This window comes from Triticum aestivum, chromosome 7D (genome assembly GCF_018294505.1).
Source record: "Triticum aestivum cultivar Chinese Spring chromosome 7D, IWGSC CS RefSeq v2.1, whole genome shotgun sequence".
In the NCBI taxonomy this organism is placed as follows: domain Eukaryota; kingdom Viridiplantae; phylum Streptophyta; class Magnoliopsida; order Poales; family Poaceae; genus Triticum; species Triticum aestivum.
In genome coordinates, this window is record NC_057814.1 from 559,076,590 (window position 1) to 559,148,678 (window position 72,089).

The 72,089-nt window shown below is 47.9% G+C and overlaps 2 protein-coding genes across 2 annotated transcripts; one reads left to right on the forward strand and one right to left on the reverse strand.

Annotated features, from left to right (window-relative positions):
* Nucleotides 1-16,367: 16,367 nt before the first annotated feature.
* LOC123171284 (uncharacterized) lies at nt 16,368-55,220 on the forward strand. The gene is made up of 4 exons (XM_044588855.1): nt 16,368-16,494; nt 53,148-53,869; nt 53,970-54,146; nt 54,322-55,220. The coding sequence occupies exons 1-4, from the start codon at nt 16,368-16,370 to the stop codon at nt 54,964-54,966; spliced, it is 1,671 nt and encodes a 556-aa protein (XP_044444790.1). The 3' UTR covers nt 54,967-55,220.
* An 824-nt stretch (nt 55,221-56,044) lies between these two features.
* LOC123167390 (uncharacterized) lies at nt 56,045-56,683 on the reverse strand. The gene has a single exon (XM_044585232.1). It carries the CDS (start codon nt 56,554-56,556, stop codon nt 56,284-56,286), a length of 273 nt encoding a protein of 90 aa, XP_044441167.1. The 5' UTR covers nt 56,557-56,683; the 3' UTR covers nt 56,045-56,283.
* Between the last annotated feature and the right edge of the window lie 15,406 nt (nt 56,684-72,089).

Genomic DNA, 72,089 nt, shown 5'->3' on the forward strand with positions numbered 1-72,089 from the left:
GAAACTCAACACAAATGATGGTAATAAAATAAAATTGTGAATATTATTGCTTACGCACTTCATATTGTTCGTCAGAGTAGCCCCGCTCACAGGTCGTGTGGCGGATGGACTCGCAAACGTAGTATCCACAGAAATCATTCCCTTGTTCCTGCCACAACCACTTTACAAGAAATAGAGGTCAATCAAACTGATAAGCAAGCATGCTAAATGGTATTGATGAAACTAGCGCTTGAATCACTAGGAGATGCGCGGAACATGCTACTATAGTACTTACTTTCGGGTGTCTAAATTGCAGCTTCTTCGGCAGTCCCGGAGCTTTTTTGGTGAATTTTCTCCAAACCCTGCCAGACAAAGAAAACAATTACTTGATATCAGGAAATGAACAAAGTTGCTGATATGGTGGATAATGATCGATTTAACTTACTTCTCGAGCATTTGAGTCATGTCCGCATAGTCCTGGGGATCTTTTCGTCTCGAGTCTAAGACGGTTACTACTCCCTGCTCAAGCTTAATCTCTAGGAGAATATAGTGGAAGCTGCGCACGCATGCATAAGTCATCAATTACATTACTATAACCTGGACTAATAAGGGAAACCGAATATGCACAAGACAGTAACACTCACTTGAAGTTGTAAGGAAAGAGTATTATATCTTTGTTTTCATTTATTACCAACGATCGTAGCAAGTTGGCCTCGGTATTTTCGGCATGATATTTAACCTCAGTTGCATCTATGAGATTTGTGTTAATGAATCCAATATCACCGATTTGTCTTTTCTTCAATTCGGCGATCTTCAATCTGCATAATATAGTGAGGATAATTATAAATACATGCAATGAAAGAGCTGACCTATATAGAGAGACTTAATGACAGAAGTAGTACTACTTACAGACAGTAGCAAGTGACCGTTGATTTATCGAGGGCCTTTTGATTGAAAAACTGGAAGAACTCCTCAAATGGAACATTCAACAGTTCAATTCCAACGAGGTCATGCTCCTCTTTAACTCTCAGCGTCAAAGTATCCCTCCCCCCAGACTCTCTGCAGGTTTTCATGTACCAATCATGTAATCTTCGCATCATCGTTGTTAGAGATCTTTCATCTTTGACGAGAGGCTTCCCGTAATGGTATTTGTGTTCGTCCACCTCCAAGAAATCATAATGTACATCGTCGGGCAGGTAATCTCCAAGATTGCTATAACCGGGCACCATCCTCGGATCATTAGCGACGATGTCGCTAGACACCTTGAGCGGGGGGCACGATTGGTTCGCTTGTTCGCCGAGCTGGGCAATTTTTTCCCAGCTCGTCGTTCTTTTAACCTTTGATCACTGACAGTACTTCCCGACCGCTCCGCTTCGACAAATGTCTTTGCAATAATGCGCTCATAGTTGCCTTTCGGCGGAGACTTTGGTGGTTTTGTCAGGGCAGCCAGAGTGCGCTTCGCTTTCACCGGATCTACCTTCTCCTCCGGAGGTGGATGTTTCTTTGCTTTCACCCCTTCAAAGAAGTTCGTCACTTCGGCTCGCACGATCTTCGTGGTTTCCTCCTCGGTCCTCTCGTATGGTAACTTCTCTGGAGTCTTCAGAGAAGGACCGAATCTGTATTGCCTCCCGCCTCTGGCTGTACTGCTAGACGCCGGCAGAGCAGACGGAGCGGCTGCGGCTGTCTTCTTTCCTTGCTTACGAGGCGGAGGAGAAGGACTACGACGCGCCGGAGCAGCCGGAGCGGCGGCGGGTCTCTTCCGCCCTTGCTGACGAGGCGGAGAAGGAGGAGGCTGGCTGCTCGGGCGCGCCGGCGCAGGCGGAGAAGGAGGCGGAGTGCCGCCACGCGCCGGAGAAGGAGGCTGAGTGCCCTGATCACTCGCCGGAGGAGGAGGCGGAGTGCCGCCACGCGCCGGAGAAGGAGGCTGAGTGCCCTGATCACTCGCCGGAGGAGGAGGCGGAGTGCCCTTACTCGCCGGAGGCGTCCAGTTCGGAAGGTTGATGAGCTCCTTCCGCCATAGGCATGGAGTCTTCAGAGCAGAACCCAGCCGAGTCTCCCCTTCACCGGTAGGGTGGTCAAGCTGGAGGTCCTCAAATCCCTCCGTTATTTCGTCCACCGTCACCCTAGCATATCCTTCTGGAATCGGACGACAGTGAAAAGTTGCGCCGGGTTCAGGAGGTCGAACAGAGCCGACAGCCGCCTTGACTTTGAAGTTCTCCCATTGCGTCATAAGGTGGCAATGTTGAGACTCCGTGATAGCATCCACGGGGTAGCTAGCAGGAGCCGTCAAGACATGCTCCGGCTGAAGCAGCTCGGTGGAAGCCACGCTGCTTCTCCGCTGAGATGGCGGGGTAGCTTCGGGGGTAGTTTCGGCAGGTCGATTGCTGCGAGCTACGTCTCGTTCCTCTAGCGCTTGAACCCTTTCGTGCAGCTTCTGAATTTGGGTCTGCTCCACTTTTTTCCTCCTCTCCTGGCATTTGTAACCGCCTGCGTCCGGAAAACCAGCCTTCCACGGAACGGAGCCTGGCGTGCCTCGTGTCCGTCCAGGGTGCTCAGGATTCCCGAGGGCCATTGTGAGCTCGTCGTTCTCTCTGTCTGGAACGAACGTCCCTTGCTGCGCTGCATCGATATAGTGCTGAAGCCTCTTGACTGGTATTCTCATTTGCTCGTCCGTCCAAACGCACTTCCCTGATACAGGGTCCAAGGTTCCGCCAGCCCCGAAGAACCAAGTCCGGCAACGGTCTGGCCAGTTCATTGTCTCTGGTTCGATCCCTTTATCAAGCAGATCATTCTCAGCCTTGGCCCACTTAGGCCGGGCTTTGAGGTAGCCACCTGACCCCGTGCGATGGTGAAGCTTCTTCTTCGCAGCATTTTTCTTGTTTGTCGCTGACAACTTCTTACTCTTTTCCGATGTCTTGTGGGCCACAAATGCGGGCCAGTGATCTCTGATCTTCTCATATTTGCCGATGAATTCTGGTGTCTCTTCTTTGTCGACAAACGTTTTCAGCTCATTCTTCCACCTCCTGAATAGGTCTGCCATCTTCTTAAGAGCATGAGACTTGATTAATTGCTCTTTAACTGGCTTCTCCGGATCCTCCTCTGGCGGTAGGGTGAAATTTGCCTTCAGCTCAGTCCAAAGATCATCTTTCTGCATATCATTGACATAAGACACCTCAGGGTCTTCCTTCTTAGGCTTATACCATTGGTGGATGCTGATCGGGATCTTGTCCCTAACAAGAACCCCGCACTGAGCAGCAAATGCTTCCTTTGTCCGGATGGGTTCAATCGGTTGGCCGTCGCGCGCGATTGCTGTGATCTCAAACCTTTCATCCGAGCGCAACTTTCTCTTCGGGCCTCGTCTCTTTACCGAAGTTGTGCTCGATCCGGAGGGCTAGAAAAAAGAAGAAAGACGAGAGTTAATTAATATGTGTACATACCAAAACAATGAATGCATCAATTAGCTAGTCAGCACAGGCTTAACTAATATATTTACCTGGCCGGACTCTGTTCGGTCACCGGAGCCGTCACCACGGGCTCCTTCTTGCACCAGCATTGGGTCACCGGAGCCATCATAATCATGTCTTTCTTCCTCCACTCTTCGATCACCGTAGCCTGCTTCTTCACCCTGTTCTTCCAGACCATCATTGTCGTTAAGATACGACAAGACATCACCTCCGGCTAAGATTATGTCCCCCAACACCTCTTCTGCTTCCTCGTCTCGTCCGTGCTCCATTGTTTCTGCAAATATTACAACATGGCAATTATTACACAAACATGACAGCAGGTGGATATATTCGTCCAAACATAGACCTAGCTTATTCCGGGTTTGGGATGGCCTCGGCAACGCTTCAAGGGTAGGGGCGCGGCGGGAGGGGGTAGGAGACCGACATCGTTTTTTCTAGGGTTTGGGTGTCCTCGAGAGTTTTGGTCGAGCGAGAGGGCCGGGGGGTGCTCCCGTGGTATAAGTTATCACGGTCGAAGTTATCCGGGAGGGGGTTATATCGACAACGATGACATACATACATGGGAAAATAATGTTATCGGGGAGGGGGTAGGTCGAACCCCCCCCCCCCCTCGTGTTGAAGTTATCGGGACACGGGGTATATCGACAACGACATATCCGATAAAAAATAAGAAGACGAAGAAGAAATAAAAAGAGGAGAAGAAGATATTAATAGAGGAGAAGATTGAAGAAAAAAAGAAGAAAAAAAAGAGGAGAAGAAGAAAGGAATAGAGGAGAAGAAGGGAAAATAGAATATTATATTTTCCCTTCTTCTCCTCTTCTTTTTCTAATTTTTTCTTCTTCTTATTTATTTCTCATCTTCTTCCTCTCCTCTTCTTCTCCTTTCTTCTTCTTCTTGTTTTCCTTTTTCCTCTCATTCTTTTTCTTCTTCATCTTTTCCTAGCTAGATATATAAAACTTTTCTAAAAATGTAACTTTTGCATATATAAAACTTTTTCTTCTGCCTTCTATTCCTTCTTCCTAAATATATAAAACTTTTCTAAAAATGAAACTAACCTAAAATGTACTAAATCAGAGAACATATATAGATAAAACTTTTCTAAAAAACTAACTTTTGCATATATGTATTTTTAAAACATCATTACAATTGAAAAAATACATACATACATACAAAAAACATGTAAAAAATCCATACATACATATATGAACATACATCAAAAAAATACATATATCTAAAAAATACATACATACATATATGAAAATCTAAAAACATGTAAAAAAATAGCACGCGGCGGGGCCGGCAGAGGCGCGGTGCTCACAGAGGGAGGAGCACGCGGTGGGCGGCGTCGGGGCAAGCAGGGGCGCGGGGAGTGGCGCGGAGACGGCGTCGGGGCAGGAGCGGCGCGCGGCGGGGCAGGGGCGGCGCACGTCGGCGTAGGGGCGGCGCGCATCGGGGCAGGGACGGCGCGCGGCGACGACGTCGGGCGAGGCCGCGGGCGACGGCAACGGTGATGGCGGGGCGGGTCGGGGGCGCGGCAGGGGCGGCGCGCGTCGGGGCAGGGACGGCGCGCGGCGACGATGTCGGGCGACGGCGAGGGCGCGGGCGAGCTCGGGCAGCCTGGCGGCGTCGTCGGAGGGATCGAAGAACTGACGAAATTTTCACAAGTGCTGGCTTATATAGCAAACCCATTGGTACTGGTTGGTGGCACAAACCGGTACCAATGCCACCTTTAGTCCCGGTTGGTGTCACCAACCGGAACCAAAGGCCTCTTTTCAGTAGCCCACAGGGCGGGAAGCGGCGGCCTTTGGTCCCGATTGGTGGCACCAACCAGGACTAAAGGGGGGGCATTGGTACCGGTTGGTGCCACGAACCGGTACCAATGCACCCCTTTAGTATTGGTTGGTGCCACCAACCGGGACCAAAGGCCTTGTGCTGCTGCGCCCGCGTCGAAAGTTTAGTCCCACCTCGCTAGTTGAGAGGGGCGCGCAGTGGTTTATAAGCCCCACTGCTGCTCCCCTCTCGAGCTCCTCTCCATTGCAGGTTTACGGGCCTAATTGTCACTGCTATGCCTGATGGGCCTACTAGGCCTTCTGCGGGCCTGAATCCTGGCCCATCGATGGGTTTCTAGTCGTATTCAGGCCGTGGTGGCCCAGTAGGTGGCATATTTTTTATTTTTTGCCTGTTTTTTGTTTTATTTTTTGCTTTATTTATTTTGTTTTGTTTTGTTTCTACTTAGAACAAAAAACTTATTTATTTTATTTTATTTTGTTTCTAATTACTTATTTATTTTGCTTTATGATAATTCTTTTTGCTATTAAAGTTTCTAACAAAAAAAAGTTCTTTATGAAAATTCTTTTTGCTTTCAATGATTTTGAATAGAAAATACTTCGATAATTTTAGTTGCATCAATTTTATATAATTTTAGTTTCAATAATTCTAGAGGTTGCTTATAATGTTTTGAACAGAAAATACTTTGATAATTTTAGTTTCATAAATTTTATTTATGTTATTAAAGTTTATTTTATTTTGTTTCTACTTATATATTTTATTAAAGTTTATATTATTTTGTTTCTAATTACTTATTTATTTTATTTGTTATTTTTCATGCAGCATTTTTCATGCATTTATTGATTATTTTGAGCTATAAGACCCTAAAATTGAAAAGCATTTCAAATGAACTCTGAAAAGGTTGAAAGTTGGCATGGTATCATCATTTCATCCACATAGCATGTGCAAGAAAGTTGAGAGGGTTACGGCAAAAATTGGATGCACTTCGTGTACAAAACGGACAATCTCTTTCGAAGTATCAGGATTTCATACGGAAACTCGTCTGATACAAAGGGATTTTATTTTTTTAAACTTATTTGAACTCCTGACTTTTTGTGTGTTCAAAATGCACCATTCAAAGCCACATCATCAATTTTCAACCCTTTGTGACTTCATTTGTTATTTTCCATGCATTTATTGATTATTTTGAGCTATAAGACCCTGAAATTGAAAAGCATTTCAAATGAACTCAGAAAAGGTTGAAAGTTGGCATGGTATCATCATTTCATCCACATAGCATGTGCAAGAAAGTTGAGAGGGTTACGGCAAAAACTAGATGCACTTCGTGTACAAAACGGACAATGGTATCATACTCGTCTGTTACAAAGTTGGCATGGTATCATCATAATATTTGCGGGAGAAAGTCTTCACTTTTTCTTCGCTTGTGTCATTTGCTTATTGCGCCGTAACCATGGATAATCTTCATCGTTTATCAGGATGCTTGGGTCAGCCTTGACTTTGAAGGGAGGAATTTCATGAAACTTTTCATAATCTTCAGACATGTCTGTCTTGCCCTCCACTCCCACGATGTCCCTTTTTCCTAAAAGAACTATGTGGCGCTTTGGCTCATCGTATGATGTATTCGCTTCCTTATCTTTTCTTTTTCTTGGTTTGGTAGACATGTCCTTCAGATAGATAACCTGTGCCACATCATTGGCTAGGACGAACGGTTCGTCAGTGTACCCAAGATTTTTTAGATCCACTGTTGTCATTCCGTACTGTCGGTCTACCTGTACCCCTCCTCCTAACAGATTGACCCATTTGCACTTAAACAAAGGGACCTTAAAATCATGTCCATAGTCAAGTTCCCATATGTCCACTATGTAACCATAATATGTGTCCTTTCCCCTCTCGGTTGCTGCATCAAAGCGAACACCGCTGTTTTGGTTGGTGCTCTTTTAATCTTGGGCGATCGTGTGAAATATATTCCCATTTATCTCGTATCCTTTGTAAGTCAATACAGTCAAAGATGGTCCCCTGGACAACGAGTACAGCTCATCACAAACAGTGTTGTCACCTCTGAGACGTGTTTCCAACCAACTACTGAAAGTCCTGATGTGTTCACATGTAATCCAGTCGTCGCACTACTCCGGGTGTTTGGAGCGCAGACTGTTCTTGTGTTCATCGACATACGGGGTCGCCAAGGTAGAGTTCTGTAGAACTGTGTAGTGTGCTTGAGACCAAGAATGCCCGTCCCTGCATATTATTGAGTCCGCTCCTAGCGTGCCTTTTCTAGTCAGTCTCCCCTCATACCGCGATTTAGGGAGACCTATCTTCTTAAGGCCAGGAATGAAGTCAACACAAAACCCAATGACATCCTCTATTTGATGGCGCATGGAGATGCTTCCTTCTGGCCTAGCGTGGTTACGGACATATTTCTTTAGGACTCCCATGAACCTCTCAAAGGGGAACATATTGTGTAGAAATACAGGCCCCAGAATGACAATCTCGTCGACTAGATGAACTAGGACGTGCGTCATGACATTTAAGAAGGATGGTGGGAACACCAGCTCGAAACTGACAAGACATTGCGCCACATCACTCCTTAGCCTTGGTATGATTTCTGGATCGATCACCTTCTGAGAGATTGCATTGAGGAAGGCACATAGCTTCACAATGGCTAATCGGACGTTTTCCGGTAGAAGCCCCCTCAATGCAACCGGAAGCAGTTGCGTCATAATCACGTGGCAGTCATGAGACTTTAGGTTCTGGAACTTTTTCTCTGGCATATTTATTATTCTCTTTATATTCGACGAGAAGCCAGTCGGGACCTTCATACTGAGCAGGCATTCAAAGAAGATTTCTTTCTCTTCTTTCATAAGAGCGTAGCTGGCAGGACCTTCATACTGCTTCGGAGGCATGTCGTCTTTTTCGTGCAAACATTGCAGGTCCTCCCGTGCCTCAAGTGTATCTTTTGTCTTCCCATACACGCCCAAGAAGCCTAGCAGGTTCACGCAAAGGTTCTTCGTCACGTGCATCACATCGATTGAAGAGCGGACCTCTAGGTCTTTCCAGTAGGGTAGGTCCCAAAATACAGATTTCTCCTTCCACATGGGTGCGTGTCCCTCGGCGTCATTCGGAACAGCTAGTCCGCCGGGACCCTTTCCAAAGATTACGTGTAAATCATTGACCATAGCAAGTACGTGATCACCAGTACGCATGGCGGGCTTCTTCCGGTGATCTGCCTCGCCTTTGAAATGCTTGCCTTTCTTTCGACATTGATGGTTGGTCGGAAGAAATCGACGATGGCCCAGGTACACATTCTTCCAGCATTTGTCCAGGTATATACTTCCAGTGTCATCTAAACAGTGCGTGCATGCGTGGTATCCCTTGTTTGTCTGTCCTGGAAGGTTACTGAGAGCGGGCCAATCGTTGATGGTTACAAACAGCAACGCGTGCAGGTTAAATTCCTCCTGTTTGTGCTCATCCCATGTACGTACACCGTTTCCATTCCACAGCTGTAAAAGGTCTTCAACTAATGGCCTTAGGTACACATCAATGTCGTTGCCGGGTTGCTTAGGGCCTTGGATGAGAACTGGCATCATAATGAACTTCCGCTTCATGCACATCCAAGGAGGAAGGTTATACATACATAGAGTCACGGGCCAGGTGCTGTGATTGCTGCTCTGCTCCCCGAAAGGATTAATGCCATCCGCGCTTAAACCAAACCATACGTTCCTTGGGTCACCTGCAAACTCAGCCCAGTATTTTCTCTCGATTTTTCTCCACTGTGACCCGTCAGCGGGTGCTCTCAACTTCCCGTCTTTCTTACGGTCCTCACTGTGCCATCGCATCAACTTTGCATGCTCTTCGTTTCTAAACAGACGTTTCAACCGTGGTATTATAGGAGCATACCACATCACCTTCGCAGGAACCCTCTTCCTGGGGGGCTCGCCGTCAACATCACCAGGGTCATCTCATCTGATCTTATACCGCAATGCACCGCATACCGGGCATGCGTTCAGATCCTTGTACGCACCGCGGTAGAGGATGCAGTCATTAGGGCATGCATGTATCTTCTGCACCTCCAATCCTAGAGGGCATACGACCTTCTTTGCTGCGTATGTACTGTCAGGCAATTCGTTATCCTTTGGAAGCTTCTTTTTCAATATTTTCAATAGCTTCTCAAATCCTTTGTCAGGCACAGCATTCTCTGCCTTCCACTGCGGCAATTCAAGTATGGTACCGAGCTTTGTGTTGCCATCTTTGCAATTGGGGTACAACCCTTTTTTGTGATCCTCTAACATGCGATCGAACTTCAGCTTCTCCTTTTGACTTTCGCATTGCGTCCTTGCATCGACAATGACCCGGCGGAGATCATCATCATCGGGCACTGGTTCCTCTTGATCTTCAGCAGCTTCCCCCATTGCAGCATCATTGGGCACATCGTCTGGTTCCTCTTGATCTTCAGCAGCTTCCCCCGTTGCAGCATCACCGTATTCAGGGGGCACATAGTTGTCATCGTCCTCTTCTTCTTCGCCGTCTTCCATCATAACCCCTATTTCTCCGTGCCTCGTCCAAACATTATATTGTGGCATGAAACCCTTGTAAAGCAGGTGGGTGTAAAGGATTTTCCGGTCAGAGTAAGACTTCGTATTCCCACATTTAGGGCATGGACAACACATAAAACCATTCTGCTTGTTTGCCTCAGCCACTTCGAGAAAATCATGCACGCCCTTAATGTACTCGGAGGTGTGTCTGTCACCGTACATCCATTGCCGGTTCATCTGCGTGCATTATATATAATTAAGTGTGTCAAAAACCATTACAGAACATCATGAATAGATAATTAAGTGACCAAATTAATAGAAGTTCATCATCACATTAAAACCAAAGTACATACATAGTTCTCATGTAACAACATATAGCTCTCCAGAGCATCTAATTAATTAAACCATACATTGAAACTATGTAAAACATTTCAATGCGAAAACAAATGCGATCATAATCACAACCAAGGTAACAATTGATCCAACGGCATAATGATACCAAGCCTCGATATGAATGGCATATTTTCTAATCTTTCTAATCTTCAAGCGCATTGCATCCATCTTGATCTTGTGATCATCGACGACATCCACAACATGCAACTCCAATATCATCTTCTCCTCCTCAATTTTCTTATTTTTTCTTCAAGAAATTGTTTTCTTCTTCAACTAAATTTAACCTCTCGACAATAGGGTCGGTTGGAATTTCCGGTTCACATACCTCCTAGATAAATAAAATCTATGTCACGTTGGTCGACATAATTTTCATAAACAATAAATGAACCAATAGTTATAAAGATAATATATACCGCATCCGAATCATAGACAGGACAAGGGCCGACGGGGGCGGATACCAAAACCATCACACTATATAATAACAAGCAATAAAATAGTAAGAAAATTAGAAAAGTATCTATCTAAAGTAAGAATTTTTTTTTCTTTCAGAAAGAAGATAAGAACAAGAGCCTCACCACGGTGGTGCCGGCGACGAGATCGGCGCGGGCGATCGACGGCGGTGAAGACGGGAATGGAACGTGACGGGCCGCTAAACCTAGACAAATCTCGAGGAAAATGGAGCTTTGAGGTCGAGCTTCGAGACGAGAAAGCTTAACTAGTGTGGCTCGGGCATTTCATCGAACACCTCATGTGCATAGGAGGTGAGGTAGAGCACCACAAAGCCCTCCCCTCGCCGGCCACAGAAAAACAGAGCACTGGAGTGCTCTGCTCGCGGGCGAGGGGTATATATAGGCACCTTATTGGTCCCGGTTCGTGGCATGAACCGGGACTAAAGGGCAGCCTGTGGTCCCGGTTCAAGCCACCAACCGGGACAAATGGTGGTGGGCCAGGAGCGAGGCCCATTGGTCCCGGTTCGTCCCACCAACCGAGACCAAAGGAGCCAGACGAACCGGGACCAATGCCCTCACGAGGCCCAGCAGGCCCTTGGCCTCACGAACCGGGACCAGTGCCCCCATGGGTCCCGGTTCTGGACTGAACCGGGACTAATGGGCTGACCCGGCCTGAACCAAAGCCCTCTTTTCTACTAGTGTACAGATTTTCTAGTTTTCCGCTCGTACATCAAAAGATTGGATCATACAATAGTATAGGAACGCATCATATGTATCAAGTGAGCTAGTAGTTCAAAATGCATCAATCGAATACCACATGCATCACGCTTGTGAACATATTCAGAAAAAGAACATTTTCCTTAAGAATCAGAGAAGCACACAGTATAAATCCATCGAGTAATTCCTACCGCCTTATTATAAGTCCATAACAAGTTTGTCAGCGGCATTCCAACGAATAGTTGTTGTGCATCTCTACTAACTAGAGGTAAAAGCAGCAATGACTTGAATTATAAGTCTCCAAATAAAGATACAACAGAAGGATAGAAGGAATTAACCACAAGCCAGTAGACGGGAAAATCTGCCGATGATGAAGCGAGCTAGCAATCATCCATCAAGATGCTCTTTTTTGTCTCACTAAGATTGACAGGGGAGGAGCTGTACTTGTTGCAACATCACTACTTGAACTGGTGTGAGTACCATACCTGGACGGATGGGGCAGGAGGGAGACGGTCGGGCGCTTCGCAGGATGTAGGCAAGAGCAGGGGCATCCAGAGGACGTGCTTGGAGCGCCGTGCGCTGATGGATGGTGGTTGGAGGAGCGTGGCTGCCGGGTGGTGCGGCGGTTCGGACGACGGCATCCAGGCTTGTCTGCCGGCGGCTGTGGAAGATGAGTGGAGCGGGCCAGCGGCGCAGTGGAAGCCAAGGGGAGCAAGCCGTCTCTAGCAATTTTGAAGCACAAGGTAGCTACAAATAAACGATGAATAGAGCAAAGCTAGTAGTCCAGTGTATTGAGACATTGTAGCAAACACAATGGCGTGCCTCCATCGAACTAGTACTGAAGACGAACTAGTACTGAAGAATTTCCTCTCTTACCGAGTGTTGGTGTCAGGAACCCGATCCTAAGTCACACTGATCTAGCATGTAACACATCATATCACTTTGTGGCCTCACGCACGGTACCACGGGTGCCACCTTACCTGGATCGGGACCGTTTGCGCCTTTTGGCTCACGTATATGATAGTGTTGCTAGCATCCATATGACAAAGAACCCGGGCCGACATGACTAGTCGTAAACCCAAAGTGGCACTAACTTACATGGACAGGCATACATGACCCAGCAACGAACGTGTCGTTCATCAACGAGTGAATCCGGGCTGTAGCAGCTGGGCTAATAGGACTCCGGAGAATCCGGGCTGTAGCAGGCTAACAGGACTCCGGTAGACACCGCGTGACATTTCCCTGAAGGGACAGACACAGGAACGAAGGACACATGGCAGCTAGCCTAAGTGTTCCGGAGCAGTAGCAAGCTACCATGGCTCAGTGGAAGCACTAGGAGACATTTCCCGATAAGAGAGGCTACCAAGGATAAACAACTAGGTTGTCGGATCCCACACATACCAAGCATTTCAAATCGTACACACAATATGCTCGATATGTGCAAATACAACATGGCATCACAACAAAACTCTACAACTCAAAGTATTTATTCATTAGGCTCCGAGGATCCAAGTATTACAAACATGGGTCTCATGACCAAACATACAGAGCATACAAGCAACAAGCGGAAGCATAAACATGTCTGAGTACAGACAACTACAAATGAAAAAGGCTGAGAAGTCTGACTATCTACAAGACCCTCCCAAGGGTACAAGATCGTAGCTGAGGTAACAAGCTAAACATCGAAGTCCACGCGGAACTACTAGTAAGACTGAAGTCTCTTTGCAAAAACATAAATTAAGCAAACGTGAGTACAAATATACCCAGCAAGACTTACATCAGAACTAGCTACATATGCATCAGTATCAACAAAGGGGGGTGGTGGAGTTTAACTGCAGCAAGCCAGCTTTGACTCAGTGGCTATCCTGTACTACGACTGCAAGTAACTCTTTTGAGGTGGCGCACACGAGTCCACATATTCACCATATCAATACACCACTATGGATCCGCTCCCGTCTCCCTACGAGAACGCCATCCATAGCACTCACGCTTATCTTACGCATTTTAGAGTATCCACTTTCACTTGTCTATGAACTGTACAGGCAACCCAGAAGTTCTTTACCGCGGACGCGGCTATTCAAATAGATGATGTTAACCCTGCAGGGGTGTACTTCTTCACACACGCTCTCGCCACTTACCACCATGTACACGTCGTGTATCTCGCTAACCTTCAAGCGGAAGCCTGGCGAGGGAGTCGGCCACGACCTGACTAACCACACAAGTCTCTAGTCCAGGTTTATTGCCTATTCGGGTTCCATCCGCAAGGAGATCCGGCTGGGGTGTCGCTCACGGCCCCAAACGATGTGTACAGGGTTCCCAAGCCCACCAAACGGGCGACGCTTGGTATACCCGGCCACGGTGCCTAGACTGTCCCAAGCCCACCTGTACCGGGTGCCACTTGGTAGACTACTAACACTACCTACAAACACCAGAAACAAGTTGCATCTCATGGACAGAGATCGAGGCGGTTAATAAGCCGAGAGGGGCACTTAAGCATTCCAATGCGTGGTAGTAACTATTCATGGATCACAAACACAGAACTCAGTTGCTGAGGACGGTTTCAATGAGACAACCTACCATGTAATCCTACATGGCCTCTCATCGCTACCTTTACCAAATCGTGTTCACACACTTAGCTCTCAATAGTAGGACATGTTCACCACGTTCCAATTCATCCCCAATGAATCAGACCTGACTCAACTCTAAGCAGTAGCAGGCATGACAACAAGTATGAATGAGTAGGCACATCAGGGCTCAAACAACTCCTACTCATGCTAGTGGGTTTCATCTATTTACAGTGGCAATGACAGGTCATGCAGAGGAAAGGGGTTCAACTACCGCAGGAAGTAACAATTGAAACGTTGTTGTCCTAATGCAGTAAAAGAGAGCAGGAGCGAGAGAGTGGGATTGTATCGGAATGAACAAGGGGGTTTTGCTTGCCTGACACTTCCGAAGATAGTATAGCTCTTCATCGGTGTCATCGATCACATCGTCGAAGCAACGTCTACTGAGAGGGGACAATTACCGACAACAGAGAGAAAACACAATCAATGCAATGCAACAATATGATGCATGAATGTGACATGGCAATATGCTGTAGATTGAGCTAAATGCAACTATCAACAAGTTAAATGAAGTTGGTTTGAACCCTAGGTTCAAATTCAAACTCCACATGTGGTTATTTAAATGCATTTAATTGATTTAACCAATTCAGCAACTTTAAGTTGTTCCAACATGCATGAAAATGGTACAGGTGGAAAGATTGGATTTTTCTGATCATTTTTCATATATAAATTATTTCATTTGGAGTTACGGTTTAATTACTATGAATTTTTCAAGTTTAGGACATTTTCTGGAATTTCCTGGATCAAATTTAATCTAGAAAATGATTTACTGCGTCAGCCTGACGTTAGTGTGACGTCACCAGGTCGACAGCGTCAGGCCAGGTCAAACCTGACGTTGGGACCCACATGTCATAGGCTCTGTACTACCAAAGAGTTAGTTTTGTTAAACTAAATTAGCCTGGGGTTAGTTTAGTGCATGGGGCCCGGTGTCAGTGGGTGTGGGTTCAATTAGTGGCGCCATTAGCCGCTAATGACGTTGCCACATCGGCACGGCCGGAGTTAAGCCGCCGGCGACCTTCCCGCGCGACGGAGTCCACACGGGACGGCGCTACAGGAGGCGGCTGGGTGAGAGAAAGGTACCGGGAGGAGGCCCTCACTCATGTGCGTCCAACGAAGCAGGTGGGAGGTCGCGGGGTGGTCGGAGCTCGCCGGAGCAGAGCTCGTGGCGGCGGCCGGAGTTCGGGCAACGATGGGTTCGTCGTTGCGGTGCAGTAGGGGGGCGCTGGTGTGTGCTACGTGCTCCTGGTGAGGTACAGAGCACGGAAACGTGCTCGGCTTCGAGCCTAAGTGGCTGCGGTGACGGTAGTGACATGGCTGGCGGCGGAAGCTTTCGGCTCCGTGGAAGAGCACGCTAGGGGACGCGTTCGGCAGAGAGAAGAGAGGGGAAAGATGGTGGGGCTCACGTAGATCACAAAGCTATGCTTGGGGTAGCCGGGGGCGTGCTGAGGACGATGAATTGGCGAGGGGGATCGACGGTGCCCGAGGTTGAAGATGAGGTCGGGGACAGCACGGCAGGCCATCCTAGCTTGCGCTTGTTGAGGGGGAAGCTTCACGGCATCGAGGCGGACAGCGGGGATAGCACGGGGAGGCGCGGGGATGGTTGTGGCCACGAGAACTACGGCGGCGCGTCCATGGTTGCTTCATCCATGGATGGAGGGGAGTGAGGGAGAAGCGAGGGGGAGGACTGGAGAGGCCGGCTCGACCCAAATGTCGGTGGCGGGGTCATTCGAGGTGTCACGTTGGCAAGGGAGGGCAGGCAGGCAGCTCACGTGGCGCGCGGAGCGCACGCGCGCGTCGGGCACGCGCCCTGTCCGACTGGCGGGAGGACGACGATGACTGGCACAGGCCAGTGGGCTGGGCCGCACAACAGTTGGGCCGTCTGGTAAGTTTCCTTTCTCTCTCTCTCTCTCTCTCTCTCTCTCTCTCTCTCTTCCTATTTGTTTTCTGCTTAGTTTTTTATTTAAACTTGCCACTGTTTAAAATTAGAACAATTCAAAACAGTGCCAAATATCCTCTAAGTATAACTTACGTGGCTCATTGGACATTTCCAAATGCACATAAATTATCACAGAGCATTTAAAAATATATCCATATATATATTTGAATATATTTTCAAATTCAAATAGAATATTGTTTTAAATTCAGAGACCAAATAATTCCTTTAAAATGTTCCAAAATTTTGGTTTGGTATATAACCCTTGCCAAAATTCTCAAAACTATTTTTAGGGAATTTTGGATTCACTGAATGCAATTTAAAGGGTTCTTGCCCTTCTTTTAAAAGATTTTTAGGCTTTCAGATTCCCTCAATTCAAGTTTCTTCAATTTAAACATGATGCATGCTCACGGATGCAACTACTACACTCAGATATTCTAGGGTTGTGACAATTGGGAAACAAAACCAGAGACGGTGTTGTTTGCCAGCGCATGTGCAGCACAATGACATCGCGCGAGAAGCAGCACCGGTCGGATCCAGCAATTTCTGTCGAGGGACCGAGCTTGTGGGCGAGGACAGCAGCAGGGAGCGGCAATACATGGGTGGAGGAGCGGGAAGGTCAAGTTCGAGGCAGCGAGAGGAGCACCTCAAAGAGACGTGGGGGCTGGGAGGAACGACAGAAGGAGGGAGGCCTGCTGCACTGACCGAAGATGAGATGAGAGCGGAGATGTGTCGCGGAGTCGAGGGCAGTGCTAGTCTCGCCGGACCATAGGCGCAACGGTGGCGGGTGGGGATCGGAGGCGCCGGGGCTGGGGGTTGCTGTGGATGGGGCACGCCGGCGCTGGAGGTCGCAGGGGATGGGCGCGCTGGGGCTAGGGGTCGCCGGGGATGCGACGCGCCGGGGATGGGGCCCGCCGGGGTTGCGGGTGATACGTCCATTTTGCATCATGCTTTTATATTGATATTTATTGCATTATGGGCTGTTATTACACATTATGTCACAATACTTATGCCTATTCTCTCTTATTTTACAAGGTTTACATAAAGAGGGAGAATGCCGGCAGCTGGAATTCTGGGCTGGAAAAGGAGCAAATATTAGAGACCTATTCTGCACAACTCCAAAAGTCCTGAAACTCCACGGAAGTTATTTTTGGAAATAATAAAAATATTGAGCAAAGAAAATATCAGAGGGGGCCCACACGCTGGCCACGAGGGTGGGGGGCGCGCCCTACCCCCCTGGGCGCGCCCCCTGCCTCGTGGGCCCCCTGGTGGCCCTCCGGTGCCCATCTTTTGCTATATGAAGTCTTTCGTCCGAGAAAAAATCATAAGCAAGCTTTCGGGACGAGACTCCGCTGCCACGAGGCGGAACCAATCTAGGGCTCTGGCGGAGCTGTTCTGCCGGGGACACTTCCCTCCGGGAGGGGGAAATCATCGTCATCACCAACGATCCTCTCATCGGGAGGGGGTCAATCTCCATCAACATCTTCACCAGCACCATCTCCTCTCAAACCCTAGTTCATCTCTTGTATCCAATCTTTGTCCCAAAGCCTCAGATTGGTACCTGTGGGTTACTAGTAGTGTTGATTACTCCTTGTAGTTGATGCTAGTTGGTTTACTTGGTGGAAGATCATATGTTCAGATCCATTATGCATATTAATACCCCTCTGATTATGAACATGAATATGCTTTGTGAGTAGTTACGTTTGTTCCTGAGGACATGGGAGAAGTCTTGCTATTAGTAGCCATGTGAATTTGGTATTCGTTCGATATTTTGATGAGATGTATGTTGTCTCTCCTCTAGTGGTGTCATGTGAACGTCGACTGCATGACACTTGTGGCACCCCGGCTCAGAGAAACCGGAACGCCCCGTATTCCAGCCCAGAGATCGAGGAGAAGTCTCTGGAATACGGCACTGCTTGACATAGAACAAATCAGCTCTTATTACAAGAATAATAATTACACGGGTCTGATGTTACAATGATCACATCAGCATGGCGACACTACGCTTGCGATACTACACTTGCTCTATGCTAGCAGCAGAACTACTCGTAGCAGCGGAAAACTTCTAGCAGCGGAATAACGACGAAGGTGGTGAACTCCACTTCGCAGGGACTCTGGCTGGGACACCATCTAGCTCGCACGCACGGCAACCTCGACAAGCAATAAAGCAATCATGGCATCACCTGCAATCTGGCATGACACGCCAGGTCAGTACATTGAATGTACTTGCAAGCTCACAACAACCAAAAACATCAAGGCAAGACAATAACATAGCATTAAGCAGGTTAATTAATTAACAACTACCATGATGAAGCAACTACTAAGCATGGTATGAACTGATACAATATTGATAAATCACCATCTCAGATCTCCATAACCATATCTCTCTTGGCTAACCGGCCAAGCAATATAACATCTCGATCACCTCGTGATCAAAACCAAACGGTGATCTTTCCGGCGATCACTACCATGACCAACACTTGGTCTCAAACGGTGATCTTTACGGTGATCACTACCATGACCAACACTTGGTCTCCAACCTCATCATCAACATCCTGCCAATCTGTACTGCTCAACATATCAACATATATATATATATATATATCACCTATAAGTCATTCCGTCATGTGAGTGTTGATCGAACGGTGGGACCTAGTACGAACCCATGCCCATGACCGAGGGCGCGGCTATCGATAGATTAAACACACACACACACTCTGCAGAGGTAGCGCACTTTACCCACACCACGGAACCCATGGCCTCGCACTCCCATTCGGGTGGACCAACGGCGTTCTGACAAAACCGATCTATTGCTATGACCCTCTCCCGGCCACTCCGACTCACTCCCCACTGAGCTAGTCCTGGGTGGCCCCGTGTCTACCAAAGACACGACGACCACCGTCGTGGCCAAAACGTCCCTCACGGGGACCGGATCCATAACAACAACAACGGGCACGCAAGGTTATGTCTGCTTACCGGGCCAGGGTACGCACGCCCATAAACTTCCCTCGTTGGAGGCACCGGCGAGAGGCACGACAATAGACCACATTAGGGCCTTCCCATAAAAGGCAAATGTGGTTGCACTGGAAAAAGCCCGGTTCGGTGGCACCTGACCAAATTAATGACGGAATTTAACCCGAAAATATAATAGTAATGACTGATACTCCGATATCATCTATCAACCTATAATCCAAGTCATAGCAATATCCAACAAATAATCCAAGCATAATCTCATCATCTCAAAATACTCCAAGGGTAGTGTTAAGGATATAACCCTTAGAGTCACCCGCCAGGAGGGACCGGGTTATTCATAATGGTCATCACGCGAAGCCCAGCACCGAGCTTGAAGACGGCGTATCAATGATGGGCCTAAGACCCAGAGATTGCTTAAGGCCCGTAGTGATAAACCGCCGTATGGCAAGACTTGTAGTGTAAGGCAATAATAGTTGAGAGTCCGAGCCGGACACTCTTATGAACCAGCCAGGACTCTGAGAGCCGCTGGGCGTCAACCTCTCTATATAAAGGGACGACCCGGCGGTGGTTTAGGGACAGGTAAGATCACTTCGAGAGCCAGGCATAGCAATTAAGCTCACTGGTCATCGAAACCATAATCAATACCACCTCAACTGGACGTAGGCTTTTACCTTCACCGTAAGGGGCCGAACCAGTATAACCCCCGTGTTCCTTGTCCCGTTTAACCCCTTTAAGCTTCCTAGCTGCGATGGCTCCACGACTAAGTCCTAGCTCAAGGACATCTGCCGTGACAATTCCACGACAGTTGGCGCCCACCGTGGGGCCAGCGCACGGTGGATTTGAGTTCTTGAAGGGCAGCTTCGAAGGGCTCAAGGGATACGCTGTGGGCCGGATGACCAAGAGTCGTCGCGGCAAGCTCTACATCGACAATGCAAACTGGGGCCCCGACGCCGGCTCAGTTGAGTACGGGTACCGGGTCCCCTTTGGCGGAATTCATGTCTTCATTGGCAAGATTGGTGAGCCGGGCCCTGCGCCGGATCTCTGCGTCGATCTCATCGAGACGGCTCAGCGCGCACGACCCGCCCGGGCTCTACCTGCCTTGAAGCACGCTTTTGTGGGATGTGTTCATGGAGGACTCTCTGAAGGGTCTGGATCTGGTGATGAGACGGCTGCCGGCTCTGACGGCGAGTCGTCCACGGATGAGTCAAACTCGTTGTATCAACTTCAAGATGGCAGGCTCAGGGGTTGTTCCGACGGCGACAGTATTCCGGACCCCTTTGAACCGCCGAGTCGGGTTGGCATCTTCATGGCCGGCGCGCAACCTGTTAGAACCCCGCCTCCGGGTCAGGAAGCCCGGTGCCCTCATCGGCTCAGGTGCTGATGGATCTTAGAGATAAGATGACGGTCCTGTTGACCGCTACGGTAGCTCCAGAGGATCAAGTTCAACATGACGCGGAGGTGGCACAGTTAAAGTTGGATCTAGCGAAGGCCAAAGAGGATCTGGCGGCGGAGGGGATCAGGATGGCTGCAGAGAGGGCGGCTCTCGACGCCCAGACTCAGCTGATTCAGGCACAGTCCTTCCGACTCACGATGGATCAAAACGCATCCAATGAGGTCATGAGAAGGAGGCATCAAAAGGCCCAATCTCGACTCCCTCCGGTTTACAATCCTCGAAATCTCATCAACACGCCGGGTGCAGGGTCTAGTAACCCGCCGGAGATCATAGTGCCCGGGGCTGGGACACCAATTCAGCCCCAAGTGATGGGACCTCCCCGGGTGAACCCTGCCCCGCCTCAGTACGTGCCAATACCACCGGGTCATTATGCCAACCCGCTGGAAAACATGGTCGCCGCGGCGGCACAGCTAGCAGCTCTCCCAATTGATGGCGACTCTCCAACGGCGGTTGAAACCCGCCGGGTCAGAGAACTCCTTCAGACAGCTCTGGCGCAGCAAGAGGCGTACTCGTATAGCCGGGACAGGATCCATTCAACCCCGCGTCCAGGCCGGAGCCCGAGTTATAGCAGACACATGGTCTCAGCGACCGGCTCAAGTAATGTCCGACGCCGTGACTTGCCACCTGGCCACGGCCCGGCTCATAACGAGGCCTTTCACGCGGCAGGACCAAGACAGAGCACGGCAAGAGGCGGAGCAGGTGCCTCAGGTGACGGCTTACCAGACACCCCCGGCTTATCCGACGGCTTCCGTCGACGTGGGTATCTGTCGTGGAATTGTCACGGCAGATGTCCTCAAGCTAGGACTTAGTCGTGGAGCCATCGCCGCTAGGAAGCTTGAAGGGGTTAACGGGACAAGGAACACGAGGGTTTATACTGGTTCGTCCCCTTACGGTGAAGGTAAAAGCCTACATCCAGTTGAGGTGGTATTGATTAGGGTTTCGATGACCAGGGAGCTTAATTGCTATGCCCGGCTCTCGATGAGATCTTTCTTGTCCCTAAACTGCTGCCGGGTCGTCCCTTTATATAGGGAGGCTGACGCCCAGCAGCTCTCAGAGTCCCGGCCGGCTCATAAGAGTGTCCGGCTCGGACTCCCAACTATTCTTGCCTTACACTACAAGTTCTACCATAATGATGATTGTAACTACGGGCCTTAAGCCATATCCGGGTCTTAAGCCCATCTTTGGCCCACCGTCTTCAAGCTTGGCGCCGGGCTTCTGGCGATGACCATTAGGAGTAACCCGGCCCCTTCTGGCGGGTGAGTCTAAGGTCTATATCCTCAACATTAGGCCCCAGATTGATTTGAGCCGGCTCATGTCAATCTTCAATTCTTTCGACAGAAAATCTCCGGCTTACAATTGTGTGAAAGGCCATAACCCGGCGTGACGTCATCCTCTGGACTCCGGGTAATCTGCCGTGACGTCATCTTCCATTAAGTCCATTTTTTACTCCACCAGATCCGCAACGGATCTTATCTTTTACTGCCATCCCGAAAATCGAGGCGCCTCTCAGGCGAGATAACCGCGCCGTGGCCTCCTCGTTTCTCGCGCCCACTTATGAGTCTGGCCTTATAAATAGCCTGGCCCGTTGCGCCTCCAGCAGCTCGTCTTCCTCCTCGCGCCACTGCTTCTTCGCTCGAGCTCTGTTGCTGTCGCCGCCGTGGGTCTCCTCCTCCTCACCAACTCCGGCCGCTGCATCAACCTGTTGTGTCCAGAGAAAACGGCGGCGACCTCCGCGACTCACCAGCACCTGTAAGTTCTGGCTGCCCCGTAGAACAGATCTGCAGTAAGGTCCATCCTGTTCTTTCGTGTTCTTCGCCGCCGCCCACGAGTTCTTGGTAGTTTTCCTTTTTACTGCCTCTTCTTGATCTTAGGATAGTATAGAACCAATGCGGCGGCTGTTTAGTACTCATTTCAAATGCAAGTAGACCTCTTTTTACTGCATAAAGGCTCCGTTCGAGCCCAAGAACTTCCCTTGCGTCTATTTTTAGGTCTAGAAACTTTCCTTTTAGCCAACCATTTTGATCCAAATTATTTACTGCAATGTGTGAAACCTGTTTTCACCACACTTAGTAAAAAACTGCACCTGTTGAGTCTTGGTGGTTTACATTTCCGGTTTAAAGAAGCCACGCGCCGTAGAACCTTCCGGCTCAAAGGAGGCCATGCGCCATAGAATTTCCCGGCTCATCTGTGATAAGGCCGTAGACAACCGAATTACTCTCAATACCTCCAGCGGCTTAGATAACCCGGTGCACTTAGATATATGTCATTAGGCCCCTCCATAAGCCGCCACTTTAAATACTGAACTTTAAATTTCCTCCGGCTTATAATTAAACCGGGCATGTTTCCTTTTATCATAGGCTTCCAACTTTCACCATGCCTCCCAAAGCTCCTAAAGCACCCATCACTTGCAATTGGATGAGGTCCAATGTCACCGACGAGACTTTAGCGGATTTTGTCAAGTCAGGCTACCTGCCTAAGAAGGACGTCATGTCCTACCGTGCCCCTGACCCGTCAGAGGAGAGACCACAGCCAAAAGACGGGGAGGTAGTGGTTTTTGCGGATCACATGAGCCGGGGCTTCGCACCGCCCGGCTCAAAGTTCTTCAGGGATGTACTGAATTTCCTTGACCTGCGGCCACAAGATATAGGACCCAACTCGGTGTCCAACATATGCAATTTCCAAGTGTTCTGCGAGGTTTATCTTGGAGAAGAGCCCAGCCTGCTACTCTTCAGAGAGCTCTTCTACCTGAACCGCCAGAACGAGTGCACCAACAGGCCAAGTTTGGAACTTGGCGGAATCTCCATTCAGCGACGGAGAGACTGCCTTTTCCCTTATGCCGAGCCGCCGAGTCACCCAAAGGACTGGAACCAGACGTGGTTCTATTGCCAAGACACGTCGCCGGCTGACGAGAGCCCGCTGCCCGGCTTTCGCCCTTCACGTCTGGAGCCAACTCACCCTCTGTCTGACAAGTTAACTCAGGCGGAGCGCCAACCTCTTCTCCCCACCATCAACAAGATCAAGGCTCTCCTGGGCAATGGTCTCAACGGAATTGATCTAGTCCGGGTCTGGATCTCGTGGCGGGTGATCCCATTGAGCCGCCGCCCCGGCTTAATGTGTGAGTACACGGGCCGAAAGGATGACCCCCTGAGACATAGCCGCAACGATCTTCCTGAAGACGTTGTTGAGGACATGACCAAGGCTCTTTTGAACGAGAGCTTGGCAGACTGCGGGAGGACCGGGTTAGCCCCCTTCTGCAAGACCAACCCAGCCCCAGCAGTAAGCCGCTGATCTGAACATCTTATCTTCTTCTGTAGATAACCTTCATCTGAATCTTTAAGAAATCATTATTGTATTTTCAGGCTGATGACAAATTCTGGAAGGTCAAATATGACCATGAGGCGGCCAAGAAGGCCAGGAAAGCAAAGAAAGCCGCCAAGAGAGCCGCCCCTCGCAAGAAGGGAAGTAGGCCTACTGCTTCAGAGCTGATGCAACTAAGCGACAGCTCCGAGTCAGAGGTAACCCCTGAGCCTGTAAGCTCTTGTTATATTTGTTGTTTATTTCTGTCCACCTTATCAATACTTGTTCATCAATAGGATGACACCGGAGCAAGTAACCCGGTGGTTGAAGAGGTAATGATACTTTCCTCCGACTCGGAGCCCTTGCCAAGGCTGAAAATCCGAAGGGTAACCCGGAAAGTACGCTTTTCACATCCTTTAGCTTATCAAGATCCTCAATTTATTTTGAAGCGACAGGTTCATGAGAGCCGGCGGCACACCCGGACCAACAAGGACACTAACCTCTCCTCCGGGTTACCTGACGCATCGAGGAAACGCCGAACTGAAGTTATCTCCAACTTGTACCCTTTTCATCCTTTGGCGGGTGTTATACGTCAACCGCTCAATTCTTCTGACTCAAATTATCAGGAAACTTCCCCCTCTTCTGGCGACTCTATGCAGTCGAACCTGCCGGCTTTCAAGACCGTGCCCGGGTAACGATGATCTTCTCATGTTGTACTTATCTTTATTTACACTTTTGTGCTTAACCTTTTTGTCTTTTCAGTGCCCAGGCAAAACTCAGCAAAAGGGCAAAGAAGAACAAGCCGGTCGGAGAGCCGGACTTGCCTGAACCGGAGGTAGCTGCTCAAGAACCGCCAGCTGCCCCTGCTCCTGAAGCCACTGCTCCAAACGACAAGCCAATTGCAGAGACTTTTGCTAACCCGGAGGCCTCCAGCTCGGCTCAACCAGCAGATGACCCGGATGTGGTAATCACCCGGACGGAATTTGTTGAGCCGGGGAGACCTACTGCGCTGGCCAAGTGCTCCGCTGAGGAGTTGTTAGGGCGCCACCGGGTCAATCTGGACCTCACCGACTATGGCAATCTGAGCATCGGAGAGATCATCTCCGGCTATATCAGCCAGGTGCACAAGAGCCGGGACTTAGAGATTGCCATGGTGAACCAGATTCAACAGAAGTCTGAGGTATCACTCTTCTTTCTTCTTACTTACTGCATAGTTATCTTGTTATTCTTACCATGCTCTAGCCCCCAAGTCTACTACTTATGATAGAATATGTTGTAGACTTAAGTTCCGGCTTACTCGTTTGAACCGGTAACTTGTAAATAGAATCGTTCGATATGCATTAGCCCCCAAGTGCCAAGTGTCTTTGCTTGGAAAGTGCTTGGGACTTTTAAAATTGCATAGTAACTGTTCATCCTATGACCCGGAAATTATGCAGGCTGCTGGCAAGAAGTTTGAAGCTGACATCTCTGATCTCAAGACCCGTCTGAAGACACAAGAAACTGAGACCCGGAAAGCAAATGCCAAATTTGTGTCCAGTATTGCTGCGCAAGAAAAACTGAAGACGGATTTTGACGCTGAACGGAAAGCTTGGGCCGAAGAAAAGGCGACTCTGGTGAACCGGGCCGAACAGGCGGAGAAGGCTCTGACAGAAGACCGCCGAACTCTCCGGCTTAAAGCGCCAAGTGTCCCAGATGGTTGCCGCAATCTTCGGTAAGTCATTTCACCGGCTTTCATCAAGTTTATAATCTTTATATCTCATAACTCATCCTTGTCGGCGGCTTATCTGATTCTGTTAAACAGGTCCCAGAAGCGCCAACCTCAACCAAAGTGTGGTAACCAAGTTAAAGGCCGTGTACACCCTGGTGGAGCAACTCTACACCGGGTCACAGCGTGCTTTGGCTGTGGTGGCCCTATCCAATGAGGTGCCGACTCACCTGGCGGAAGTTCTTCGCCGGCTCGCCGTTCTTCCTCAACGCATCCAAGAGCTGCGACGGGCCTCTGCAAGAGCCGGAGCCATAGCTGCTCTAAGCCGGGCGAAGGCGTTCCTTCCAGAACTAGACCCGGCGGACATCGCTCTGGGCTACCCCAGTTTGAAGGAAGACGGCACCGCCTTCGACCAAAAGGACTTCGCAGCCTGCGTGAAGATCGTACGCCCGGTGGCCACTCTGATTGGCAATGATACAGATCTGACTAAGTACCAGCCGGGTTACGATGCAGAGAATCAGAGGATCCCCACTCCGCGCTATGAAGCCCTCAGCTTAGTCCCGCCGACTCGTAAGCACACCTTCGCCCCGGAGATTGACCCGGTCGGGTTAATTGACGAGGAAGCTCAATTTGAAGCTCTGAGCGGCATTGACTGGAAGTCGTCAACTTTCCAGGTCTTGGGAACAGCCGGAGAAGAGGAGAGGGATGAGCCGGAGACTTCAACCCAGCAAGCGTCGTAACTCTATAGACGGTTTATGTGAAACAATGCTTCACCCTTTTGGACTCAATGAGTCTTGTAATAGAATAGGATCAACACTTTAACTGTGCCGTGCCATCGTGCACGTGTTGAATGCTGAATTCTTATGAAAGTTGCTTCCTTATATGTCTCCGGGTTATAGCTGATCAGTCATGCTCCTTAAACTTAAATAGTTGTCTTTAACTATCCTGCATAGAAAGACAAATCACAAGTCTCGAGGCGGCTTACCGCACGGAGAATCATAGTCTTATGCATATAACCCGGAATATGATTCACCAAAGACTGCTCCCCAATTATTTCCTTGATATAACCGTAACAACACACTTACCAGCCTGCAAGCACACTTCCGGCTTAGATAACCCGGGCAATAAGGTTGGTACCTCAATTCCAGTTTACCAGTCTTAATGACGCCGGTTGTATTCGACTAGCACTGTAAATTAAAGTTAAGCCGGCAAAAGTGAGACCCGCCATGCATACTTGAAATAATCAGAAGAACTTGCTATAAATCAGAAAAACGTAGGGGCTTCCGGTTCGAATACGACCAGAGACCCGTCCCAAAGGGGTTATGCTAGGATTCGAATGCGATCATATAGCCCCCAGTGGGTGTGGCGATGCCAATCAAGAGGGTATCGACAGCTATGTTCTCTTTGGTTCGAATACGACCCATGTTTGAACAGGAAGCCCCCAAGTGACTTTAAGAATTGTTTAACGACGCTGATTCGAATACGATCCACGTCGGTTCTCAAAGAGGTTAAACTATGATTCAAATATGATCAAAGAAAACTCCCCAATGAGCTCGGCACTTTGCCAATCAAATGGGTATCGACAGCTATGTTCTCTTTGGTTCGAATACGACCTATGTTTGAACAGGAAGCCCCCAAGTGACCCGTCGGGGAGTCGCCGTCAATTGGGAGGGCCGCCAGCCGTGCTGCTGCGGCAACCATGTTCTCCAGCGGGTTAGCACAATGACCCGGTGGTATTGGCACATACTGAGGCGGGGCAGGGCTCACCCGGGAAGGCCCCATCTCTTGCGACTGAATAGGGTTCCCAGACCCGGGCACTATGATCCCTGGCGGGTTACTAGACCCTGCACCTGGCGTGTTGAAGAGGTTTCGAGGATCGTAAACCGGAGGGAGTCGAGATTGGGCCTTTCGATGCCTCCTTCTCATGACCTCATTGGACGCGTTCTGATCCATCGTGAGCCGGAAGGACTGCGCCTGGATCAACTGAGTTTGGGCGTCGAGAGCCGCCCTCTCCGCAGCCATCCTAATCCCTTCCGCTGCCAGATCCTCCTTAGCTTTCACTAGATCTAACTTTAATTGCGCCACCTCCGCCGGGTCAACCGCGGCGGTCAACAGGGCCGTCATCTTGTCCGTGAGATCCATCAGTACCTGAGCCGGCGAGGGCACCGGGTTTCCCGCTCCAGCAGCAGGGTTCTGAACAGGCTGCGCACCGGCCATGAAGATTCCAACCCGGCTTGGCGGCTCAAACGGGTCCGGAATACTGTCACCATCGGAACAACTCATGAGCCTGCCATCTTGAAGTTGATACAACGAGTTTGACTCATCGGTGGACGACTCGCCATCAGAGCCAGCGGCCATCTCATCACCAGATCCAGATCGATCAGAGAGCCCTCCATGGATACATCCCACAAAAGCATGCTTTAAGGCAGGCAGGGCCCGGGCGAGTCGTGCACGCTGAGCCGTCTCGATGAGATCGGCGCAGAGATCCGGCTCGGGGCCCGGCTCACCAATCTTGCCAATGAAAACATGAATTCCGTCGAAGGGGACCCGGTACCCGTACTCAATTGAGCCGGCGTCGGGGCCCCAGTTTGCATCGTCGATGTAGAGCTTGCCGCGACGACTCTTGGTCATCCGGCCCACAGCGTATCCCTTGAGCCCTTCGAAGCTGCCCTTCAAGAACTCAAATCCACCGTGCGCTGGCCCCACGGTGGGCGCCAACTGTCGTGGAATTGTCACGGCAGATGTCCTCAAGCTAGGACTTAGTCGTGGAGCCATCGCCGCTAGGAAGCTTGAAGGGGTTAACGGGACAAGGAACACGAGGGTTTATACTGGTTCGGCCCCTTACGGTGAAGGTAAAAGCCTACGTCCAGTTGAGGTGGTATTGATTAGGGTTTCGATGACCATGGAGCTTAATTGCTATGCCCGGCTCTCGATGAGATCTTTCTTGTCCCTAAACTGCTGCCGGGTCATCCCTTTATATAGGGAGGCTGACGCCCAGCAGCTCTCAGAGTCCCGGCCGGCTCATAAGAGTGTCCGGCTCGGACTCCCAACTATTCTTGCCTTACACTACAAGTTCTACCATAATGATGATTGTAACTACGGGCCTTAAGCCATATCCGGGTCTTCAGCCCATCTTTGACCCACCGTCTTCAAGCTTGGCGCCGGGCTTCTGGCGATGACCATTAGGAGTAACCGGCCCCTTCTGGCGGGTGACTCTAAGGTCTATATCCTCAACAGTATCCCTACGAGGACTGGAGGTGTCCCTTGTTTAGTGCCGGCTCTCCGCAATGAACGTCTACCCAAGGACTTCAAAGGGCCTAGGAAGGTGCCTAATTACACGGCTGATTTACAACCCGGAGCCTGGATCGAGAGTTACGAGATGGCCATGGAATTGCTGGAGGTCAGCGAAGCGGCGATGGCCAAATACTTCACCATGATGTTAGATGGGACTGCCCGCACTTGGTTGAAAGGGCTGCCACCGAATTCTATCGGGTCTTGGGCTGAGCTGAAAGCCCGGTTCATCCAAAACTTCAAAGATACCTGTAGGCAGTCTATGTCAATTGTGGATTTGACTAACTGTAAACAGCAGGAGGGTGAGTCTACGACACATTGGGTTCGCCGGGTCAAAGAGATAATACATTCATCTGATAAGATGGATGCCGGCTCTGCAGTCTTGATGTTGGAGCAGAATTGTCGTTTCCTGCCCCTGAAGATGAAACTCGGGCGGCTCAAGCGCGACTGCAATGATATGGGTACGCTGATGGCGGCTCTCGTCAAGTACGCCGACTCTGATAGTACCAAGGACCCCTCTTCAGATGATGAAAGGACAGGGAAGGGAAAAAGGAACGGCAATGGCAAGGGTCCTCAGCATAACCCGGCAAACCAAGGAGGTAACAAGCGTAAGGCTGATGGCAGCATGGAGTTTGTGGCCAATGCCAGCTCACAGGGTAACAACCAGCGACGTAAAGGGAGGCCACCTCCCCGAGCTGGCGGTTCAGGCCCAACGCTTGAGCAGTTGTTAAATGAGCCTTGTCCAAGGCATGGCTCCAGGGAGAAGCCAGCTACTCATCTATGGAAAGATTGTGCAATCATGAAGGCCTTTAAGAACTCCAATGCCTTTAATGGCAACAATGGCTCGGGCGGCGGCTCAGGCGCCGGCGGCTTTCATGGCCCGGGCGGCGGCTCAAATTCCAATCCTCAGAATGTTCAAGGGGGCTTTAATCAGCAGTCCGGCCAGGGTCATCAACAGCAACAGGGGGGATACCAGACCAATCCAAAGCAGCTCAATGGTGGACAGTACCATGTGTTCACCACCAGTCTGTGTAAGCGAGATCAGAAGCTTCACAAGAGGGCTGTGAATGCTGTTGAGCCGGCGGTTCCACGCTATTTAAGATGGTCTGAGCAGCCTATTGTGTGGAGTAGGGAGGATCACCCTCCCCGGGTTGATAATCCGGGTCACTTGGCCCTGGTGGTGGCTCCTCAGGTGGGAGGATATAAGTTCACTAAGGTGCTCATGGACGGAGGCAGCAGCATCAACATCCTCTATTATGAGACCTTCCGTCGTATGGGGTTGATTGACAAGAACCTCAGCCAGTCCAATACTGTTTTCCATGGTGTGGTGCCTGGTAAGTCGGCTTATCTAATTGGTAAGATCGAATTGGAAGTGGCCTTTGGAGATGAATACAACTACAGGGTGGAAAAATTGACCTTTGAGGTGGTCAAGATAAGAAGTCCGTACCATGCCATATTTGGGCGGCCGGCTTATGCCAAGTTCATGGCACGGCCGTGTTACATATACTTGCAGCTCAAGATGCCGGGTCACAATGGGACTATTATGGTTCACGGCAGCCGAAAGATAGCCTTGGAATGTGAGGAACGCGACGCGGCTTATGCAGAGTCTGTTTGTGCAACGGAGGAGTTGAAATTTTATAAAGACAATGTTGACCCAACAGATATGACATCTCTGAAGAAACCGACCACGGAGCATGAGCCGGCGATGAAATTTAAGTCAGCTGATGAGACTAAACTTGTTGATTTCGTTCCAGGTGACTCATCTCAGCAGTTTAGCATTAGTGCCAATTTGGATCCGAAATAGGAAAGCGTGCTCATCGAGTTCATCCGTGAGAACAGGGACATCTTTGCATGGAAACCTTCTGACATGCCAGGTGTACCTAGAGAACTCGCTGAGCACACTCTCAATGTTGATCCGAAATTTAAGTCGGTCAGGCAATTCCTTCGGCGGTTTAATGAAGAGAGGCGGAAAGCCATTGGTGAGGAGGTGGCCCGGCTCTTGGCGGCCGGGTTTATTGTCGAAGTCTTTCATCCAGAATGGTTAGCTAACCCAGTGCTCGTGCTCAAGAAGAATGGCACCTGGCGGATGTGTGTGGACTACACGGACTTAAACAAGGCGTGTCCGGCTGACCCTTTTGCTCTCCCCCGTATTGATCAAATCATTGATGCTACGGCGGGTTGTGAACGCTTAAGTTTCTTGGATGCTTATTCTGGATACCATCAGATTAAAATGGCAGTTAAGGACCAGGAGCAGACGGCGTTCATCACTCCCTTTGGAGCCTTCTGTTATGTGTCTATGCCTTTCGGACTCAAGAGTGCACAGGCGACTTACCAGCGTTGTGTGCAGAATTGTCTTCATAACCAGATTGGGCGCAATGTTCATGCCTATGTGGATGATATCGTGGTTAAATCCAGGGAAAAAGAGACTCTCGTCGATGACCTTAGAGAAACCTTTGATAATCTCCGGGTTTACAAGATGATGCTTAACCCGGCCAAGTGTGTTTTTGGTGTTCCTGCAGGCAAGCTCTTGGGTTTCCTGGTTTCTAACAGAGGCATTGAAGCTAACCCGGAAAAAATCAAGGCAATCACCTCTCTGGCTAAGCCGGTGTGTCTAAACGACGTCCAGCGTCTAGCAGGCCGCATTGCTGCTTTGAGCCGGTTTATAAGCCGCTTGGGTGAAAAGGCCATGCCACTGTACCAGTTGATGAAGAAAACTGATGACTTCGTCTGGAATGATGTTGCTAATACTGCTTTTGAGGATTTGAAGAGACAGCTGGTGGAGCCCCCAGTCCTTGCTGCTCCGGTTGACAAGGAGCCCTTACTACTGTATGTAGCTGCTAACACACGAGCCGTCAGTGTGGCTGTGGTGGTGGAACGCAAGGAAGAGGGTAAGGAATATCCGGTTCAGCGGCCGGTTTATTACGTCAGTGAAGTGCTCATCGAGTCCAAACAGTGGTATCCGCATTGGCAGAAGCTTGTTTATGGTGTGTTCATGGCAAGCCGGAAGCTTAAGCATTGTTTCCAAGGTCACCCCATCACTGTGGTTAGTTCTTCTCCCCTCGGAGATATCATCCAAAACAGAAAAGCCACAGGGAGAGTGGCTAAGTGGGCTATAGAACTTGGGCCTCATGGTCTGAAATACGTACCACGCACGGCTGTTAAGTCTCAAGCTTTGGTGGATTTCATCAATGATTGGACAGAGCTACAGGTGCCCGAAGAAAAGCCGGATAATACATATTGGACTATTCACTTCGATGGGTCCAGGCAATTGGAGGACTCAGAGGCTGGAGTTGTATTGGCTTCACCTAAAGGTGACAAGTTTCATTATGTGCTACAAATGATGTTTCCTTGCACCAACAATGCGGCTGAGTACGAGGCCTTGCTCCATGGTCTTCGGATGGCTAAGGAGATGAGCTTGAGCCGGGTAAGGTGCTTCGGCGACTCAGACTTAGTGGCTCAACAAGTATCAGGCAAGTGGGATTCCAAGGACCCTCTCATGGCGGCTTATCGCCGGGAAGTTGATGCCATTGCTGGACACTTTCAGGGTTACCAAGTAGAGCACATCGATCGCAGGAAGAACGAGGCGGCTGATGCATTAAGCCGGCTGGGCTCTCAGCGAAAACCGGTGCCGCCTAATACTTTCTTGGACATCTTGCATAACCCTTCTGTTAAGGTACCTACAGAGGGAGACTTGGCTGTCCCTGACCCGGAGGCGCAGTTGGTGGCGGCTCTCCACATCACCCCGGACTGAATGGTGCCATACTTGGCTTACATGACCCGGGGAGATTTGCCAGAAGATGAAACTTTGGCCAGACAAATAACCCGGCGGTCTAAGTCAATGGTTGTTATCAATGGTGAGCTGCATCGCCGCAGTGTTACGGGAGCGTTCCAGCGTTGTGTTTCCCCTGAGGAGGGTCAAGAAATCTTACGTGAGATTCACGAAGGGGATTGTGGCCATCATGCCGGCTCAAAATCCCTTGTGGCCAAGGCTTTCCGTCATGGTTTTTATTGGCTGACGGCTCATGCTGATGCGGAGGACTTGGTCAGTAAATGTGATGGTTGCCAGAGGTTCTCGCGACGGGCTCATGTGCCGACTCAGGAGCTGAGGATGATTCCAATTACTTGGCCATTTGCGGTCTGGGGGCTTGATATGGTTGGGCCTTTTAAAAGGTCCAAGGATAAGAAGACCCACCTTTTGGTGGCAGTTGACAAATTCACAAAGTGGGTTGAAGCAGAACCAGTTAGCAAGTGTGATGCAGCCACGGCGGTTCAGTTCATGAAAAGGGTGATATTTCGCTTTGGCTTTCCACACAACATTATAACTGATAATGGTACCAATCTTTCTAAAGGCGCCATGGAGGAGTTTTGTCAACGGGAGCATATTCGACTTGATGTTTCATCAGTGGCTCATCCTCAATCCAATGGTCAAGCTGAGAGAGCTAATCAGGAGATCTTGAAGGGCATTAAGCCCCGGCTTTTAGTCCCTTTGCAACGGACGCCGGGTTGTTGGGTGGAGGAGCTACCCTCCGTGTTATGGAGCATCAATACTACTCCTAACAGGTCTACGGGTTACACGCCTTTCTTCATGGTTTATGGAGCGGAAGCAGTCCTCCCCAGTGACATCCGTCATGACTCGCCTTGAGTGGCGGCTTATGTTGAGGCGGATAATGAACATGCGCGCCAAGATGCCCTTGACTTGTGTAACACCCCGCATGTAACTTGCCATATTTGTAACTCCGACTCTTGCCATTTCCGGCTATGTGATATGATTTTCCCTCCGTTGTCGGGTTTTGTCTTTCGTTTTGTATTTTGTCATGTCATGCATTTTCATATCATGTCATCATGTGCATTGCATTCGCATACATGTTCGTCTCATGCATCCGAGCATTTTCCCCGTTGTCCGTTTTCCAATCCGGCGCTCCTATCTCCTCCGGTGCACCCCTCTTGTTTTCTTTCGTGTGCGTGTGTCAAACTTTCTCGGAATGGAACGAGGCTTGTCATGTGGTCTTAATATACCACCCGGAGTCTACCGGTCAAGTTTTGTTTCATTCGGAGGTCGTTTGGTACTCCATCGGTTAACCGGGCCTCCGCAATGTCCATTTGAGTATCCAGCAAAAAACCCCTCTAAAACCAGCCCAAAACCCACCAAACTCTCTTCCATGCTCTAGGTCGTTCGATCACGATCGTGTGGGCGAAAACCGCACCTCATTTGGAGTCTCCTAGCTCCCTCTACCTATTTATAAGTGGGCATCTCGAAAAACGAAATCTCAGACGAAACCCTAACCCTCTCCCTCCGCGCCGCACCGGACGTGTCCGCTCCGGCCGGACAACGTCCGCCGCGCGCCCGGCCAACCGGAGCGCGCCACGTCACCCGCACCGCCGCCGAGGCCCGCCGGCCCGTCTCCTCCCGCGCCTGCCCCCGCCGCCGCCGCCACCGGCCGCCGCCGCCGCCGCCATCGCCGCCGGCCGGCCCAGCCGTCTCCGCCGCCGCCCGACGCGGGCCCGCCGCCGCCCGCCGCCGGCCTTCCCTCCGGCCACCGGCGCCGCTGACCGCCGCCCTCCGGGCCCCTCCTCCTCCGCCGGCGACCGCCGCCGCCGGTCCCTGCCTCGCCGCCGTCGGGCTCGAGCACGAGCTCGGGAGCCGGCCCGATCCGATCTGGTAGAACCCCCCCCCCTCCCCCGTTGACTTTCTCTCGCCCTAATATTTTCCAAGTCCCAGAATCTTATCAGTATCTTGCTCTATTTCCGATGCGATAACTTTGTGCATGTAGCTCCGATTCGCGCGTATAATATGTTAAATTGTTTGTCTCGCGATGCTCTTTATTTTGTTCAATTGCACCATGTTCATTAGAGGTCATCTTGATGCCCAGATCTTCATTGGAAGAGGGCTAGTTGCTGTTAATCTCTGGTTCTTATCAGAACTTGGAGATTTGTCATTTTTGTATCATTTATTCTATGCATCTTTTGAGCATGAGCTCTACATGTGTTTTGAATTATGCCATGCCATCTTTCTAGTGGTGTAGTCCATGTATTTTTGTGATCTTTGTGGTGACTAGCACAAGCATGCAAAGTAGGCCCCGTAATATTTCTGATTTCAGAGACTTGGTGTTTTCTCCAAGTCTGTCTGCTGTAATTTTGTTGCCATGTAAACTTGAAGCTACAGAGAGATCCATGCATATTTCGGAGATGTTCAGTAAGGATGTTTTGTAGCTATAGTTGTAATTGATCCATTCCTGCAATTTTTTGCAATTTTAGAGTATCATAGCATGACTCAATATTGCTCTACTTATGCTATAAAATATTTCTGGCAGATTCTTAACATGACATGCATTTTTGCCAAGCTTATTGTAGTTGATCCATACATGCTATGCAATTGTTCTTTCCATGGATAGCTTCATAAACATGCCATCTTGCTGTAGGTATCCTTGGTTTGTCATGCGTTGCTCTGTAGTGAGTACATCAAGCTCACAAAGAGGCCTACATATTAATATTTCTGCCATGCTCTGTTCTCTGCCAAGTCTGAAACCTGATAACGAAACTTGCTATGTTTACATGCTTGCCATCATATCTTCTGGTCCTTTTTGGCTTATGGTCAGTAAGGGAATTTTGTTATGTGCATTTAGTAGAACACTACCATGCCTTGTTTTGCTATGTTAAGTTTCTGTAGCATGTTGATTTCGTGCTCTGAACATTGCTACCTGATGATGATTTCTGCCATGTCCAGTTTTTCACCAAGTCTGTGAACCTGTAATCTTTTGCACTTTTGCCATGCTTGTTTGAGTTTGATACGTTGTGATCTAGCCGTAGCTCAGTGTTCATCTTTTGTCAAGCATCGCCTGTAGATTACTACCATGTGCTTTGTTGCTATGTTGGGGTGTTGTAGCATTGTTACTTGTTGTATTTTAAGTGCTATCTTGCTGTTTATCGCAGATTAGTGTCTTTCTTGTTTTGCTTGTCATTTGCAAACCGTGCATCCCATTCCGGTGATCTTTATATCGATTTCGACTGAAATCATCTCACCTTTCCAGTGGCATGTTTGGTTTGCTAAGTTACTGCCATGTTCATCATTTTCCTTCCGGAGCACGCATACGCATCGCATATCATATCTTGCATATCATACATGTCTTGCATCATGTTGCTTGCGCATTTCTCGTTGTTGATTGTGGTTCCGTTTGTTTGTGTTCTTGTCTTGGGTAGAGCCGGGAGACGAGTTCGTGAACGAGGAACCTGTCGAGTACGCTTACGAGGATCAAGCTTTCGACAACTCTGAGAATCTTGCAGGCAAGATGACCACCCCTCGAAATCACTTCTATCTTTGCTATGCTAGTTGTTCGCTCTATTGCCATGCTCCGCTACCTATCACTTGCTGTATCATGTCTCCTATTTTAGCCTTGTCAGCCCTAACCATCCTTTCCTAGCAAACCGTTGTTTGGCTATGTTACCGCTTTTGCTCCGCCCCTCTTATAGCGTTGCTAGTTGCAGGTGAAGTCGACGTTTGTTCCATGTCGGAACATGGATATGTTGGGATATCACAATATCTCTTATTTAATTAATGCATCTATATATTTTGGTAAAGGGTGGAAGGCTCGGCCTTATGCCTGGTGTTCTGTTCCACTCTTGCCGCCCTAGTTACTGTTATACCGGGATTATGTTCCTTGAGTTTGCGTTCCTTACGCGGTCGGGTGATTTATGGGACCCCCTTGACAGTTCGCCTTGAATAAAACTCCTCCAGCAAGGCCCAACCTTGGTTTTACCATTTGCGACCTATACCTTTTTCCCCCGGGTTTTCTAGAGCCCGAGGGTCATCTTTATTTTAAACCCCCGGGCCAGTGTTCCTCTGAGTGCTGGTCCAAACTAGAGCCACTTGCAGCGCCACCTTGGGGAAACTCGAGGATTGGTTTTAGCTGTACGTAGTGTTCATCCGGTGTGCCCTGAGAACGAGATATGTGCAGCTCCTATCGGGATTTGTCGGCACATTCGGGCGGCTTTGCTGGTCTTGTTTTACCATTGTCGAGATGTCTTGTAAACCGGGATTCCGAGACTGATCGGGTCTTTCCGGGAGAAGGTTTATCCTTCGTTGACCGTGAGAGCTTATGATGGGCTAAGTTGGGACACCCCTGCAGGGTAACATCTTTCGAAAGCCGTGCCCGCGGTTATGAGGCAGATGGGATTTTGTTAATGTCCGGTTGTAGATAACTTGTCACTTGACCCAATTAAAATACACCAAGTGCGTGTGTAGCCGTGATGGTCTCTTCTCGGCGGAGTCCGGGAAGTGAACACGGTCTGTGTTATGTATGACGTAAGTACGTGTTCAGGACCTCTTCTTGGTCATTGCTAGATGACGACCGCTCCATTTCTTCTCTTCTCGCGCTCGTTTGTGTAAGTTAGCCACCATATATGCTTTTGCCGCTGCAGCTCCACCTCTTTGCACCATTCCCCCATTTAAGCTTAAATAGTCTTGATCTCGCGGGTGTGAGATTGCTGAGTCCCCGTGACTCACAGATGATTCCAACAACAGTTGCAGGTGCCGACGATGCCAGTGCAGACGATGGCGTCGATCTCAAGTGGGAGTTCGACGAGGAACGTGGTCGTTACTATGTGTCTTTTCCTGATGATCAGTAGTGGAGCCCAGTTGGGACGATCGGGGATCTAGCATTTGGGGTTGTCTTATTTTCATCTGGATTTTGACCGTAGTCGGTCTATATGATTGTATTTTGGATGATGTATGACTGATATTTATGTATTGTGTGAAGTGGCGATTGTAAGCCAACTCTTTATCCCATTCTTGTTCATTACATGGGATTGTGTGAAGATGACCCTTCTTGCGACAAAACCACTATGCGGTTATGCCTCTAAGTCGTGCCTCGACACGTGGGAGATATAGCCGCATCGTGGGCGTTACAACTTGTTGGACGAACAGCGTGACGTGGCAGCAGCTCGCTCAGCGATTTACCAACAAGACTTGCGTCGTTATCACAGTCGCCGGGTTAAGTCCCGGGTCTTCCAGGATGGTGACCTGGTGCTCCGGCTCATCCAAGATCAAACAGATGCACACAAGCTATCCCCGCCTTGGGAAGGGCCCTTTGTGGTCAGCAAGAACTTGCACAACGGGTCATACTACCTTATTGACGTTCGGGAGCATAAAGATTCACGCAAGTCGGAGGAAGAGACCCGTCGGCCGTGGAACATAGCTCAGCTTCGGCCTTATTACACCTGAGCCACCGGCTCTCATAATGTACATATCTCTATAGCCATGTATATATTATGTTAAATAATAAAGCAGGACCTCTGTCCTTTTCTCCTCCAAAGGTAAACGTGTTATTTCCATTACACGTCACATGGTCACTTGGAGGTGGATCCGGCTTATGATTGTATTCGAATCTAGCCGTAAGCAGTATAATCACCTGGGGGCTTCCTGTTCAAACATAGGTCGTATTCGAACCAAAGAGAACATAGCTGTCGATACCCATTTGGTTGGCAAAGTGCCGAGCTCATTGGGGAATTTTCTTTGATCATATTTGAATCATAGCTCAACCCCCTTTGGGAACCAACGTGGATCGTATTCGAATCAGCGTCGTTAAACAACTCTTAAGGTCATTTGGGGGCTTCCTGTTCAAACATGGGTCGTATTCAAACCAAAGAGAACATAGTTGTCGGTACCCTCTTGATCGGCATCGCCAAAGCCACTGGGGGCTATATGATCGTATTCGAATCTTAGCTTAACCCCTTTGGATGGTTCTCTGGTCGTATTCGAACCGGAAGCCCCTAAGTTTTGATCTTCTGATTTACAACAAGTTCTTTTGGTCACATCAACAGTGTGCAAGGGCGGTTTTTGGCTCCGCCGGCTTAACTTTGGTAACACGCAATAAGCCTTATCGATACCGGTGAACCGGCATTGAGATTTTAACCATACTATTCGGGTTACATGAACCGGAAGTATGCTTGAAGGTTTGTAAGTATGCTGTTATGGTTACATCAGAGATATAATTGAGGGCCAGTCTTTGGTGACTTTGTTCATATTCCGGGTTATATATATAAGGTTTATGATTCTCAGTGAGGTAAGCCGCCTAGAGACTTGTGATTTGTTTTTTATGCAGAATGGTTCAATACAGCTATTCGAGCTTAAGGAAAATAACTGATCAATTATAACCCAGAGGAATAAGAAAAAGCAGTTTCCATGGAGCTAAGCATTCAACACATGCACGATGGCACGACAAAATTAAGTATTTGTCCTACTCTATTACAAGACTCCCCGAGTCCAAAAGATGAGGCATTGTTTTAAGATGTAGTCATGAGCCGCCTACAAGTCAAGATGCTTGTTGAGTTGAAGCTTCCGGCTCATCCCTCTCCGCTCCTCCGGCTGTTCCCATGACCTGGAAGGTTGACGATTTCTAGTCAATGCCGCTCAAAGCTTCAAATTGAGCCTCCTCGTCAATTAACCCGGCCGGGTCAATTTCTGGGGCAAAGGTGTGCTTACGAGTCGGCGGGACCAAGCTGATGGCTTCATAACGCGGAGTAGGGATCCTCTGATTCTCTGCGTCATAGCCCGGCTGGTACTTGGTAAGGTCGGTGTCATTCCCAATCAGTGTGGCCACCGAGCGCACGATCTTCACACAGGCAGCAAAGTCTTTTTGGTCGAAGGGGGTGTCGTCTTCCTTCAAGCTGGGGTATCCAAGTGCGATGTCAGCCGGGTCTAGCTCTGGAAGGAAAGCCTTGGCCCGGCTCAGAGCAGCTATGGCTCTGGCTCTTGCCGAGGCCTGTCGCAGCTCTTGGAAACACTGAGGAAGAACGGCAAGCCGCCGAAGTACGTCCGCCAGGTGAGTCGGAACCTCATTGGACAGGGCCACAACGGCCAAGGCGCGCTGTGACCCGGTGTAGAGTTGCTCCACCAAAGTGTACACGGCCTTCAGCTTGGTCAGCACATTTTGATTGAGGTTGGCGCTTCTGGGACCTGTTTTACAACGTCAGGTAAGCCGCTAGCAATGATGGGACTTATGAGACATAGAGAATGTAAACTTGTTGAAAGTTTGCAGAATGACTTACCGAAGATTGCGGCGACCATCTGTGATACATGGCGCTTTAAGCCGGAGAGTTCGGCGGTTCTCTCCGTCAGAGCCGCCTCCGCCTGTTCGGCCCGGCTGACCAGAGCAGCCTTCTCTTCGGCCCAAGTCTTCCTTTTGGTTTCAAACTTCTTCTTTAGCTTCTCTTGAGCAGCAACACTGGACTCAAATTTAGCGTTGGCCTTCCGGGTCTCAGTTTCCTGAGTCTTCAGGCGGTTCTTCAGCTCAGAGATATCAGCCTCAAATTTCTTGCAAGCAGCCTGTACAATTTCCGGGTTATAGTATGACTAATAATTATACAACTTTAAAGTCCCAAGCACTTTCCAAGCAAAGACACTTGGCACTTGGGGGCTAATGTATGCTGAAAGGTTCTATCTACAAATTGCCGGTTCATGAAAGTAAGCCGGAAGTTAAGTCTACAACATATTCTATCATAAGTAGTAGACTTGGGGGCTAGTATGGTAAAGATGACTATGCAGTAAGCAAGAGAGTGGTACCTCAGATTTCTGCTGTATCTGCTTCACCATGTCGATCTCCAGGTCCCGGCTATTGTGCACCTGATTGACATAGCCGGAGATGATATCTCCAATGCTCAAGTTAGCGTAGTTGGTGATGTCCAGCTTGGCCCTGCGGCGTTCTAGCAACTCTTCCTTGGCAGAGCACTTAGCCAGCGTAGTGGATCTCCCCGGCTCGACAAATTCCGTCCGGGTGATTACCACGTCCGGGTCATCGGCCGGCTGAGCTGGGTTGGAGATCTCCGGGTTAGCAGTAGTATCTGTGATTGGCTCGTCGGTTGGAGCGGTGGCTTCAGGAGCAGAGGCAGCTGGCGGCTCTTGAGCTGAAACCTCCGGCTCAGTCAAGACCGGCTCGTCGACCGGTTTATTCTTCTTCGCCCTCTTGCTGAGCTTTGCCTGGGCACTGAAAGGACAAAAGGTTAGTACAGAAGCATGAGTAAAGATAAGTACAACATAAGATGATCATTGTTACCCGGGTGCGGTCTTGAAAGCCGGCAGATTCGATTGCATAGAATCACCAGAGGAAGGTGAAGTTTCCTGATAATTTGAATCAGAAGAATTGAGCGGTTGACGAGTAACGCCTGCCAAAGGGTGAAAAGGATATAAGTTGGAGATAACCTCGGTCCGGCGCTTCCTTGATGCTTCAGGTAAGCCGGAGGAGAGGTCTGCATCCTTGCTGATCCGGGTGTGCCGCTGGCTCTCATGAATCTGTTGCTTCAAAAGAAATTGAGGATCTTGATAAGCTAAAGGATGTGAAAATCTTACTTTTCGGGTCACTCTTCGGACTTTCGGCTTTGGCAAGGGCTCCGAGTCGGAGGAAAGTATAGTTACCTCTTCAGTCACCGGGTTACTTGCTCCGGTATCATCCTGCGGATAATCAAGTCAGTGAGATAGCTAAAAACAGATGAAAAGCAGAGTAAGAGCCTGAGGAATCAAGGGTTACCTCTGACTCGGAGCTATCACTTAGCTGAAGCAGCTCTGAGGCAGTAGGCCTGCTTCCCTTCTTGCGAGGGGCGGCTCTCCTGGCGGCTTTCTTAGCCTTCCTGGCTTTTTTGGCCACCTCATGGTCATATTTGACCTTCCAGAATTTGTCATTAGCCTGAAACATACAACAAAGATTTCTTAAAGTTCAGATGGAAAATATTCAAAGGAAAACCAAGGTGTTCAGGTCAGTGGCTTACCGCCGGAGCCGGGTTAGCTTGGCAAAAGGGGTTCAAGCCGGTCCTCCCACAGTCGGCTAAGCTCTCATTCAGGAGAGACTTGGTCATGTCGTCCACAACGTCCTCAGGAAGATCATTGGGGCTGTGCCGCAGAGGGTCATCCTTCCGGCCCGTGTAAGCACACATTAAGCCGGGGCGGCGGCTCAAAGGGATCACCCGCCAGGAGATCCAAACCCGGACCAGATCAATGCCGTTGAGGCTGTTTCCCAGGAGAGCCTTGATCTTATTGATGGTGGGGATCAGAGGTTGACGCTCCGCCTGAGATAGTTTGTCTGGCAGAGGGTGATTTGGCTCCAGACGCAGGGCGCGAAAGCCGGGCAGAGGGCTCTCGTCAGCCGGAGAAGTGTCCTGGCAATAAAACCATGTCTGGTTCCAGTCCTTTGGATGGCTTGGCGGCTCAGCGTAAGGAAAGAGGCAATCTCTCCGGCGTTGAATGGAGATTCCACCAAGTTCCAGGCTCGGCCCGTTGGCGCATTCATTCTGACGGTTCAGATAAAATAGCTCTCTAAAGAGCAGCAGGCTGGGCTCTTCTCCAAGATAGACTTCGCAGAATACTTGGAAGTTGCATATATTTGACACGGAATTGGGTCCTATGTCTTGTGGCCACAGATCAAAGAAGTTCAGAACCTCTCTAAAGAATTTTGAGCCGGGCGGTGCGAAGCCCCGGCTCATGTGATCAGCAAATATCACCACCTCACCATCTCTAGGTTGAGGTCTTTCCTCCGACGGGTCAGGGGCACGATAAGACATGATTTCCTTCTTGGGCAAGTAACCCGTCTTTACGAAATCAGCTAAAGTGTCGTCGGTGACATTGGATCTCATCCAGTTGCACGTGATGGGTGCCTTGGGAGCTTTAGGAGGCATTTTGGAAGATGAAGCCTATGACAAAAGGAAAATGTCCGGTTCAATTATAAGCCGGCAGACGTCTACAGTTTAATACTCAATGGCGGCTTATGAGAGGGGCCTAATGACATATGGTTAAGTGCATCGGGTTATATAAGCCGCTGCAGGTATCGTGAGTAAATTCAAATTGTCTACAGCTTTATCATAAATGAGCCGGAAATTTCACAGCGCGTGGCTTCTTTTAAGCCGGAAATGTGAGCCGCCGTAACTAAACAGATGTAATTTTTGACTAAGTATGGCGAAAACAAGTTTCATAGATCGCAGTAATTATTTTGGATCAAAACGGTCGGCTAAAGAGAAAATTTTCTAGACCTAGAACTGACGCAGAAGAAGTTCATGGATTCAGAGTGGGATCTTATTTCAAACAAAGGGGATCTACTAGTGGAAAAATGGATGTGCAACAACTACCGCAGGAGCTCTGTACTACTCTTGGATCAAACATGACTACAGTGGAAGAACTACAGAGGATTCGAGAAGAACAGCGAAGAACAGAGGAAGAACAGTGGAACCCTAATGCGGATCTACGGTGGAGAGGTGCAGGGACTTACAGGTGCGGAGTTACGGCGGGGGTTCGTCGCGTTTCTCTGGTCACGTTAGGTTGATGTAGCGGCCTGAGTTGGTGAAGACGAGGAAACCCGCGGCGGCGGCAGCGGAGCTCGGGCGGCAGCACAGTGGCGAGAGGAGGAAGAATATGGAGGCGACGAGTGACTGGAGGCTCATGGGCCGGGCTATTTATAAAGTGAGGCTCATAAGTGGGCGCGAGAAACGAGGAGGTCACGGCGTGATTATCTCACCACAAAAACGCCTCGATTTTTGGGATGGCAATTAAAGAAAGATCCGTTGCGGATATGGTGGAATAAAAAATGGACTTAATGGAAGATGACGTCATGGCGGGTTACCAAGAATCCAGAAGATGATGTCACGGCGGGTTATAATCTTCGCACGACCATAAGCCGGAAGATCTTTTCTCTCAGAAGAGTTGAAGATTGACATGAACCGGTTCAAATCAATCTGGGGCCTAATGTTGAGGATATAACCCTTAGAGTCACCCGCCAGGAGGGACCGGGTTATTCATAATGGTCATCACGCGAAGCCCAACACCGAGCTTGAAGACGGCGTATCAATGATGGGCCTAAGACCCGGAGATTGCTTAAGGCCCGTAGTGATAAACCGCCGTATGGCAAGACTTGTAGTGTAAGGCAAGAATAGTTGAGAGTCCGAGCCGGACACTCTTATGAACCGGCTGGGACTCTGAGAGCCGCTGGGCGTCAACCTCTCTATATAAAGGGACGACCCGGCGGCGGTTTAGGGACAGGTAAGATCACTTCGAGAGCCAGTCATAGCAATTAAGCTCCCTGGTCATCGAAACCATAATCAATACCACCTCAACTGGATGTAGGCTTTTACCTTCACCGTAAGGGGCCGAACCAGTATAACCCACGTGTTCCTTGTCCCGTTTAACCCCTTTAAGCTTCCTAGCTGCGATGGCTCCACGACTAAGTCCTATCTCAAGGACATCTGTCGTGACAATTCCACGACAGGTAGCACAACACTACTGTCATGATGAATCCGAAAACAATAATCCTACTACTCCAATAACAAGAATAAAGCTATTCGGCTAAGATCCTCATGTAAACATCATCTCCGAAAATAATACTCCAAGTAACCGAACATCAACTAGCATCATGAAAATAAGCATACTAACCACTAATAATCCAAAGGCAGCATGATATCCAAAGTAATACTCCAAAATATAATAACAGATACCATCATGGAAATAATCATAATACCAACCACTAATACTCCAAAATAATACCAGATGCCATCATGAAAAATAAACATAATAGCCACTAAGAATCCAAAGGCACATGTCATCCACATAATCATCAAAATATTAATCCTAGAACTCCAAGCAATATCATGGCAATATCAAGATCAAACAATACTCCGAGAAATGCCATGAACAAATCATACATAGTTAACACAATATTTTAAACAAGTTTTAATAAAGAAACCATTTCACTGCATTGCAATCATGCAAATGGAGGGTGTAGCTTGCCTGGGGTGGAAGAAATCACCGGGAGAAAGTGCGAGAAACTCGCGGAAAGGAACGCCGGAAAACGTACTCTCTCGGAGGGGCTGAATAAGGGCAGGGGCAAAATGGTCATTTTCAGAATGTCAAAACATGGTGAAAATGGTTCCATCAGAACGGGCTCGATGAAACGAAGACGTGGGCTTTGTAATCACCTAATTTGGGGTTGCGAGCAAAAAGTTATAGCCCGACGAAGTTCAGGGACCAATCTGTAAAAATAACCCTACAAACAGGCCCCTGAGCTGAAAAACAGAAAGCGCAGTCTCAGAAAATACGCTTTCACAGCAGAGAAAACGTATTTCTAACCGTAGTTAAATGAAAATACGCTTTCTTATAAGGAAAACGCATTTGCCACCGAACTAAGACAGAAATACGCTTTCACTAAACGGAAACGTATTAGCTGAAATGCGTTTCCACTTATCTGACTAGGCAGAGACGGGACCGGTCTTGGAGTCGCTGACGTGCGGGTCCCACGGGCAGTGGGGCCCGTCACTTATCCGGCTAGGCAGGCGGGGTCAACGCCTACCCGCCGACATGTGGGGTCGCGTGGAGATGGGGCCCTCCTGGCCTGGCTCCTTCTTCCTGCTCTTGCTCGCTCGCGATGGAGAGACGAGACCGGCGGCCCGGCGCAGACTCCCGGCGACTCCGGCCACCTCTCGCGGCGTGCGACCTACCGGAGTGATCAGCGCGACGAGGCGGGTCCATCCAGGCAAGACGCAGCCGCGGGGAAGGGCTCGGCTGAGCGGGCGGCCAGCCGCCACGGACAGCGATCTACGGTCGGCGGCGAGCTCATGGCAGAAGGCCACCGGAGGGGAGGGAGAGCACGGGGGCGAAGTATAGGTGGAGTATGAGTCTACTGGTGGTGGAAAAAGAGGGGGGCACTGGATAGCTCGTATTTAAGCCGAGCTTCGCGGCGGCCATGGCGGCAGAGGGAGGGCAGGAGAGCTTCTCGAGCTCGTTTGGGTGGTCGGGGAGGCCTAGAGGGAAGAGGTGAGGAGGCTGGTGCGGTCGAGGGAGCTCGGGGTGGCTTATATAGCCGAGGGGAGAGGGAGCCGCGCTGGCGGCGCCGCGGACGCGTGCCCACGCGCATGAGCTCGGAGGCAGGCGACGAGGGAGGCACAGTGGAGGCTCTCACGGGGCAGAGGAGGCCAACGGAGCCGCAGGGAGGAAGACGACGGCGAGGAACCAAGCCAAAACGCCACTGTGCTCTCGTGGGCATTCGGCGGCGAGCGTCGGTGAGGGGTTTTACTGAGAGGGAGAGAGGTCTAGGAGGACGGCAACGACGCAGTAAAACTCTTGGACATGCTCACGCGCGCGAAGCCGACGAGAGGAGGAGCTGCCGACGCACAAACGGCCACTGGACACGGCCATTGCCCACAGAGCGCGTGCACTGTGGTGCCATTAACGCGGTCACCGCGCGCACTGGCAGGTATCGAGGGAGAGGGCCTTGACCATGTTGTCTAGTGGGTAGTTCATCCAGGGTAGGTCTCAACTACTGTGGTAGCTTGGTTAAAAGTGTTATGGTTAACTGGTAAGAACCCTCTGAAGTTTACTGCAGTAAACTTGGGTGAGCACTAGTGATCAACAGGAAGGGTTTTGGATCCAATGGAGTTGTCTGCGAGGTTGAGGTAAAGAAGGACTTTCATCCTGGTAACTTGGAGAAGAATTGGATCAAGATAAATCATAGTTGCTTTGCAACTGACCAAAATGGTCCAGAAACTTGATCAGGAAGGTGCACTCACATGGAGTGTCAAATTGAGCTCAAATTGGGCAAGGCAGAGTCATTTAATCCTATGAAGATGCTCAAAAACTCTCAAACCAATTGGCCAGGCCAAACTGGTACTTGCTTCACAAACATCTCCTTTGGACAGAAACTTGCAAAAATTCTAGAGGAATAATGGCTTGATGAACCATGCCCAAAATGGGTGGAGGTAGGTTATATGGATAATAGAAGGCTTAGAAAAATTGGCAGCCATAATGGAGCAAGATAAAATATACTTGCTTCACAAACTGAAATTTTGGGCAGAATCAAAGAATTGAAGATGAGCTGACATGGAGGCATGACATGAGCTCTACTTTGGTGGAGAGCTATGATATGATGATATTAGGGATCATGCAAGATAGCAACTCATTTGGATATGCCTAGCTTGCACCTCCTTCACAAAGCTTCTTTCTAGATAGAAACTTTGGAAAATCATAATTAAATAATTACTATGCAAATGAGGCTGCATTTTGGCATGTGACAATGATATGGGCAGGAAAAGGTGTCCAAGGAGTTTGAGGTAAATTGGGAAAAGGAAAATAGCACTTGCTTCACAATGTGCCATTTAGGGCAGAATAGGAAATGAATTATTTGAGCATGATGATAAACATGACAAATGAAATATTTTGCCATATTTGAGAAAGATATGACCCAAACATTTTATGAGAATTATTTGGGAATTTTAGGAGTGATGGAAATAAAGGTTGCTTCACAACCTAGGGCAGACAGGGTTATTCCTTTAATAGAAAAAGGAATATTCCTGAGAAAAAGAAATTAGGGTTTGGTCAAGCAGTGGAGTGACATGATCTTGGCAAGGTTTTGAGAATGATGAGCAACTTGGGAGGGGAAATGAGGATGATTTCCCAGGTGACAAGGCCACAGAACCACTCCAAAAAGAAAAACAGAGCAAAAACCAATAAATCAAAAAGAACAAGAAAATGGCCAAAATCCAGGCTGTTACAACACATCACCATTGTTTGGGCCTAGAGCAAGGCATTGGGAAGTAATAAGTAGATGATGGGTTTCTAGAGTGACAGAAGCTTAAACCCTAGTTTATGCGTTGCTTCGTAAGGGGCTGATTTGGATCCATATGTTTCATGTTATGGTTAGGTTTACCTTAATACTTCTTTTGTAGTTGCGGATGCTTGCAATAGGAGTTAATCACAAGTGGGATGTTTGTCCAAGTAAGGACAGCACCCAAGCACAGGTCCACCCACATATCAAATTATCAAAGTACCGAACGCGAATCATATGAACGTGATGAAAACTAGCTTGACGATAATTCCCATGTGTCCTCGGGAGCGCTTTTCTCTATATAAGAGTTTGTCCAGGCTTGTACTTTGTTACAAAAAGGATTGGGCCATCCTGCTGCACTTTATTTACACTTGTTACTTGTTACCCGTTACAAATTACCTTACTACAAAACTATCTGTTACCTATAATTTCAGTGCTTGCAGAGAATACCTTGCTGAAAACCGCTTATCATTTCCTTCTGCTCCTCGTTGGGTTCGACACTCTTACTTATCGAAAGAACTACGATAGATCCCCTACACTTGTGGGTCAGCAAGACTCTTTTCTGGCGCCGTTGCTGGGGAGTGAAGCGCCTTTGGTAGGTGGAATTTGGTAAGGAAAAATTTATATAGTGTGCTGAAATTTACTGTCACTTGTTATTATGGAAAGTAATCCTTTGAGGGGCTTGTTCGAGGTATCTTCACCTCGACCAGTAGAGCAAAGAGTTGCTCCTCAACCTACTGAACCTACTGAAAATGAAAATTTTTACTTCGAAATTCCTTCGGGTATGATAGAGAAACTGCTGGCTAATCCTTTTGCAGGAGATGGAACTTTACATCCCGATTTACACTTAATCTATGTGGATGAAGTTTGTGGATTATTTAAGCTTCCAGGTATGCCCGATGATGTTATCAAGAAGAAGGTCTTCCCTTTATCTTTGAAGGGAGATGCATTGACATGGTATAGGCTATGTGATGATATGGGATCATGGGACTACAAACGGTTGAAATTGGAATTCCATCAGAAGTTTTATCCTATGCATCTTGTTCATCGTGATCGTAATTATATATATAATTTTTGGCCTCGCGAAGGATAAAGCATCGCTCAAGCTTGGGGGAGGCTTAAGTCAATGTTATATTCATGCCCCAATCATGAGCTCTCAAAAGAAATGATTATTCAAAAAAATTATGCTCGGCTTTCTGATAACAATCGCTCCATGCTCGATACTTCTTGTACTGGTTCTTTTATGATGAAGACTGTTGAATTCAAGTGGGATTTATTGGAAAGAATTAAACGCAACTCTGAAGATTGGGATCTCGACGAAGGTAAGGAGTCAGGTATAACACCTAAGTTTGATTGTGTTAAATCTTTTATGGACGCCGATGTTTTCCGTAAATTTAGCACTAAATATGGACTTGACTCTGAGATAGTAGCTTCTTTCTGTGAATCCTTTGCTACTCATGTTGATCTCCCTAAGGAGAAGTGGTTTAAATATAATCCTCCCGTTGAAGTAAAAGTAGTTGCACCTATTAAAGTTGCAGAAAAGACTATCACTTATAATGATCTTGTTGTTCCTACTGCTTATGTTGAGAAACCACCTTTCCCTGTTAGATTAAAGGATCATGCTAAAGCTTCAACTGTAGTCAACAAAAGTAATATTAGGACACACAAACCTCCTGAGCAAGTTAAAGTTGAACCTAATATTGCTATGGTTAAAGACCTCTTGGCTGATAATATTGATGGGCATGTTATTTACTTCTGTGATGAGACTGCTAGAATTGCTAAACCTGGTGCTAAAGATAAACATAGACCTGTGGTAGGCATGCCTGTTATTTCTGTTAAAATAGGAGATCATTGTTATCATGGCTTATGTGATATGGGTGCTAGTGCTAGTGCAATACCTATTTCTTTATATCAAGAAATTATGCATGATATTGCACCTGCTGAGTTAGAAGAAATTGATTTCACCATTAAGCTTGTCAATAGAGATACTATTTCACCAATTGGGATTGTTAGAGATGTTGAGGTCTTGTGTGGCAAAGCTAAATATCCTGCTGATTTCCTTGTTCTTGGTTACCCTCAAGATAGCTTTTGTCCCATTATATTTGGTAGACCCTTCTTGAACACTGTTAATGCTAAGATAGACTACGAAAAGGATGTTGTTACTATTGGTTTGGATGATATGTCTCATGAGTTTAATTTCTCTAAATTTCGTAGACAACCTCGTGATGAGGAATTTCCTAGTAAGGATGAAATTATTGGTCTTGCTTCTATTGCCGTGCCTCCTAATGATCCTTTAGAACAATATTTGCTAGACCATGAGAATGATATGTTTATGAATGAAAGAAGGGAAATAGATGAAGTATTCTTTAAACAGGGACCTATTCTGAAACACAATTTGCCTGTTGAAATCCTAGGGGATCCTCCTCCACCCAAGGGTGATCCCGTGTTTGAGCTTAAGCCGTTGCCTGATACTCTTAAATATGCTTATCTTGATGAAAAGAAGATATATCCTGTTATTATTAGTGCTAACCTTTCAGAGCATGAAGAAGAGAAATTATTGAAAACTCTGAAAGAAGCACCGTGCTGCTATTGGATATACTCTTGACGATCTTAAGGGCATTAGTCCCATCCTATGTCAGCACAAAATAAACTTGGAGAAAGACGCCAAACCAGTTATTTATCACCAACGATGGCTGAATCCTAAGATGAAAGAAGTGGTAAGAAAGGAAATATTAAAGCTCCTTGAGGCAGGTATAATCTATCCCATTGCTAATAGTTAGTGGGTAAGTCCTGTCCATTGTGTCCCTAAGAAGGGAGGTATTACTGTCGTTCCTAATGATAAAGATGAATTGATTCCGCAAAGAATTATTACAGGTTATAGGATCGTAATTGATTTCTGCAAACTAAATAAAGCTACTAAAAAAGATCATTACCCTTTGCCTTTTATTGATCAAATGGTAGAAAGATTATCCAAACATACACATTTTTGCTTTCTAGATGGTTACTCTGGTTTCTCTCAAATACCTGTGTCAGCTGATGATCAAGCAAAGACCACTTTTACTTGCCCTTTCGGTACTTTTGCTTATAGACGTATGCCTTTTGGTTTATGTAATGCACCTGCTACCTTCCAAAGATGCATGATGGCTATATTCTCTGACTTTTGTGAAAAGATTTGTGAGGTTTTCATGGATGATTTCTCCGTATACGGATCCTCTTTTGATGATTGCTTGAGCAACCTTGATCGAGTTTTGCAGAGATGTGAAGAAACTAACCTTGTCTTGAATTGGGAGAAGTGCCACTTTATGGTTAATGAAGGCATTGTCTTGGGGCATAAAATTTCTGAAAGAGGTATTGAAGTGGATAAAGCTAAAGTTGATGCTATTGAAAAGATGTCATGTCCCAAGGACATCAAAGGTATAAGAAGTTTCCTTGGTCATGCCGGTTTTTATAGGAGGTTCATTAAGGACTTCCTAAAAATTTCTCAGCCTCTGACTAATCTATTACAAAAAGATATACCTTTCGTTTTTTATGATGATTGTGTAGAAGCATTTGAAATACTTAAGAAAGCATTGATTTCTGCACCTATCGTTCAGCCACCTAATTGGAATTTACCCTTTGAAATTATGTGTGATGCTAGCGATTATGATGTAGGTGTTGTTCTAGGGCAAAGAGTTGATAAGAAATTAAATGTTATTCAATATGCTAGTAAAACTCTAGACAATGCCCAGAGAAATTATGCTACCACTGAAAAAGAATTTTTAGCAGTTGTTTTTGCTTGTGATAAGTTCAGACCCTATATTGTTGATTCTAAAGTAACTATTCACACTGATCATGCTGCTATTAAATATCTTATGGAAAAGAAAGATGCTAAATCTAGACTTATTAGATGGATTCTCTTGCTACAAGAATTTGATTTGCATATTATTGATAGAAAGGGAGCTGAGAACCCCGTTGCAGACAACTTGTCTAGGTTAGAGAATGTTCTTGATGACCCACTACCTATTGATGATAGCTTTCCTGATGAACAATTAGCTGTCATAAGTGCTTCTTGTACTGCTCCATGGTATGTTGATTATGCTAATTACATTGTTGCTAAATTTATACCACCTAATTTCACATACCAGCAAAAGAAAAAGTTTTTCTATGATTTAAGACATTACTTCTGGGATGACCCACATCTTTATAAAGAAGGAGTAGATGGTGTTATTAGACGTTGTATACCTGAGCATGAACAGGAACAGATCCTACGCAAGTGTCACTCCGAAGCTTATGGAGGACACCACGCTGGAGATAGAACTGCGCATAAGGTATTGCAATCCGGTTTTTATTGGCCTACTCTCTTCAAGGATGCTCGTAAGTTTGTCTTATCTTGTGATGAATGTCAAAGAATTGGTAATATTAGTAGACGTCAAGAAATGCCTATGAATTATTCACTTGTTATTGAACCATTTGATGTTTGGGGTTTTGATTACATGGGACATTTTCCTTCCTTTAATGGGTATACACATATTTAGTTGCTGTTGATTACGTTACTAAGTGGGTAGAAGCTATTCCAACTAGTAGTGCTGATCATAACACTTCTATTAAGATGCTTAAAGAAGTTATTTTTCCAAGGTTTGGAGTCCCTAGATATTTAATGACTGATGGTGGTTCACATTTTATTCATGATGCTTTTCGTAAAATGCATACTAAGTATGATGTTAATCATAGAATTGCATCTCCTTATCACCCACAGTCTAGTGGTCAAGTAGAATTGAGTAATAGAGAGCTCAGATTAATTTTGCAAAAGATTGTTAATAGATCCAGAAAGAATTGGTCCAAGAAACTTGACGATGCATTATGGCCTATAGAACTGCATATAAAAATCCTATGGGTATGTCTCCGTATAAAATGGTTTATGGAAAAGTATGTCACTTACCTCTCGAACTAGAACATAAGGCATATTGGGCTATTAAAGAGCTCAATTATGATTTCAAACTTGCCGGTGATAAGAGGCTATTTGACATTAGCTCACTTGATGAATGGAGAACCCAAGCCTATGAGAATGCCAAGTTGTTTAAAGAAAAAGTTAAAAGATGGCATGACAAAAGAATACAAAAACATGAGTTTAATGTAGGTGATTATGTATTGTTATACAACTCTCGTTTAAGATTTTTTGCAGGAAAACTTCCCTCTAAATGGGAAGGTCCTTACGTTATCGAGGAGGTCTATCGTTCTGATGCCATAAAAATCAACAACTTCGAAGGCACAAATCCGAAGGTGGTGAACGGTCAAAGAATTAAACATTATATCTCAGGTAATCCTATGAATGTTGAAACTAATATTATCGAAACCGTAACCCCGGAGGAATACATAAGGGACACTTTCCAGAACGTTTCAGACTCCGAAAAGGAATAGGTATGTGGTACGGTAAGTAAACCGACTCCAAAACAGTTCTAATGGCAATTTTTCTCCGTTTTGAAATATTTAAAAAAATAGGAAAATAAGAAGCAATCCGGGAAGGACACAAGGCTTCCACGAGGGTGGGAGGCGTGCCCTACCCCCCTGGGCGCGCCCCCCTGCCTCGTGGGCACCTCGTGCGCTCTCTGGACTCCGTTTTATTGCACGATACTTCTTTTGGTCGGTGAAAATTCATTATATAATCCCCCGAAGGTTTTGACCACCGTACCACGCAAACATCCTCTATTCTTATTTCGAGCTGTTTTCTGTCAGGGTTGTCAAGGCCAGGCATCATGTCGTCCCCCTCCTCCAACAATGGTGACAACGATGCTTGGCTAATGAAGATAGAGCTGAAGAAGGAAGAACCCATGAAGATCAACAAGAATGAAGGGATCAAGAAGGCCACGAAGGACCAAGCTCCAGCAGCAGAAGACATCCTTCAACTTGATCACAATCTTCTTACCCCAACTAAGATCGAAGCTTTCAAGATGATTGAGTTAGCTCGTATACAAAACAAGTATCTCACACTGAAAATATTTTGGTGAAGGAGCAAGACTCCCCCCATCCGCTTCTCGAAACCCTGGAGCGGCGCGGGGGCGGCGCCTCCAGCGGTTCGCCCTGTCCTTCCACATCGGCAAGCTCAAGGCCGAGCACTTCCGCCGCTGGCTGGACTATGCCGCCGCCTGCGCCGTCGAGGACCTGCACGTCCACCTCGCAAACCGCGTCTTCAACATCTTCGAGTACCGGCTCCCGCTGGGCGACCCCCACCTCGCGCGCCTCTCGCTCCGCGCCGTGACCGTCGACCTCCCCGGGTCCTTCTCCGCCGACTCCCACCCCTTCTCCGCCCTGGAGGTCATCCACCTCCACTGCGTCCGCATCTCCGACCGCACGGTCAACCGCCTGGTCGCCGCGTGCCCCCTCCTCCATACCCTCGATCTGCGCTACTGCGAAAGCCTCTTCTCCGTCATCGTCGCGACGGCCGGGGCACACCTGAGGAGCCTCACCCTTGCAGAGTGTGGTTCGGAAGCCGAAGTTTTTTTTGCCGGCGATGCGTCCGGCCTGCGCTCATTCCACTACAGCGGCGCCTACATTCCCGCTTACAGCATCCCGGCCACCGCCAATCTTGCTGACCTTTACATCTGCTTCGGAGGACCTAACCGCTGGAGGCAATTGTCAGGACCTTATTGCGAGCTGCGCACAAACTGGCTTCAACTACTAACCAGTCTGTCCAACCTCACTGTGCTTACCCTCTGCAGCAGTGCCCTACGGGTTGGTCGCTCTCTGCATTTCATGCTACCCGGTTGATCCCAATACGGCAATACTCTGTTAATGTCTTACTGATAACCTTCTTCATTGCTATGCTTTGCAGAGACTGTCTGCCAAAGCTCGTGCCAGATTAGTTGCCACAAGTGCCGCACCATGCAAATTGCTGAATTTGAGAGAGCTTCAGCTACTGATGTTCGCAATGGAGATCGACAACATAAACGACATTTACACTTTCCTTGTGACCTGCTGTGGTCCTCGATTGGAGAGGTTATTTGTGCAGGTGAATAAATTGCCTTTGACTTTTGTTTGCCTGCTGTAGGCCTCGAATGGAGAGGTTATTTGTGCAGCTTCGATTTTGAATACGGTTGACAAATGCATTCAGTTAGTACTCATTGTATTGTTGCTTGGTTTTGATGTGCTCACTTATTTTGAATGCTTACTACACCCTCTTGCAGCTTCCGACAAGTAGTTGTCAATATAGGCCAGAGGATGAACCATCAGGATCAGAATCTGAGGAAAATGAGTCAGTGGAAGAGCTATCAGAGCAAGAGGCAACGGAGGAAGATGAGCTAGATGAAGACTTGTCAGAAGGAGAAACACTGGAGAAAGATGGGCTAGAGGAAGAGTTGTCAGAGGGAGATGCCCTGGAGGAAGATGAGCTAGAGGAAGAGCTGTCAGAGGGAATTGAACTCGAGGAAGAGTTGTCAGAAGGAGAGCCACCTGAAGAAAATCAATCACAGAAACATGGATCGATGGAAGAGATACCTGATGGAGGGCAATCAGAGGAAGAGACACTAGAGGAGGGCGATGGCTTTGAGAACCTTCTGTTGGTCAACATGATGAATTTCAAGGGGCGCCACCATGAGATGCAGCTAGTAAGCCTTTTCTTGAAGAAGTCTACTAGTCTCAACCAACTGATACTGTTTACTCCCAAGATTAATCACCCAGAATGGCTTCAGAAGGATCATATGAATACTTCACATATTCTTGAAAGAAAACTATCGCCTCTCAGAAAGGTGTCACCGAACGTTCAGATAGTACTCAGTGAGCCTGATGATAGTGCAATTCAGCAGTTGCACGAGGCTTTTGTCAAGGTTTAATGATTTGTTTGTTGTAGAGTTATGACCAGATTATGCGAAATATCAGAAACAAGCAACTATTAGGCAAGGCAAAGAACAAGCTAATCTGCAAGGTAGGCAGGATGCTGTGTTCTGTAGTGCATCAAGGATCATTGAGTATGTTGTCTGGGCCTTATACTTTGCAGCTTAACTCCTTAAGACTTACCAAAAATTTGATGGGTCTACATTAACCTGTTGCCTTGTTGGTGACAGGAAAGTATTACAAAAACACTGTAGAAGGCTGAGACTTGTTATGCTCTATCTTTGTGCTTCTCAATTTGCATTTAGTACAAGAGTGCTTTAATCAGCCGGGTATGGTAGTGAGTTTTGCAATTTTTTAAGATTTTCCTTATTTATCGTTACTATTGCCACATATTATTACTGGTTAAAAGTTCTTTTCCTGGCGTCAAGAGAAAAACTAAAACATGTACAGTAATATGGAGTCAAAAGATCTTATTTATCATGTTTCTGAATCAACGTTGTTACCTTGTTGCTGCCTGCTTTGAACAAACTTATCAGAATTCAGCGCAACAGCGGGCAAGAAAGTCTTACGAATACAGGAGTAGTGTAGTTGGCTGAGACTTGCTATGCTCTAATATTTTTTGCTCCCCTCAATCTTCATTTAGTACAGCATTACTATGATCAGCTGGCACAGCAGCAACACTTTTACAATGTCATGTTTTCCCACTTTTCCCTTGTTTACTGTCTTACCATCTTCATTGCTGATTCAAGAGTTTACTCCCTTTTAGGCATGATCATTAAAGGATTCTTGTCCTGAAGGCAAGAGAAAACACCAGATCATGTACACTAATAACCCGGATGGTGGCAGTTGAGGCCAAATTCTTCTTCTATATATCTGTTGTCAGTTGCTGACATCTCTGATGCATCTGAAAACATCTGAATATTTGTCCCTGTCTACTGTAAATCCATTGTGGTCTGCCACTTAACTTAACCGGTTCGGATGAGCGCTGGAATTTGTTGAGATCTGATCATCAGAGCACCATGCCTTAAAACACATCTTGTGCAGAACAAGAGCGAAGAGGTAGTTGTTCCTTGTGCAGAACAGGAACAATGCCATTTCCTTATATTTGCCTCATCTATCACTTGGCAGCTCGCCTCAGATCAGAGGGCCGAGTGCATGACACACCTTGAAACATATATCTCGATTTACAAACCGTGGATGCTTATATCTCGGTTTACACACCGTTCACGGATAACCAAGATGGGAAGGAATAGAAATGGAGAAGCAGAACACGAATGTGCTTATTAGTGCTAATCAGTTTGGCTATTACAATCAGTTCAGTTGGGTCCCCAGCAGACGATGTGGTACGCCTTGTGCAGCTTCTCCTCCTCGGATCGCCTGGGCCGCGCAGCCCTGCCGACGGCCGCCGCGCTGCCGCTCCCGGCGTGCTGGGAGGAGGAGGATAGGGACGCCGGGACGGCGCGGTGGTAGAGCGAGCGGAGCGCGTAGTCCCAGCGGCACAGCCCCGCCTGGTCCTTGAGCGCCTCCACGGCCGCCATGCTCGTCGCCGCCACCAGCGACGCCCCCTTCTTGGCCGCCGACGAGCTCATCTCTGTCTTGTGATTCCGATGGATGTGTCGATCTCTCGCGCGCAGAGGTTGCGTTGTTTGATTCTTATTATGTGCTCTGGTTGAGTCGAGGCGACGCTGTGTACCGACGAGCAGGGGCGGGGCGTTTATACGGATTCAACGGGCATGGGGATGCAGGGGAAACAGGGGGCTCTGGCTGCTGGTTTCTGGCGAGTAGGCACAGACTACCACCCAGATTCCCAAAAACCGGGGGTTGGACCGGTGGGTTCCCTTGCTACTACTGGCAGCCGACAAAGGCGAGGCCAACTCAACGCGTACGCACGGTGCCACCCACTGATTTCCCGACTTCCCGCTTGGCGTCGCTCCTCGGTTCGGGGCTGTCATGTCTTTTTTTTTTCTTTGAACTAGCAAAGGGGTCCATGTGTTGTAACGGGGGAAACGAATACTACGCTTTTAATAATTTATAAAAAAAGTCTATAATCTGAGTATTTGTAGCTACGGCCTAAACAAAGATGTTCTTTGTCTGCAAAAGCGCAAGTTTAAGATTGCACATGTCTTCTATTTAATCACGACTTGCATGTAGATTTAATAGGTACAAAGAAACGGGCAAGTGATCTTCAATTTCATTTCCAATCCTGATTTTGCTGAGATGTTTATCCACAATCCGGATCAAAACCGATATGAAAGAAAGACGGATAATCCACTATTGATTAAGATTCCACCCTAGATAGTGATTTTTTTAATGGTTAACAGGTAAAATAACATCATATTCAGATTCTATATATTTTTCTAATCAAGCTCCATATACAATATGTTAAATTTGGGGTTACTGTTAGAAGGGGGAGAGAGGATTGGTGGAATTGTTGATTATTGCTTGAGTCTCGTGGCCATATATATAGGAGTACATTATCTACTTGGAGTACAAGACAAACTGGAATATTTCCTAGTCCATCCTATATTTCCAAACTAATCACGATACTCAACTTCTCCCCGCAGTCACAACGGTAGCGACGCAGACGGTGAGACTGAAGAAGAATCCGAAGGCAAGCCGACAGACACCACCCCCCCCCCCCCCCACACACACACACACAATCGTAACAGTCGACGCATCGCGGAAGTCGTGGCTGGATTGAAAACCGACGAGCTTGCTCAAGTAAGACGGTAGCCCTTTTTGACGTTTGTCGAAATAGCCGAGAGCATAGGGTGGTGTAGCCGTGGTCGAGGTAGCCGTGCGAAGAATGCCGTGGTCGATGTCGATTCGGGGTAGCCGGTGTCGAGGAAGTCGCCGTGGAGCCGCGGGCGCAAGGAGGCGCCCAGTTAGTCATAGGCGCAGTAGTGTCGAAGTAGTAGTGCGCCAGGGAGAAGACGTTGTTGACGACGCGTCGCGCCGGAGTTGCCAAGCCCGGGGACACATCGTAGACGAAGGCACACACCGGTGTTGCCAGCACCGGGCATGCGTAGACGGATGAAGACGAAGTTGACGAAGCGCCGCACCAGGCTTGCTAGGCCCGGGGACACGTCGTAGAAGAAGGCACGCATCGATGTTGGCAGCACCGGGCATGCGTAGATCAGGGACCTGCACGAGCTGTGCGCCATGTCGGAGAAGTCGGTGGGGCCAGCAGAGAAGAACTCGACGACAATTGTGGCGTCCATCGGTACGGGGCCGAAGTCACCAATGGTGGTCGGAGTAGACGAAGTGGTCGGGCTAGATGACGGCGACGCTGGCGACGGGCTGGTGCTTGGATGAAGACGAAGGGGGTTGACGGGCGGCGGTGGCGGCGACCGAAGAAGAGCGGCGGTGGCGGCCTGACGGCGGCGGCGACTAGGTTAATAGTGCGGCGGCAGTGGTCGAAGTAGGCGAGAAACCCGACAGTGTGACGAAGACCGGCGCGGACGATGGCGTTCCCGCGCCAAGGGAGGCGGCGCGGCGCATACCACGAGAGGTCGACGCGCGGGGACGGCGGTGGACTGCGAGCCGCAGCGCTCCGCCCCGAAGGGAAGACGCAGCGGCGGCGGACAGGTCGGGGCGACGGCGGGAGACCTCGGGGCGGCGACGGGGACTGCGGGCCGCGGCGCTCCAGCCCAAAGGGGCAACGCAGCGGCGGAGTGCGGGTCGGTGCAACCGCGGGGATGGCATCTGGGCGGCGGCAGGGATCGCGTATCGCGGCATTACGGCCTGAAGGGGCGACACAGCGACAACGCGCGAGTCGATGTAGCTGCGAGGAGAATCACCGAGGGGCGGCGTTGCGGCCCGACAAGCAACGCAGCAGCAGCCCGTTGCTCGATCGGTGGAGATATGCAGATACTCGATGACGGTGTTTACGGGATCCAGCGAAAAGACGCATATACGGTTGATCATACCATAGTCACGACGGGCAAAATCGAGAAAACGAAGATGTCGACGAGGTATCCACAACACGCGTGGCGCAACTCGGACGTGGCAGGAGTACGACCTGGCAGACACACATGCTGTGCAGGGACGCGTCCAGGACATTGCATCGTGCATGCAAGGAGCTACTGCACGTGAGCACTTCATCGAAGCTAGCCTGGAGACGAAGCATGAGGCCACCCTCGTCGTTGTCGTTGAAGTCGCGAGAGACGCGCCGGGACGAATGAGGCGGAGGCCGGTGCAGTGTCAGCCAAGGTTGAAGCAGAGGCGCACGAAGAATCGACGACCGGCGGCAGGCGACGCAATCCGATTTTAAATTGGTAAACTAAAGAAAAATAACACCGATCAATCAATCGGCATCAGAGAAAACCTGGAGCAAGGGTTGAGGAAAAAGACTCTCTACGGCAGCTAATCAACAGAATCGGTGGACGAACACTAGGTACGGGCCGCGCGGGCCCCGGCGGCGGTCACGGAGGCCGAACGCCCCGGAGACAGCGCACGGGTGCAGAAGCGGCGGCAGCTAGGGTTTAGGATCAAGGTAAGCCTGATACCATGTTAGAAGGGAGAGGGAGGATTGGTGGAATTAATTATTGATTATTGCTTGAGCATCATGACCATACATATAGGAGTACATGATCTATTTGAAGTACAAGACAAGGCGGAATATTTCCTAATCTATCCTATGTTTCCAAACTAATCACAATACAACCGTTACAATTTAGAAGATATGAGTATTTCAAAAAACATTTGATATGTACTGCGGGTTTAATGTCTGAAATATCAGAGGGTTTTCTATAAAATAGTATGACGGATTAAGAATACCTATATAGATTGTTGATTGTTTTTTTCTCGAATACATTGTTGATTGTTTTCTTTTTGAGATAACTACCGTGTAACGTGCGCTTTGCTCTGCCGTTCTTCGGTTTTGAAACTATAATTATATCTTTCTTCTACTATAAGGGTTATTATTATTGCCAATTCACACTTTGTTCATACCACAAAGGCGGTCGAGCAAATATGAACCCCACAGACGCTATTATAAGGTTGGCCATGTAGGTCTTTTTTTTTTTGAGAATTTGGCCACGTAGGTCTGACCTTCCGGTTTTCGTCTGTTGAACTACCAAAAAAGGGTAAATCAATGTGATCATGACATTGTAGGTGCTTGCGATGGGACGGATGCGATTTCCTGACCTCAACTGTCCATTTCTTATTCATTCAGGGTGCCCCTAGTGGACTTGGCGGTGCTCCTTTCTCAAACCAGAACAACTCTGAACGTTGGGCGGAACAGATCTACTCGTTCTTTTATTCCAGTTAGTAAGAGGGATCTTGAACTAAGAAATAGACCTAGCAGCTAAAAGAGGGTATCCTGAGCAATTGCAAGAATGGCGGATGGAAGACCGTAGATTTTTCACTTTCGCTGAAGAGTTGAACTCTGGCTGAAAGGACTTGACACATTGCCAAGGCGATTTTATTAGCCAGCTGTGGGATAGAGAGGGTTTTCGGTTTGAATCAAGATAGGGTCAGGGGCACGTCGGAGCGGTAGCTGCTTAGTCTCTTCCGAGAGTCCAATCTCTTTGTACTGTGCTTGCTTTTGTGTCTTTGAATAAAAAAGAAAGAAGGGGGTCAATTTAGGCTCCTTCCCTTCACTGCATAGCTGCCCTATCAGGTACTACGAGCCCTCTGCGGCGAGTATTGCTTGTTTCCCAGATCCGGTATCAGGACCTATCGATAGATGGGATGGACCCACTCATTTGACTCTTATGAATAGATAGTTAGATACTATTGCTAAAGGAAAGTAAAGCAGATAGTGGTTTGTCTTTGGTGCTTGAGTTGTCCTCCCAGCAGTGTGGTCACCGGTTTCGGACTAATAATTACCATGATGAATTTCTCTTACTGCTTGGTTCCGCATTGGATTTGGGAAACTTTTGTTTAGAAAGTGGTGTCACGACCGTGGGGATCAAATGGATGGTTGATAAAACTCCAAAATAGCTTTTTCTTTTGACTCAATCCTCTTTTTCTCCTTAGCATTCGGAAAAGACAAGAAAATTTCAGGGTAGGAGCGGACTCACTCTTGTCTTGCTTCATCTAAGGAGTGATAAGTGCCAGGAGTCTGCCTCTAGGATCAATACATGTCCTAGTTACGTGTCGGTAATTGGGCACTGGATCCCTTCGGACCTGGAGAACGTGTGACACTGGGTCGGGGTTTGGTGAACCAACAGGTCGTTCCTTTAGTTGAAGTAGAAATAAATGAATTCCAAAGATCTTGGGCAAATCCAAAGAGCGTCCGCTCATCAGAGAATATTTCTAGGTTCCAATATACCCACCCACTATATAAGATGCACTATTTCCTGGTCTTGTCCTAAACCCAACTCGACACTTTTAGACCTGGCCTGGATCCCTCCCTTCTCTGACAATATATGCAACCTTCGCTGGTCCGAGTCGACGGCACTAGACAATACTTGGGAGGACCTCATCAACCTGAAGACTCGTTTTCCTTATGCACTTATAAAAATAAAAAATACTAAAACTTCTTAAAGATAAAGTTAGCTTGATATGCTTAACTATAGGATATTAAAAAATAAAATTATAGAATCAAGCTCATTTACAACTCACTCTGATCAAATAGCACTCAGGTATAGGATTTCCAGCGGAAATGTAGCCTTGCTCAGAAGGTTCTGTTCGTTTTTTTCTTCCTCTATCAGTTTTCTTCATGCTTTTATGTTTCTGTTCTTTTTTTCTTTGTTTTTAAATTCCTAAATATCTTTCAAACTTATGAATATTTTTTGAAATTTGGGAACATAATTTTTTAATATTTATTCAACTTCAAAAAGTTTTTCATAATTGTGAACATTTCTAGAAAAATCCATGATGATTTTCTCACTTTACAAACATTGTTCAAATTTATGAATGTTTTTAAAAATTTGTTAACATTTATGGAAATTCCTCAAAAGGTAAAATTCTTGAATACTTTTATATAATTTGGAAAGTGTTTTAATAGCATGTCGGTTCTCATACTATCATGTGGCGCTCATGACCCGACCAAACCCTTACAGGCGGGGTGCACTTCGAGAAAAGAACTTTGGAGGTCCTTTAGACCTCTATTCATAGGGAGGTTAGTACTTCCTCCGTTTCTTTTTAGTCTGCATATAAGATCTGGTCAAAGTCAAACTTTATAAAGTTTGACCAACTTTGTAGAAAAAAATATCACCATCTATAATACTAAAGCCATATGGTATGAAAATTAATTTCATGATGCATCTAACAATATTGATTTCATATTGTGAATCTTCATATTTTTTTCTACAAACTTATTCAAAGTTAACAAAGTTTGACTTTAACTAAATCTTATATGCAGACTAAAAAGAAACGGAGGGAATACTTGCAATAGCATCTCCAATAGCTGCACTATAATAGGGCAGAACCACTTTCTAGAGTATTTGGGGTTAAAAACATTGTTCCAACAGTTGCCCTTGATGTAAAATTTGCTCCAAATTTTATGTGTGTGCAACTCCTTAGATGCTCTATACACATGGACGGAGGGAGTAGTCATGTGAAGGGGAAATTCCTATTCACCGCTCGCTGCGGCAAGATGTCGGGCAATCGCACAGGAGCGGTGATGCTAGCGACGAATATGGGCCGGCTCACTTCCTTATGTGCGGTCAACCGGTTTTGGGAACCTTCTAGAAGGTTCCCTGAACTGGTTTTTTTTCTGTGTTGTTTCTGTTTCGGTTTTTTGGCTCTTTTTTATTATTTTTTGTTTTTTCCTTTTCCTTTTTCTTTGTTTTTCTTTTTTCTGTTTCTTCTATTTTCTTTTTCTTTCCTTTTCCTTTATTTTTCAAGTTTTATTTCCTTCTCAAAACTGTTCGGACATTTTAAAAATGGTTGCATTTAAAAAATGTTTCCTTTTCTTTTGTTCGAAATTTGACAACTTTTCAGATTTGCTCAGGATGTCAAAATAATGTTTCCATTTAAAAAATTGTTCAAATTTTTTAGAAATTTTTTTGTATTTTCAAATTTTGTTTGGGAGTTTCAAAAAATGTACCCATTTCAAAATTTGTTCCTGAACTTCAATAAAATTACATATTTTCAATTGTTGTCTGGTAGTTTCAAAAATTGTTCGCAAATATCAAATAATGTTCGTGCTTAAAATTTTGTTCGGTAGTTTTAAAAAATGTTCGCAAGTTTTAAAAAAATGTTCGTATTTCCAAAAAAAATTCATGAGTTCAAAAAAATGTTCACATATTCAAAAAAATGTTCTTGTCTCATTTTTTTTCAGGAATTCGATAAATGTTGGTACTTTTTGAAAATATACATTAAAAAAACTTTCGACTCAGTAACTAATTCAGATTCGCTACAATAGTTACTTTCGGTTTGCTACAATGTATACTCCGGTTCCATATACGTATATGCTTAGTTCTTTAAGGGATGCACTGCTTTTTAAACTGTGCTCGAGTGGCAAGTACTTCGTGATAGTAAAGCAGTTGGTCTCCCTGGTACGTGCACGTTTACTATTTCATGCAAAGCTTTTTGCCCCGCGGTAGAACTAGATGGGCCGGCCTAGTCAGGTCCCTGCCCGTGCGTCAGGCCGCCAATTTGACACAAAGCGCGTCAAATAGGGGCTCCCATGTGAACGTGCACCCTAACGGTCAAACACCGTGAAGGTTTGCTTGCATGTCAGGCTGCAAGTGAGACAGCATGCGGGCCTTCCACATGCGTCACACAGGTCCACATAATTACGTGGGATTATGTGGGCTGCCCACTTAACAACAAATCTTGTTCGCGGTTGCCGCAAGTCCACTTAACCTATCTCTCAAGCCCAGAGGCTGCAAGTGAGACAGCATGCGGGCCTCCCACATGCGTCACACATGTCCACATAATTACGTGGGATTATGTGGGCTGCCCACTTAACAACAAATCTTGTTCGCGGTTGCCGCAAGCCCAGTTAACCTATCTCTCAAGCCCAGTTAAGCTATCTCTCGTCCGTGCTGCCGCATGCTCATAACAACTTGCTACAGGGCATCCACCCTAAAAAAAAACTTGCTACAGGGCACATGCTACATGCCCACACTAACATGCTACCCGCGGGCATCCTATACAGCAAGGACATCAGTCCACGTCTGCATGGATGCATTGGATTTCTCGGAATTATATAAATCAGATTTTGTTTACCTTGTTCTTCCGACTCATTTGACTCCCGAGGGTTACAAGGGGTACATATTTCATGGTATTAAAATGCAGAAATTCCACAAGAGATTGTTGTTTCTCTAAACTCCTTTCAGGGAAGATGTAAGAACTCAAGAATTACACAAAAATTCCACAAGAGATGGTTCAGTCCCCACGTTTCATACATGGCCTTAATCTGATAACTAGTACCTTTGATTATTGTCCTTCCTACTCTTACAGGCTGGCCTTGAGGGTTCATGTATGCGCCTCTTCTAGCAGGTCTTGGCAGCGGCTGGAATGCTGTCATTGGTAAGAGAGGAGGATAAAGTGGTAGACGGCAACAACATTGTGGCGGGAATCGGGTGAGGCAAACAAAGACGCGGTGGATGGCGGCGCCAGCGCGGCCATAGTGGAGGTAGACGGCCGCGCAAGGCCGATCATGGCAGATCGAGTGTGGCAGCATGCCCTATCCTTACAACGGCGGTGTGGTGTCAGGTAGATATGCGGTATTTTCTTTGGTAGGTAGATATGCGAGTTTGATGTGGACACCGTGGGATAAGCCCACATAATCTGTAAGAGGAATAAAGAGTGATTGGTGGAATTGATTCTTGTATTGCTTGAGCCTCATGAGCATATATATAAGATTTATTGATCAATTTGGAGTATAAGACAACCCAGAATAAATCTTAGTCTATCTCATATTCCCTAACTAATCATGATACTCAACATAATCCACATATTTGGCCATTCCACCGCTGGCGTCCATGAATGAAAATTAAGCGGGCTACTAAGTGGTAACCATGGGTGGCCCACGTCCACGATCAACCTGAGTTACATGCGCCCACATATATAAAAGAAGGAGCCGGAAGGCTCGGAATTGTGCACTACTTAGTCTACTAGTAGAATGCCCGTGTGTTGTCACGGCCCTTTGTTGTATATAAATCTTAGTGAACTTTTTATCCATTCCAACGACATCGCCTCAACATACTTGTCGAATGGATTCTTTTTAAACGTTGACATAATCCATCCCCTCTCTTTCATATTCCGCAATATATATATATATATATATATATATATATATATATATATATATATATATATAGAAACACACCTTCTGTATTATCCTATGTATAAGTTCCTGCAGCCATCGGTGTTCTTGCAGGTTTTCGCAACAACAGTCTTGTTGCAAGAATACATAGAAGAAACTGGCGATGGTCCTATTGCAATGGAGGTTTTGCAACAAGAGTCTTATTACACAAAAATAGTGAAGAAATTTTGCATCAAGGATCTTGTTGCAGAAAAATAAAGAAGAAAAAGTTTTGCAACAGGGGTCTTGTTGCAGTAAATTAGAGAAGAAGAGATTTTTGTAACATGGCTCTTGTTGCAGAAAGTTAGAGAAGAAGAGGTTTCATAACAAAAGCATTGTTGCAGGAAACTAGAGAAGAAGAACGGACGACACGCCTTGTACAAGCAGACGGCTCGTGAGGCGGATCCGCCGGCCGACGCGTAGCACGGCCCTTTTCATATTATTTTTAATTTTACATTTGCTTCCATCAGTTTTAGATTTTTTTTAGCAATCTTTATGCATTTCTTTTAGCACGTTTCCCTAGGAACGTGCGGATATCATCTAGTATAATTTGTTTCACGAGCAAAATTGTCATGTTGCTCTCCTGGATTACACTTATCCGGAAATTGCCTGTGTTTCCAACAGTGCCTTCGAGTCCGAAGCGTGAACTAATTTCCCCATTGATTAACATTGAAACGGCAACTATAAAATATATAGTAGCATCAATAATGTAGTAGTTGCACTGTACATTACACTGTAGCTTTGGGTAACTCAATATATCACTTGTACAAACTAACTCTATAAATCTAGTCACCTTAATTTATCTATTTCGGGTGAGCAGCAAATCATATATGTCATCCATCAAAATTTATTACTCGTGGTTGGTCGATGATCATCTCTCACCGTGGTGGTCAATGTATGATCTCATCATCATCAGCAGCAGCAGCTGGGCAGGGGTGTAGGTTGACGGCAGCTCTGTAGCCGAGAGAACAAGTCAATCCCAGCAGCAACAGCCAGTGGAGTACGGCGGCGACAAGCCAACCTGCCACAACGCCGAGCAGGTCACATGGCACAATAAGGACACCGGGGCAAATGGTGATGAGCTGGAGTAGAAACTCCGGCATCCATTGTGGTTGTGGATGGCCCATCCAGAAGAACACGTGCATGGTGCAGCCCATGACCGAGAGGTAGAAGACGGTCATGAGCAGGTCGACCTCGACCCTCTCCACGGCGCCTTCCAAGTCCTTCCCGTGGAGGAGCAATGCCATCGGCCCCGTGCAGCCAGCCGTCATGAGAAGCGCCAAGACGGCCATCAGGTGGCCCACCTCGTCGGGGCAGGGGTGACGGGCAGGCAGCGCGGCACCCCGCTCGGCGCCGGTGCGAAGCCGGTGCAGGGCGAGCGCGTAGCCGACGTGGGCGGCGGCGTACACGGTGGCCAGGTGGAGGGCAATGACGGCGCCTCGCGGGCCGACGTGAGCTGCGGCGGCGGCAAGGAGGAGGCCGTAGGAGAGGCGCATCAGATCGGTGTAGAACGGCCAGCTGCGCGGCTGCGCCAGATGCAGAGGAGGAAGAGGAACATGTACGCGCAGATGGTGACGGCGATGATCCACACCTGGGCTATGGGGTGCCCGCCGGCGCGCGCCAGCAGGACGACGGGGACGGCTACGGCTAGCGCCCCCGTAGAAGCCAGCAGCGCCACCGCGCCGATGAGCTGCGTACGGAGGCCGGGGTCCAGCTGCCTGAACGGTTCCAGCCACGTAGAGGGCATCCTTATCCTCATGTCGACGGCGGCCATGGAGGTCTAGACCGACAGATCGTACGTACGCGTCGTAGCTTCTTCTTCCGTATTTTATTTTATCTTGCAGGGATTCTAAAAAGATTTGCTATTTCACATCTAGATGTGAAATAGCTATCTCACATCTAACTGCTAAACCGTTCGATGCAAGCTTTAAGATGCGTGAGATTTGTTTTCTTAAAACCGATACATGCGTTTTTTTTTAGCGCACGCCCGAACGGTGCGTGCGTTTAGAGCATCTCCAACAGCCGCGTCAAAACGCACGCGCGGGGACGTTTCGGCGCGCTCCAGCGATGGCAGGAAAGTCGCGCGCGCGGGGAAAGGCGGCAACTCGCGCGCTATTTTCGGCGCACCGCTTCCGGCGCGCCTTTAAATTGCGGCGCTCGGCACGCGTCCATACCACGCACTTCTCTTCCTCTTCCGTTGCCACGCGCGCCTCCACCGCTTCCTCGTTTGCTTCCGCTGCCACGCGCGCCACCGCTCCAGCGCCCCGCCACCGACGCGCCACCATGCCGCCGCGCCGCCGAGGAGCGTCGGGCTACCGCGGCGCCCGCCAGCGCCCCAACGACGGGTTCTACTCCGAGATACGGTCCGGCGAACTCCGGCTCGACCTCGGCACCTTCGAGACGGCGCACGAGGCCGCCCGCGCGTACGACGCGGCGGCGTGGCGCCTAGGCAGGCCACGCCCGCAGATGAACTTCCACGACGTCCACACGCTCCAGCAGGCGCTGGACGTCGCCCCGCCGCCTCGTCTTCGCACGGCACAAGACCGTGCGGAGCACGCTGAGTGGCAGCGCCGCCTCCTCGTCGCCCATGAGGACGAGCGGGTCATGGCGGAGTGGCGCCAGTGCCACCCGGAGGACGTCACCTACGAGCAAGCCTACCGGGCAAGGCGCCGCGAGGAGGAGACGCAAAGGCGCCACGATGAGCGGTTGGACAGGCGTCGGCGGAAGGCCCTGACGTTATCGCAGTGCGAAATCGTTGAGAATGGTGGGCAGACGATCTTTACATCTGATGATGATCGTTGGGACAACATGTGGCTCGATACCTCGGACCAGACCAGCGAGGATGGCGATGATGATGATGACGACGACGACTGGGAGTATGCTGTAGTTGCGTATGTAGTTGCACTATCTAGTATTTTTTTTATGTCGCTGCACTATCTAATAGTTTTTATCTATCTATGCTATGGAACTATGTAAAATATATATGTATCGTTTTTTCTATCTATGAATTTTATTTATTGTTTTATTAGAAAAATGTACGCAGTGTTTAGCGCGTGCTGCATTTTAGCGCGCCCGCTGGAGCTACACGCGCGCGCTCAATTTTGACGTGGCTGCTGGAGCCAGCGCTGCCGGCCGCGTCAAATCAGGCGAACGGCGCACGGCAAATGCATTTTTTGTACGCGGCGCGTTGCGCGGCTGTTGGATGCTCTTAGCACCAGTCGATCCTGCGGGGTTGTCCGATGTGCTGGGCAGATGCATCTCCGTATGGGCTGCAGTTTTTTTCAGTCATATGGGCCGATGTGTTCTTCTCCACTTAAAGTAGGTTTGGAATATCACGTTTCTTCTTTTTTGCTGGGTTGTTGTCTTCACTGGCCACGTGTTTAGGACTAAATAATTGTCTCACTTGTGTGCTAACTTTTCATCTGTAATGACTTGTATGTCCACTTTTATTTTATTTTTTTGTTTGTTTTGGTCCAACTATGTAGTTAGAGGAGAGAGAGCGTAACTAGAATTTTATTTTTGTGTATTTTTAGTTACTTTTTGCAAAAAAGTCACTCAGCTTTGTGGTTTGGGATGTTTGACGAACATTGTTTAATTTTTGCCAACATTTTTTAGAATTTGTGAATACTTTTAATATTGCTGACTTTTTTTATTTTAACCGTTTTTTGTCTATGTACATTTTTATTGATAATTTTTTTGTGAATACACACCTTAGTTGAAAGTCCACCATCAAATCGAAACTAAGGACTGATTTTTTTGTCCCCATTGCAAAATCAACCATCGACTTGTAACTGAAGTTGTCCTTGTTTTATCTCAGTTGCAAGACAATCATCGATTCGCAACTGGGCTCTTGATTTTTTTTAGCTGCGGTTGTAAGTCAACCATCGACTCACAACTAGGTCAAACTCTTTTTCCGTCCCAGTTGTAAATTCACTATGGGCTTACAACTGGACCCTTGATCTTTTTTTGCCCCAGTTACAAGTCCACCGTAACTCGGCCCACCCTTGTTTTACCCTAGTTGCAACACAACCATCGATTCGCAACTAGGCCCTTTTTTGTCGCAGTTGCAAGTCGATCATCAATTTGCAACTGGGCCTGACCCTTCATCTCATTTGCAAGTTTACATTGACATACAACTAGGTTTTTGATCTTTTTTTGCCATAGTTGCGGGTCCACCCATGACTCGCAACTGGCCCCGGCCCTTTTTTGTGTTCAAGTTACAAGTTCATCATTAACATGCAACTCAGTGCATGATCCTTTTTTGCCCCAGTTGCAAGTCCACCCATGACTCGCAACTGGGTCCGACATTTTTTGATCCAATTGCAAGTCCACTATCGACTTGGAACTGGTCGATGTTTGTTTGTTTCGTATCTTTTTATTGGCCTGTTTGGCTTCACTTTTGTTGGCCCATTATGGCGGCGCGCTGACAACCTGTTTCTAAGCATTGTTTCTAGGACGCGACGTAGATTGGAAGAGACGAGAAAAGGGAAGCTCTATCACGGTCGTTACCTTCCCGGTTCATTTCGACATTGTCTCCCATTTCTTTTTAAGTTTTATCAAGACGAGATTTAGCAATGTTTTCACCGAAGTTGTTGTTTGTTGGATCTTGTTGCTGTAATTTTCATGCAAACTCTTGGTCTTGCGTCGTCGGCCGATGTATTTCCTATGTCGCCTTGTTCCCATTTTGTTCATTTGTCGGCCTGTTGTACGTATGTTATTTTGTCAATCATTTTTCTGCTTGCATTCTTGTGTGCCCATTTTATCTAGCATGTGTTGTAGAATTCGAAGAGAAAGGTTGTGTCACTTGTTCAAGTTGAAAGTCGACCCTCGACTCATAACTAAGCTCATAATTTGTTTTTCATCTCAATTGCAAGTCCACCCACGGCTCGTAACTCGACGCATAATTTGTAGTTGTCCTCATTGCAAGTCCACGTTGTACTCGCAATTGGTATAGTAGTTTTGTGTACCTGTTCCAGTCGCAAGTCAACGCTTGACTCGCAACAGGAGCCATAGTTTTTTTTTATCGGAGTTGCAAGCCCATCATTGATTCGAAAGTGGGCTTGTTGTTTGATTTTCATCCCAGTTGCAAGTCCATCCTCGACTTGTAACTCAACATGTAGTTTATAGTTGTCCTACTTGCAAGTGCACCCTCTGCTCGCAACCGGTGTCTCAGTTTTGTGTAGTTGTTCCAGTCGCTAGTGCACCCTTGACTTGCAACTACGCCTGTAATTTGTTTCATCATAGCTCCAAGCCCACCCTTGACTCACAACTAGGCCTGTATTTTGTCTTTTATCTCATATGCAAGTTCACTCTTGACTCCTAACTGGGCACGTAGTTATTTCATTCTAATTGCAAGTCGACTCTTGACTCGCAACTAGGCTTGTAATTTTGTACTTGTCCTAGGTGCAAGTCCACCCTCGACACGCAACTGGGCTCGTAGTTGTCCGAGTTGCAAGCCCACCCTCGACTTGCAACTAGAGCATATGTTTTGTATGTCACTGTGACGCCCCCGATTTGACTGTACACTAATCATGCACGCAAATGTGTACGATCAAGATCAGGGACTCACGGGAAGATATCACAACACAACTCTACAACATAAATAAGTCATACAAGCATCATAATACAAGCCAGGGGCCTCGAGGGCTCGAATACAATTGCTCGATCATAGACGAGTCAGCGGAAGCAACAATATCTGAGTACAGACTTAAGTTAAACAAGTTTGCCTTAAGAAGGCTAGCACAAAAGTAGCAACGATCGAAAAGGCAAGGCCTCCTGCCTGGGACCTCCTAACTACTCCTCGAAGCCGAACTCCATGTAGAATCATCCTCGGGATCTCTAGCTCCTGGACTCCAGCATCTGGTTGCGACAATCCGGTATAGAAAGGGGAAAAGAGGGAGAAAAGCAACCGTGAGTACTCATCCAAAGTACTCGCAAGCAAGGAGCTACACTACATATGCATGGGTATATGTGTAAAGGGGCATATCAGTGGACTGAACTGCAGAATGCCAGAATAAGAGGGGGGTAGCTAATCCTGTCGATGACTACGCTTCTGGCCATCTCCATCTTGCAGCATGTAGAAGAGAGTAGATTGAAGTCCTCCAAGTAGCATCGTATAGCATAATCCTACCCGGCGATCCCCTCCTCGTCGCCCTGTTAGAGAGCGATCACCGGGTCATATCTGGCACTTGGAAGGGTGTGTTTTATTAAGTATCCAGTTCTAGTTGTCATAAGGTCAAGGTACAACTCCGGCTCGTCCTTTTACCGAGAGACACGGCTATTCGAATAGATAAACTTCCCTGCAGGGGTGCACCACATAACCCAACACGCTCGATCCCATTTGGCCGGACACACTTTTCTGGGTCATGCCCGGCCTCGTAAGATCAACGCGTCGCAGCCCCACCTAGGCTCAACCGAGAGGTCAACACGCCGGTCTAACCCTATGCGCGCAGGAGTATGGGCCCATCGCCCTATGCACACCTGCACGTTGCGAGGGCGGCCGGAAGCAGACCTAGCCTAGTGGCGTTCTAGTCCAATCTGGCGCGCGCCGCTCCGTCGGTGACGTAAAAAAGAGCTTCGGCTGATACCACGACGCCGGGATACCCATAACTACTCCCGCGTAGATGGCTAGTGCGTATAGACCAAATGGCCAGACTCAGATCAAATACCAAGATCTCGTTAAGCGTTTTAAGTATCCGCGAATGCCGACCAGGGCCAGGCCCACCTCTCACCTAGGCGGTCTCAACCTGCCCTGTCGCTCCGCCACAAAGATCCACTTGCGGGTACTCCTACGAGCCGACCCGACTTTAGTCATCACATGTGTCATGTGTATAGTATATAAGTATATACCCGTGATCACCGCCCAGGTGATCACGGCCCGATAGTATAGCACACCAGACGGACAAGAATGTAGGG

Excerpts from the sequence above, each read along its gene's own strand:
- LOC123171284 (XM_044588855.1), top strand. The coding sequence starts at position 16,368 with ATGTGCAGCACAATGACATCGCGCGAGAAGCAGCACCGGTCGGATCCA. Across the intron at positions 16,495-53,147 it reads ATGGGTGGAGGAGCGGGAAG|GAGCAAGACTCCCCCCATCC; the intron begins GTCAAGTTCGAG and ends ATTTTGGTGAAG. Across the intron at positions 54,147-54,321 it reads TGGAGAGGTTATTTGTGCAG|CTTCCGACAAGTAGTTGTCA; the intron begins GTGAATAAATTG and ends ACCCTCTTGCAG.
- LOC123167390 (XM_044585232.1), bottom strand. The coding sequence starts at position 56,556 with ATGAGCTCGTCGGCGGCCAAGAAGGGGGCGTCGCTGGTGGCGGCGACG.